The 72,089-nt window shown below is 40.7% G+C and overlaps 3 protein-coding genes and 1 long non-coding RNA gene across 6 annotated transcripts in view; 3 read left to right on the forward strand and 1 right to left on the reverse strand.

The window, feature by feature from the left end:
* Positions 1 to 12,210: 12,210 nt before the first annotated feature.
* On the forward strand, positions 12,211 to 38,802 carry rufy2 (RUN and FYVE domain containing 2; the record flags this gene model as incomplete). 2 transcript variants are annotated; one of them, XM_080729553.1, is made up of 19 exons in its annotated part: positions 12,211 to 12,740; positions 17,034 to 17,207; positions 17,580 to 17,697; positions 21,456 to 21,557; positions 21,982 to 22,105; positions 22,448 to 22,512; positions 22,737 to 22,802; positions 23,532 to 23,601; positions 23,774 to 23,875; positions 26,972 to 27,088; positions 27,649 to 27,741; positions 28,024 to 28,098; positions 28,215 to 28,312; positions 34,199 to 34,318; positions 34,912 to 35,041; positions 36,437 to 36,531; positions 37,589 to 37,637; positions 37,762 to 37,842; positions 38,144 to 38,802. In XM_080729553.1, the coding sequence occupies exons 1-19, from the start codon at positions 12,452 to 12,454 to the stop codon at positions 38,285 to 38,287; spliced, it is 2,112 nt and encodes a 703-aa protein (XP_080585679.1). In that variant the 5' UTR covers positions 12,211 to 12,451. The 2 variants fall into 2 exon arrangements, with proteins under 2 accessions (XP_080585679.1, XP_080585680.1); XM_080729554.1 differs by lacking the exons at positions 34,199 to 34,318; positions 34,912 to 35,041; positions 36,437 to 36,531; ... (1 more) ...; positions 37,762 to 37,842; positions 38,144 to 38,802 and adding an exon at positions 30,773 to 30,881.
* Positions 38,803 to 45,697: 6,895 nt separating this feature from the next.
* Positions 45,698 to 47,410, forward strand: LOC308288197. The gene is made up of 3 exons (XR_013962177.1): positions 45,698 to 45,811; positions 46,746 to 46,844; positions 47,205 to 47,410. It is a non-coding gene; the product is annotated as an uncharacterized lncRNA (long non-coding RNA).
* Positions 47,411 to 48,366: 956 nt separating this feature from the next.
* On the reverse strand, positions 48,367 to 63,987 carry hnrnph3 (heterogeneous nuclear ribonucleoprotein H3 (2H9)). 2 transcript variants are annotated; one of them, XM_080730492.1, is made up of 11 exons: positions 63,872 to 63,987; positions 62,206 to 62,298; positions 61,459 to 61,614; positions 56,483 to 56,626; positions 54,274 to 54,412; positions 52,976 to 53,181; positions 52,264 to 52,362; positions 52,035 to 52,150; positions 51,124 to 51,259; positions 50,761 to 50,817; positions 48,367 to 49,991 (listed from the first exon to the last, which is right to left on the reverse strand). In XM_080730492.1, the coding sequence occupies exons 2-11, from the start codon at positions 62,291 to 62,293 to the stop codon at positions 49,900 to 49,902; spliced, it is 1,233 nt and encodes a 410-aa protein (XP_080586618.1). In that variant the 5' UTR covers positions 62,294 to 62,298; positions 63,872 to 63,987; the 3' UTR covers positions 48,367 to 49,899. The 2 variants fall into 2 exon arrangements, with proteins under 2 accessions (XP_080586618.1, XP_080586619.1); XM_080730493.1 differs by having other exon boundaries at positions 63,806 to 63,942.
* Positions 63,988 to 66,330: 2,343 nt separating this feature from the next.
* Positions 66,331 to 72,089, forward strand: part of pbld (phenazine biosynthesis like protein domain containing) — an 8,757-nt gene continuing 2,998 nt past the window's right edge. Inside the window, exons 1-7 of the mRNA XM_080729216.1 lie at positions 66,331 to 66,595; positions 66,872 to 66,971; positions 68,296 to 68,394; positions 69,217 to 69,329; positions 70,369 to 70,398; positions 70,835 to 70,923; positions 71,534 to 71,625. Coding sequence (XP_080585342.1) covers positions 66,512 to 66,595; positions 66,872 to 66,971; positions 68,296 to 68,394; positions 69,217 to 69,329; positions 70,369 to 70,398; positions 70,835 to 70,923; positions 71,534 to 71,625 — 607 coding nt within the window. The 5' untranslated portion in view covers positions 66,331 to 66,511. The remainder of the gene's footprint in view (positions 66,596 to 66,871; positions 66,972 to 68,295; positions 68,395 to 69,216; positions 69,330 to 70,368; positions 70,399 to 70,834; positions 70,924 to 71,533; positions 71,626 to 72,089) is intronic.

The following is a 72,089-nucleotide window of genomic DNA, read 5'->3' on the forward strand; positions in this document are numbered from 1 at the left end:
ATTCATTAAAAACACCCGTTGTTTTTTCTGTTGACTCATACTACCCTCCTAATAGGTGAGCAGGCCGTGTTTTTTCGATATCTTTTTTCATTTCTTTTTAATAATCCATTTTTGTATTAAATATTTTTCATTTTCCCAAATAATTATTAAAAATTAATGAAAAAAGTTATCGAAAAAACACGGCCTGCTCACGTATTAGGAGGGTAGTATGAGTCAACAGAAAAAACAACAGGTGTTTTTAATGAATCTATCATGGTTAAAATGGAGTTTGAAGTTACAATGGGTGTGTATGTGGAGAGGGCCTGGGCGTGTCGGGCATGGTAACATTTACATCAAATATCTAAATATTGAATCAAGCAAATTAAAAACTGTTCAGGGTGTTCATAAAAGCCTGATTAGACGATAAAATGACTTTGAAAGTGTAATATCCCTTTAATGTGCAAAAACATCATACAACAGTCAGAAATCTGAATGGGGGAGGGGTAGGCTTTAGCTTTATCTTTTACCAATTTGGAGTTGCGGCCACCTGTAAGTGTTTTTTCAGGGCGGTTTTAAAGGAGAGATTTACACTCCTTTAAGGCCTTCAGTAGGGCATTCCACATTTTTGTGGCATAACAGGAGAACAAATTTAACCCTATGTTTGAGCCAAATCTGGGTTGGACGTGATTAGTAGAGCTGCCTCCGTTGTTGTGATTGTGGACATCTTTGACATTTTGGAAGTAGTTTGACAGGTACACAGGTATCTTAGTGGTGTAGTGTATCTTGTACATGCTGTACTCTGTCAACTACCCTGAGCCATCCCACCATTTCAAAATGATTAGGGTCAATCAAGATGAGTCTGAGATGGAGTCTGAGTAACCTAACCAGTTTATTGTTTATTGATGTTTGGAGCCTTGTTTTCTAAGGCCTTTGTGGCGCTACGGTACCATACGTGGACTCCATATGTGGCGGAGAGAGTCACAGCCCCAGCCTGAAGCCTCAAAAGTCTAGTAGCTGCCCTCGTTCCATATAGGGATATCCCTTTGGAGTAATGGTTAAGATTTTGGACTTTCACGCGGGAGACCCGGGTTCGAAGCCGGGTGGGGCGGTTTGGATCACCTCCGTAGGCTCCGTTACATTGGTGCCGTGACCCGGATCCGGGCTTCACCGTAGGAGAAGGTCAAAGGGGGGTGAGATTTGTCTCTAAGATGCAACTCAGCTAATAGTCTTTTCTTGTAATAACATTGTCACCCACTTTGATTGAAGTTGTCGACCTTGCCGAGGTTAATATTGGACCCAAAGAGGATGGATTCAGTTTTACCCAGGTGTAGTGATACTGTGTTGTCAGTGCAATAAGCCAGGTGTCAGTCACTTCTCAGGATAACAAGTTGCACTCAGTGAAGTACAAATCTCATCATGCACAAGAAATATGACATTGATGGGTCCACTAGTTTGGGAGATTAGCTGTGGACAGTCATACAAAATCCTCCACCCTCCTTTTCACCTGGCAGAAATAATTAACTTATACACAGATTTTACCTACCAGTGTACATTGTACGAATATGAATTTGAAAAGGAATTTTATTATGAGTTATGAATTACAATATAATATGGTGTTTCTAGTTTCTAATTTTCAACTACAATGTGATTGGCAGAGAACAGAAAGATACAGAATTCTATATGTTAAAGGGGTTGTGAGATGCTGTGCTTGTTACCAAAGGGGTCAGATTGACATCATGTGTGGAGCTGCTGGAACAAAATGGTTGGTTCACTGTCTTCAAATACTGTGCCATGGACATATCAACCATTATGAGTTATCGGAGGGGAATGAACATTCCATTTGGGCAGCTGTCATCTATTTATTTAACAAAATGTGAGATTTTCTTTTTGAACAAATTTTCAATTGCAGGCCTTCCTCTGCAGAACTACGCCATCTGCTGTTGCTTTTTCATTATGCATTTATTACAATCTTGAGCTTAAAGCCTGAAACAGTTTTAAGTACATAAACCACAAAATATATATAGTTTATTTTTTAATGGTAGATATAATATGTTTCAGAATATTTGCAGTAGCTTACTATATGACTGTTTTAGATAATAAAATACAACTGAACTAGTCAACACTGTTTTATTGTGTCACCTCAAGAAAGAAGATAGTGCAGTGCTTCTCTTTTCAGTTTTTCATCACAAAGCCTACAAATTGTGTTGATTATGTAATGCATTATATATTATATTATCTTTAGTGAAAAGAAAAATATGTTTTTTCACACTTTTAGAGCTTACCTGTGGTAATCATATGGGCATTCCTAACACTAGATGCCAAAAAAAGAGAAAATAAACCATTTTTGTGTATTTTTATACCATAAGTCCATAAAAAGCTAAATGAACCTGGATTACATTCACCTGTTTGATTCCCATTGCTACACATTCCTCTAAACACAGCTGATTTTAATTACAGAGCTACTCCGTTTTGAATGTCATTCAGGATGACGTCCAGACTGTGTAATAGTCATTGTAAACTTAATCAGCACATTAAAAGCTGTACCTGAAAACATTATAGGTTAGCAACTTGGTAACAAACATTCTGCACAAGAGGCAGCCTGGGCATGTCTCTCTGACTGCATCTGCAGGCTAATGAGGCTACAAACAAAAATCAAACCTCGGTTCGAAGTGGAGCAGTGAGCAGCTATACCCTGTGTGTGTGTGTGCGTGTGTCAGTCTGCACAACAATGCCCTTCTCAATCATTTCCTGTCTGTCAGTAGTTTACAGTACAGTATTGGTGTGGATAGGCTGTGCAACAGCGCCCTCTTCTGGTCAACCATTGTCATTGCAGCTATTTCTGCTGGACGGGACAGTGAGACACACAAAGCTATCCATTGGGAGCGCTTTTCCACACCGCTCCAAAAATCAAGTAAGCGGTGGTCCGTGTGTGTGCGTGGCTGTGTGTGTGTGTGTGTGTGTGTGTGTGTGTAGCAGTTCATTTCAGGGTTGTGTTTCTGTGTGCGTGCGTGCATGTGTGCATGCGTGCATGTGTGTGCCTTTGTGTGTGATGCAACAGCGCCACTTGGTCACCAGCTGTATTGCAGTTCATGCTCAGGCATGAAGGTATCATGTGAGTTTATTTGTGACACTTGCTTTGGCAATGTAAATGTATGTTTTCTCATGCCAATAAAGCAACTTTGAATTGAATTGAGTCCGATTTTACCATCCCATCGTCTGAAGGGCTGCCGCTGGTCCCTTCTGATTGGTTCAGAAACACACAGGCTTACTTTTCAGACTGATACTTCAAAATAAACTGATACTTCAACATTTCCAGTCAATTCCAGACCCCCCTAGCGACTTAGCTTATAGCGACAAATCTAGCTACTTTTTCTGGTGATTTGGGGACAAATAGTGTTGACAGGAGCCAGAGATAATTCATAAAACCCCAATTTGTCTTCCTTTTCCCTCTCTCCGCCTCCCCTCTCTACTGCCTGCCCGCTCCTCAGTGACACACACCCGCGTCTCTTCTTTCTTTCTTTCTCTGCTGGCGCTGGGCCTGGCATATCCATAGATATAAGAATGCTGGCATCCGCCTGGCATCCTAGCTGGCATCAAGGAAATTAAAAACTGGCTGGCATCAGCAGCTGCAACCAACTCAACCAATGGCATTTACCAGACGTTGTCACATGATCACTGTCGTGTCGACTCGTCACATTCTGCTTTCAGGCAGAGGCAGCTTTTCTCTCTGAGAGTCAGACTGACGACAATTTCTCTCTAGCTCTTTGGTTCTAGCGCATTTAGCAACTAACTAGCGATTCCATTTCAGTTAAACTAACTAACTATGTCGAAAGCAAAACATTACACACAAAAGTACAGGAAGGAGTGGGAAACCTATCCTGAATTCAAGGGATGGTTGAAGCCACTCATGGGCAATGATCTACGTGCATATTGCTTGTATTGCAAATCGGACTGTTATGCAAAACTAAGCGACATTAAAAAGCATGCGGCTTCCCAGAAGCACATCCAAAAGGCACAGACACTTTCTCCCGCAGAGTTGCTTGCTCTCAAACAGGTAAGACAATTAATTGTTTCTAGTTACTACTGTGCGCGCGTGCACCGCACCCCACCCCTAGGGACTTCTAGCTACTTCTGAGAGAGCACTAGCTACTTGCGTTACTGCCTGGGCCGTTAGCAACCATTTTAGCAACACGCCAGGCAGAGGCCTCTAGCTACTAGTAGCTAGCTCCTCATAAACCGTACCGCCACTCTAGAGCCCCTTTTCCACTGGCCCAACTCCACACCATTCCACACCACACCGCACACTTGTGCCAGGTTTTCCACTACAAGGACCTGGGTAGAGTGGTGTGAACGTGGTACTAAACATGGTACTAAAAAGTATCCAATCTAGAGTAGGTCTGAGCTAGGCCAAACAGGGCCAAACACTTATAATGACTGATCACTCACTGACTTTGTTTGTTTAGGACTGTTTTCTTTTTTTTGTTCTTTCATTTTCTTTTCTTTACATATCTACTGCATAGTACTGTGTTCTATTCGTCTGTCATTCAATGTTATATGAGATACTTAAATGGTTTCCTGTGGAAATAAGCTTAGTCTTTTCTAGGATCTCCTTTTAGTATACCCTGTACCAGTGAACTGTACCGTCATGAAACTGTACCTTTTCCTATGCAAACTTCTAATAAAGTCTTCAATCAATCAAACTTTTCATTTAGACCACCAGGATATAGTTGTAATACATGATAATAGTTTCTATTGTGTTATAACCACTATTATAATCTATTATACAGTGCATTATAATTATCATAGTAATACATTAATAATTTATAGTGTATTATAATCACAGTTATAATCCATTATAGTGTATTATAATTTAGGATAGTTGTAATGCAAATTTATATTGTATTATAATCATAGTTAAAAGGGTCAATTTGTTTCTTACCAATAGGGGTGCTTTTGTGTAATGGAAAATGTAGATATTTTTATGTGGTGCGGTGTGGTGTGGCAAAATAAATATTTGACACAGATAAAAGTATCTGTGGCAAATATCTGTGGAAGATATTTTTTTTTATCTGTATCTACCATCCACTTTGAATGGAAAAATATCTGGAGAAAGAGATTTTTTTTCTGTTATCTGGCCCAGTGGGAATGGGCCTTTACTCTTACTTTTACATCAATCTAGTTTTATATCCAAAACCCCTCCCATCCTAGAGATGGCTGTTTGTAGAAAAAACTATTAACACTGAAACACACAATCACATAATTATGATTGCCTGTCAAATACACCATAATAACCTATATTCTCTTTGTAGGATAACCCGGAGGGTGAGCCAGAAGGAAACCAGGAAGGCCAGCTTTCACCCTCCCTAGCTGACAGACAGTACACTATTATGATGCCTGAGAGCCACAACTGTATCCAAGAGGCACTGAAACTGCTCCGAGACGAGGATGAACTGTTTCTGCTTAGCCTTTTACCATCGTTAAAGAGACTTCCAAATAAGAAAAGAGTGGAAGTGCGGATGAAGTTCCAGAAAGTGCTGTTTGAGGCAGAGTTTGAAAACTTGGTAGAAGAAGTCTTAGTCACATAAATATGACATTACATATCCATGTTCTGTCCCCTTTGAGCTTTATTGTTTAATCCAATCTTTGTGTTTGTGTGTGCACAGGCACAAGCATACATACATACATACATATGTGGCTAATCTATTCTAGAGCACCAGTACCTACCACAATGCTAGAACTATTCTGTGGCTGCTGGTGGAACTCTGTGTTTGCTGTTGATCCCATTATGAACAGCTTTGTCTGTCATTGCTTTTTCTTTGACTTTATATTCTGGGTTGTTTATTTTACAGATGCACATATTCCATTGAAGTTTTATTCATGATCTGGTTCTGAAAGAGCAACATTGCCTTAATTTGGTGCACGTCACTGACGTCAACCATGCTCACATGTCACATCTGTATCGGACAGCATTCTTCATGCTGTACAAGGATAGATTAACATACCGCTAATTTACTTAAAAAACATTCATTTATTTTACCCACTGTGTACTGCCAGCATCTACAACAAATTGAATAACTCCAGTTCAAAGCTAACAGCTGTACATAATTACAGACTTTCATGGAACAGCATTTTTGTTTTGTTTAATTGTATTATGGAGTTGACCATGACAGTTGATGAGGTCACATTGTTATGAGTTTATTTTGATGTATAATGAATCTGTTTCATGTTGCATTTGTTTGCAATTTATAGTAAATAAATAAAAAAGGTGTACTCTCATGAGTTGTAAATACACAATTTACATAAGTAAAAGAGCCTTTATTGCATGAATTACAAATTTGGTAAGTTGAAAGCTTATGTAAATCAGTGCTTAAAGTAAGAAGCAAGCAAGTAGCATTATTTTTCCTCATCTCATGTTTTGTAGCAAGTTGTAGTTGCAAGTAATTTTAGCCTTGGTTGTACATCCATACAATTTGTATTTCTTTGCCATGCCCATGTACATTTGCACATACCTGGGGACCACAGAGAACCCAAAACATTGGTGCGTTAGGCAACAGTATAACAATTGTTTTTGCTTTCTTATAACTTTTTGGTTCCATTGCTGAAATGAACAATGTCATTGCTATTCCATTATTTCTCACATCATCACTTCCACTTCCTCAATGGCCCTGCTTGCTATTGATCTCTGGAGGCCAGTAATTGGACAGCCTGTGCAGGGCCCTCCCACACTCTTCTCTCCACTGGCAGGGATTGGCCAGTGTCAGAAGGCAAGAACCCACCCCAAGCGTTTCTTTTAGAGGGGACCACCCTCCTCTTTATTGCACAGATGTGAATGAATATATTTATTCATATAAGCCTGCATGTATGCATGCATACTCCTACCACTCTATTTACTGTGTATTATTTCTATTAACCTATTTCCATCCCCCTATGCCCTGCCCCCTCCCCTCTCAGTTCCTTCTGCTTCTTTTTGCACTGCTAAAACCCTCCCCCTCTCTTCCCACCCTCCTCTCCTCTCTGGGTGCTACAGTATGTGGGGTGATGGTTGTGGTTCCTGTCGGCGATGTCTCTAGAGCTCTGCCGACCTACAAGCAAAGAGCGATGAAGCTGCACCGGGACCAAAGGACCCCGTTTCAGATAGATATAATACTGTATATACTGTAGATAGATAGATAGATAGATAGATAGATAGATAGATAGATAGACAGTTGTAGTCACTGCAGCATCATGGGACATCCTGGAACCCACTGTCTCTAACCTATACAACTGGTCTGGGACTAGCAGACCGAAGCTCACTCGAACTGAACATGACCACTGTTCCAGCCTGAAGATTCGCCCAAAGATTCTCTCTGTCCGGGAGGTAATTCAAACCCAAGTCTATCAATTTCAATTGGGTCATCTGAGTCTTGTTCCCTGCCAGGAAATCAGTGTAGACCTGACTGCTGATTCAGACCTGTCAAGCAGCAGAAGCAAGTTCATGGATCAACACTGCCTTTCATGATCATGTATATCACATAATAAGGTATGTATATTTGTATAGCATAACATTTATGTGTTATCTGGATCATAATATGCAGCAGAAATGACAACCTACACAGATCTTTCTAACTTTCTAATGTAACAAATATGTTTGTTTTGAATAATCTCTCCCTGCCTTGTAGTAATTACTCATTAGATGACTTCTCAAATGATCACTTAATACTTACTAGCCAGGATGATGATCATAGTAATAATGTTAAAAGAATAAAATAAAACATGTATTGCAATCTGTGTGATCCCCCACCCCAATGCTACTGCTGAAAGATAGGCTACTACAATGAAACAGCAGCACCACACCCTGATTGGTGGAACAGGCTCAGCTCTAAATACATTAATGGTTGATTCAACTGTCTGTCATGTGGAAGGGTGTGTTCCTATGGTGGTATGTGCAGGTACAAATATATACCTATCAGTGTGCAGCATTGTGTTTGTTTAGACTTGGTTTAACCCTCTAAGGCCCGCATTAAGAAATACTTGAAATAAAAAATTGAAAAAAATCAGATGGTGTTGTAGGAGTCCTATTAAGAGGAAAATGTAATGTTTTTTTCAAAAAAATGTTTTTGTAAGATTTTATAGCCATAAATCAAAAATCATAAATCATGCTCTAATTTACATATGGGGGATATTTTTCACAATAATAACATATGTACATGTTCTAGACATTCTAATGATCACCAAAATAAATAGTACAGGCATTTTACTTATGTTTTTGTGAGGTATAGCTTCCATGAAAAAGTGAGATGTTGTTCGTCAAAACTCTGGAATTTCAGTGGGTTTGGCGGGTGTGAATGTCAGCCCCTGTGGGGGGTATTTATATGCAAATATTGTGGCCAATGGCATTGTAATACTAAACAATAGAATCCAATGGTGGTGTTTAGGTGGTAGGGGGAGCTAAAATAAAATAATTTAAACCTTTTTTTGGATAAAATACAAACGTTGTAATATTACAACCGTGGGCCTTAGAGGGTTAAGCACTTTCAACCTGGCAGGCCTGGTTTGGACAGGTCGTTTTAGGCAAAAAGTTTCAAAATGAGATATATTGGCTATTTCTGGAGGGGGAAAAATAGAGTTTAAGACTTTAAGTGGTTCATTATAAAAGAATGTTGCACAAAGAGAGAGGGAGTTAGAAAGCTCATGTGAGAGAGACAGAAGTTGGTTGCAGAGACAGAGAGACATTTCATTGCTTCCTTCAGTTCCAGCTCCCTGAAGTCTGTGTTTGAAGAATTAGAGGCTCTGTTTTGAAACTGTAACCGGCTTCAGTCCTCATTTTCAACTCAAAACACACTGATGCGTCCAATGTTAAGTGTGTCTAGAAGAATTCTGTAATGATTTTATTTATTATTATTTGTATTTCATAATTTTGCCCATTAAATGGGCAAAATGTTTAGTTCATCAATCCAGGAAAGCTGATCTTGGAGAAATGTGTTCAGTGGACAAATTCCATTTGATTCAGACAAGGCTGATCAATAGACCAGTAACTCTCACTCTGCATCTAGACTGGCAATGGCAAAACAGACTGACAGGAAGGCATGCATTTAATTGACCAATACAGTGCCAGGTAGAAAGCATACACGTCACAAGACCGATGAATAGATCAAGAAACACCACTCATTTGATATCTACAGTAGATTAATAATAGAAGAGCTGATAGCATAACAACTGGAATGGAAGAAAAACAACAACATTGGGGATCAGTAGAGAAACACAGGCAATCCGCTATCCAGAAAGACAGAAATAAAGAAAGACACAGATCAGGTTAGTTGAGACTCAAATCACTACCAACTAGAAGCAGTGCTCTTCCGAGCACAGGTCTCCACCAGGCCACACAAATCAGCCTGTTATAGCGCCACCATGAGGCTGATTTAAAAAATGTGGGGCAGAGGTTCTGAATTAGCATCCAGGGAGTGTGTGTGCTCAGTTTGGCAGCGATCGGGCCAACGGCGCCGGAGATTAGCTGGTAACAACCAGGCCACACAAATCGGCCTGTTATAGCGCCACCATGAGGCTGATTTGAAAAATGTGGGGCAGAGGTTCTAGATTGGCATCCAGGGAGTGTGTGTGCTCAGTTTGGCAGCGATCGGGCCAACGGTGACTGAGATTAGCTGCTCACAAACTGCGAGGACGCACGCACGCACGGACGGACGGACGCACGCACGGACGGACGCACGGACGGACGAAGGGGAAAACATACTCTCCCCCATGCCTTCGGCTGGTGGAGACAATGAGCCAAGTCAGAGAAACATTCAGACATGTATTATGAGTAAATCATTGGCATAGGCTGAGAGCACAGGAAGTGGACTGCTCTGCAGAAAGCGTGTCATATGATCCCTGGTCAGCACTGAGCGATTAGTGAGCCAGAGAGCATGAGGGAGCCCAGAGACAGACTCACACATGGAGAGAGAGGAGAAGATAAGGACGGACAATGCTAGAGCTCCTGTATTGCGCCACATTTTAAACCCAACCTGTAATGGATCTGACACTGTAGATACGTGCATCCCATAATTTATGAATCACAGTATGCCGGAGAATGCCATATCAGTAGTGGAAACGGATTACAGTAGGCTTCTCTGACCAACAGGTAAAATCTGTAAATATTTTGAGAATTGTACTGTTAACTGTTAACAAGGGAATAGAATCACCTCAAACCACCCAATGGGGCTAAGTGATGTTTCATGCATGTCTCTGGGATTCCTAAATGATATGACCAGTTGAGTTACATTGCCTAGTAGGTGGACATTTTGAAAATGATTTATAATCAGATGAAGCTGATTATTATTATTATTAAACAATTGTTCTATAAGCATACAGTACATGATCTTTGTCCATAATATAGACTATCTTCTTTGTAGCAACTCGCTTATTAGACTTTACTTACAAAGATGCTACAAAGATGACATTGGGTTGTTTCTGTACTGTACATGTGTCCCTCAATATACAGTATTTTAGGTAATCAAACATATATGTATTTGCAAATAAATCAAAACATAAAAGGTTATAGTGTTTGCTAAGAAAATAGGTGTCAAAGTCTCACTGTATCTGACTCTCTCTACATCTACTTTTGAAGGTCCCATCCATCTCCATTTGCCCCCATTCTCCCAGAAGACACATGAAAAGAGACTAGATGGGTCCAGTTCACTTTGACAACCTATATTCATTCCTCTAATCCTCCCAGAGACCAGACACCCCAGATAAAAGTGGACTACACCAGAGGAGAACTGTTCAAACCAGTTTAGGCCTGGAGTGTGGATCAGCTCATCTCATCACCATTCTCTGCCTTGATTCCTGACTGAGTCACACCAGACTGTGTAGGGCCCCACTTCACCTGCTCTGCACGCCATCATTCACCATGTACTCTCCGCAGAGCCTTCACAGATGGGGCATCACTCACAGCGAGAGCATGGAGCGTCTTGCATACAGTCAAGGTGGGTCGCTCATTTCTATTAAATGGACAGACATGTGTAGTGATGCGCGGAAACAGGGATTGAACCCGGGACTCTCACTCGCCAGTCCAATGCACAACCAGTCGTGTTAATTGGGCTGAGCCCGATTAGCAGGGCTGTTGTCGCTGGTTCATGGCTGGTACTAACTGTGGGGGCTACAATCACCCCCCTGATCTTTGGAGCGTGCCCTCGCGCTTCACACTTCATGCCGCGGACCACCACACACAACGTGCACTTGTCCCTCACGCGAGGATATCACGCTCCTCATCCTGCCGACAACGCCAGATTGTAGTGATGCGCGGAAGCAGGGATTGAACCCGGGACTCCCACTCGCCAGTCCAACACACAACCAGTCGCATTGGACTGGCGAGTGGGAGTCCCGGGTTCAATCCCCGCTTCCGTGCATCACTACACATGCATGGCCTTGCGTGTGGGTGGTGGTGGGTGTGAATAGCATGACAAAATGTCCTGACCTCAGCAAAGAACCCATGTTCTTGGCATACCTACCCAATGTTGTAAAGTAACTACCGTAAGTACATTTACTGTGCTTAAGTACATTTTTGAGGTATTTGTATTTTGCTGGAGTATTTCCAATTTTTACTTCTACTCCACTACATCTCAGATCCAAACATTGTACTTCTACTCCACTACATTTATTTGAAAACTTTATTTCGTTTTTTCTTTTCTTTTTAGATTTTATAACAAAACATTAACCACTGTGTTGCGATGTGACGCATTGTGAGGTAGTAGATCTGTTATTTTCAAAAACGTTTTATACATTTGAAAACTTGAAATGGGACATTCTGTAATGAGTACTTTCACTTTTGGTACTTTAAGTAGCCTACAATTTGATGCCAATACTTTTTTTTTTTTTTTTTTTTACTAAAGTACATTTTATATTCCGAACTTTTACTTCTAGCAGAGTATTTCTACATTGCAGTATTGATACTTTTTTACTTTTAGTAAGTACTTTTTCCACCACTTTGCCCACCCAACCCATTGATTATCGCTCCTCGCTGTTTAGTTTTGACATTGAACACTAGAGGGCGGCACAGCGCCGCATCTCGTCACAAAAAGCATTACGTAGTGCTTTGTGTGTCTTGTGAGCCTTTAGACACCGCCCCTCCATAGGGTGGGATCAGGATGAGGAGGTATGCTGTTGGAGAAATCATTCGTTGTAAACAAATCTCCATACCACGTCTGGCACTAGTATGCATGCCGAACATTAATTTCAAAATCAATGTAGCTACATAGGAGATGCTGCCAGCTCGTTAGCATGTAGCCGATTTCCACTTTTATCTTTTGCTGTACAGCAGTTGTGTTCGTTCGTGGCATTGGATCCGACAGTGTTGCTCAGTGAGAGGTGGTGGGTCCCCCAGACATTTCTATGCTATGATCAGTCGCCTGTACCGGGGGGTGAGTGATCCATTGATGCTAGCTCGCTAACCGTATGCATCTGTAGTGTAGATACGGTAGTATAACAATAGAATTGAACAATGGCATCGCCCGCGGAACACGATCTGGCTTTAGCCGAAGCTGACGGCAACAAGGAGAAAGCTCAGGTGTTTGGGGTTCTGAGGATGCAGGAGGAGAGAGCCAGTGTTGTAGGAGATCATAAAGCTAGCTGCAGCAGCGCGTTGAGAGCATCGGATGGGCGATGGCAGGCTCCTATCTTTGCTTTGGCGAGGAAAGCATCCGAGACGTTCTCTGGTAGCATCCATGTCCTGCCCAGAGTACCAGAGCACAGATCACCATCCCTGGTGGAGGACGAGTGGACGGCCAAAGGTATGCATGTTTATCAGGAAATATTCAAGCAAAGTACAAATGCCTCAGTATTGCACTTAAGTACAGTACTTGAGTAAATGTACTTTACACCACTGGGTATATAGGCCTATGTTTATCACCATGGATGCAGCTTTGAAAAGCACCGTATACATCCCTAGTTCACAGTCCAATCCTGAATAATGTAACTACAAATGGAATAACAACGAGGAACACAACAGTGAACCCACTGACACTGATGAACTTGTTGTTGATTGAAAATACAGAAACAATAGCTGAGAGCAGTGCAGTGATATGTTTATTATGTCATTTCTTCCCTCTTGTTCAGGTCAGCTGACACTACTCGTTACATTGACTTGTGTTAGTGCTGACATATGCCTAAAAACCGAGAGAGCTGTAGGCTATATCTGTGTATTCGGCCAAGTACTGTATGTTCACATACAAGGAATTTGACATGCTTGTCTTATCTGTCCTGTCATCTCATTCTTATCATAGAGCAAATCGTGTACGTACTTTGTGCTTCTGTTGGGCTGGTACAAGAATTGTTCAAATAGTATTTCTGCTTGTGCTTTAAAATAATGTCTGTATTTCAGTTGTGCTGCTTTTAGTGACAAGGAATTGTTGTCCAATTATTGATTCTCAACCAATCAATTATTCAAATCAGGTTCAGGTTCAGCCTGCTATATCTATAATATCTCTTCTGTGATATTTCTGTGCTGGCCTGCGTTTTGTATTAGGATGCACTCTTAAAGTGAAGCTAATGCTTATAGCTGTGCCTATTTCTGACAATCAACAAGCAAGTCTATTAATATCACACATCATTGAGTGATTAATCACTCCATAGACTACTAGAGTATCTGTGCCAAGAGCCGCTCCTTAATCTTGTTGTCTACCAGTCATTCTTGTATATTTCACCCTCTGTCTCTGCTGATTCTAGTCATACTCCTAATAGGCTAAAGGACCAGATCTACTGTAGTTGTGCTATTGAAAGCAGCCGTGGCCCAATAGTTCAGTAAGCTATATTGTTTCCAGGCAACCATTGAGTATATGTTTAGCTAATGCTGTTGAGCAATGAAACAGAGCCACTTATAACAGTGGCTCTTCTCAAACGGTTTCATGTCATTGACTCCCAAATTAATCTGTTTGGCCATGTGTTGTGCAGACCCCCATCTGAAAATATGTTTTGCCAGGGATGCCTTCTAAAAGATTTGTGTTGTTAATAGGATCCCTAGCCAATAAGCCAAATATGCCGTTAATACATTATAATTGTCCTCTATAACTACAATGTAAAATTAAAAACACCTTAAATATTTTATTTATTCTAGAAATAGCTAATCTTTCACTCAATAAGGGTAACGCCGGTCACCAGTTGATGATGTCATTTGTCCATGTATGGTCTATCCCTAATATGGAATTTATGCAATGCATGTGAAAATAAAAAAACAACGTAATACTGCCTACGGTTAATATGAGCATCAAATCGATATTTTAAATGTTTCTTTTGCACATGCATTCCATAAATTCCATAGGTATAAACCACACATGGACAAATTACATCATCAATTTGCGACAGGCATTGCCCCTATTAAGTAAAAGATTAGCTATTTCTAGAATAAGTAGAATATTTAAGGTGTTTTTACAATTTACATTGTAGTTACAGTATTAGAGGACAATTGTAATGTATTAAGGCACATTTGGCTTATTAGCCAGGGATCCTTTTAAAATGTAAAAAGAAAAAAGTTTCAAATGTTTTAACAACGTTTTCAAGATTTACAAGTGAGCTTGTATATTGTCTATTTTCAAATAGCGATACATATATAGGCTATTCAAGGGTTAGTGGTTGAAAATATATCTATTGTTTTCTGGATACCCACTGGAACCCCCCCAACTACCCCTGGGGGTCCCTGACTCCCTGGACCCCACTTTAAGAACCACTGACTTAATCACTATTAAAACTGAATCCCTCAAATTGTACTGAACTGACCACTTAGTGTTCTTGCAAGTTTATGTGCCGATTGATCGGTGAGTGATCGCGATCGGCCGATAATGCCTCTTATCGGCTTTGATCAGTATCGGCTTTGCCTCTATTGGCTTTTGCCGATCTACAAGCTAGATCAGATATTTTCACAATATTTACCTGTGGGACTGAATGTAACCTCAGCTTCAACTCCTACAAGTTGAATTGGATACTAAAGGACCTCAGCCTGCAATCTCCTAGTGTTTATACTTAATATACAATGTCAATGTTTTGTAAGAAGAATCATTAAATATATAAATGCTGCTACAGTAACACAATAAATAGAAGAATTTATGGATTTGACGCTGTGATTGGGAATATCGGTATCGGCAGATATACTGATTACAGTTGATTGGTGATTGGTATCGGCCCCAAAAATCGCAATCAGAGCATCTCTAGTCATTTGTCATGATACTGGTTTGGAAGACATCTTGAACGGCAGATTGCCTGGCTTATTCAAGAGACCACCTGCTTCTGTAAGGATTACTGAATGTTCCATCCTCAGTATAGACAGTGCACAGCCCAATATCTAGTTAATGCACCCATGTGCCTTTGAGCAAGCACTTTCTGGTCATTTAACTATCTAACTAACTATTAACTTACACATCCATCGTGTAATGCTATGCTTTGGTGGTTATTAGCCAGCTTCTCTGCCAGCTTCTCTGCCTCTCTGCATGGAGGGAACATTAGCCAAAAATAGCATATGTTGTGAGCTTGTAAATACATGGCTATTGAAGGCTTTTTTGAAGTCGAGGCTATTTTTGGCAAAAAGATTTGCTGTAGAGGGGAAAAATTCTGTCCAATTCAGAGCCAACTGGGGTCCAATTTTCTAAGTCTCTAGACTGTAGAGGGTTTCTCAGCCAGAAGCATGAAGCTCCACATTGCTAGGCAACATTTCTGTATGAATTCACTTGAGGCTTGGTTACACATTGACCCATGGGTCCATATGTAATGTAGGCAAAGCAATCAAATCCTTGGGTGTAGTTGGACGATTATTTACTCTTAATTTAAGGCTAAGCATTAGGCTTAAGACTAAGGTTGTTGCCAAAAAATGGCGAATTGTTTAACCAGTTCTCATGTGAGACTAATATCATTAGATTGGCTAATATGTTTGCAACATTTGATCTGGCTAAAGGCCCATTCCCACTGGGCCAGATAACAGATACAAAAATCTCTTTCTCCAGATATATTTCCATTCAAGTGGATGGTAGATCTGTATCTACCATCCACTTGAATGGAAAAATATCTGGAGAAAGAGATTTTTTTTTATCTGTTATCTGGCCCAGTGGGAATGGGCCTTAAGTGACATAATACACGATCCCCTCTCTGGCCTTCCAGAGGAAAAGCAAATTGAAAAAAATAAAAAAATAAATAAAATAAATAATAATACATGGAACAAACACCATTAAGTAATGACAGGAAAGCAAACACAAGTCACCACAGTTGACCCATTAAGTCAATGAAGTTGACACAGCAGTCCAGAAAACCCGAAACCTTTGGAGTGCTAGGAAGTTCTCTTCTGGCAAAATCTTTAAAAGCAAAAAACTCTTAACTTCTTAATCCCTATTCTTAGTAAAGTCAAACTCTGCTCTATTATTGGTCCACTCTTTTTTCTGTCTACACATCAAAACTCTTTGCCAAAAAGAGACAAATGTTCGTTCTTAGCCGAATGTTTTCCTCCAAATAAGAGACGCTAGGGTTCATGTGTTTAACATTATAGAGTCTATCGTCTATAGACAATAGATGTGCATGACTGGATGTTAAAACAGAACTGGGTTACAACAACCCATCCATTGTGGCTTCTTGATTAACCAGCCTTCTTCAAGGCGTTACACACAATAGTCGTTTCTTTCAGTCACTCATCTGGTGTACTTGGATCTTTATTCTTAATGATTATAAGCAAGTACCAACGGATACAAAAACTGCCTCTTACCCACTAAAGTGGATGATAATATCTCAGCTACCGCAGAACATAAAAAATGACAAAACGAATGTCTGTAGCCTTGCTCAAACAGGGTCATAGTATTGTAGCATTTGGTGTGTGTGCGTGTCTGTGTGCATGCATTTCCCCCCAGCATGGAACCATGTGACCACAGAACAACAGCGTAAAACAATGTTGCCACCATGCATTCAACCTTCCCTTCTTTTTCCATGACTTATAACACTGAGTTGTGTCTGTCCAGTCACTCCAGTGTAAAGCATAGCTGTAATTTCATGTCATTGCCATAGTACTGCATGCATTATCTCTAAAAGTGTGTGTCTGTCTCTTTGTTGGTCAGCCCTTCGGGATCCTATGACCATGGAGCGAGCCAACCTGTTGAACATGGCCAAGCTCAGTATTAAAGGCCTCATAGAGTCTGCTCTGAGCTTTGGAAGAACACTGGATTCAGACTACCCTCCCTTGCAGCAGTTCTTTGTCGTCATGGAACACTGCCTCAAACACGGCCTCAGAGGTATTAGTGAGAGAGAGAGTGTGTGTGTGTGTGTGTGTGTGTGTGTGTGTGTGTGTGTGTGTGTGTGTGTGTGTGTGTGTGTGTGTGTGTGTGTGTGTGTGTGTGTGTGTGTGTGTGTGTGTGTGTGTGTGTGTGTGTGTGTGTGTGTGTGTGCGTGCGTGCGCGTGTGCGTGCGTGCGTGCGCGATAGTTACTGTAAGTGTGGGTACATTTTGTAATGACCTATAATGTGTGAGATACACTCAATGAACAGAACTAAAAGAGTTTTCTCCAATAGTGTCTTCTAATTGTTTTTCTTTGTCTTTTTGTGTGTGTGTGTGTGTGCGTGTGCGTGTGTGTGTGTGCGTGCGCGTGTGTGTGTGTGTGTTTCCAGTGAAGAAGTCCTTCCTGGGATTCAACAAGTCTCTCTGGGGTCCTCTGGAACTGGTGGAGAAACTGTGTCCTGAAGCAGCAGAGATATCAGCCTCTGTACGAGACCTGCCTGGGCTTAAGTAAGCAATTATACGCACGCACGCACGCACGCACGCACGCACGCACGCACGCACGCACGCACGCACGCACGCACGCACACACACACACACACACACACACACACACACACACACACACACACACACACACACACACTCTGCCAAGCTGTGTATGATACTGTACATACAAGCAATGACCAATCACACAGCTCATGCTGTCGCATGCATGACATCATGAAACAAAAGCACATCAGGCCAAAGCTTGAAGTGCCTGGGGAAGTAAAAGTGAAACATAAGTAGAGCATGAAATAGCCATAAAATATAACTCACTAGCCCTTACCCGTTCAAAGATATGAGCTCCAAAATGATGTGCAGTGTGTGGGTTATGGGATGTGCACTGTGCATACAGTATATGAGGGATGGAAAGTAACTTTAACTGGTGCTTGCATGATAATATGTAGGAGCATCAATGTAAGAAATACCCGTTTCGTTTAATGGCTACCCCCATTATCCATTTGACCAAATAAAACACAGACCAAGGGTGTCAAACTTATTTCAGGTCACAGGCCAGATTTACAGTATGTGGTCCAGACCTGTTGTGCATGGTTGAACGCCTGTACTGTATGTATCTCAAATGCACACGTGCTGTATGTACTCCCACATCTGTCAGTGCATTTGTGTTACCTGCTGTCTCAGTCTATGCCAGGGGTTTTCAAAGTGGGTGACGGGGCACCCTGGGGTGCCGCGGTGGCAGTCCAGGGGTGCCTCAAGATAATTTGATAATATTTGGAATTTATATGGACACTTAAACACATTTAGTATCATCTTAAACTTGAAGTTAAAGTTATTATCAGTCAGTTCTAACCAAAATGGCTATTATCTTAATTTTTTCCTCGCAACATAATCACTAAAATATGCCATAAATATAAGGTGCTGGGAGTGAAACTTATGAATATACTGTAGGGGTGCCTCGGATGAAAAATATATTTATAGGGGTGCCCTGAGCTAAAAAAGTTTGGGAACCACTGGTCTATGCTAATAACTGTCTCACTTTATAATGGAGAAGATTACTTTTATGATTGATATTACAGCCATCATAAAAGTCACGAAACAAATGTCTCTCAAGACATTCTTGAGAGAGAGAAAAACTATTCTATTTTTGTTTTCGGATCCCCCACATTAATTGATAATAAACAGTTTCAAAGTGAACATTAAGCAGACAAAAATCATGAATACTGTCCCTCCTGTAATACTACAAAATGTTTCACATTTTCTTTCTTATACATCATAATGGATTTAGCTTACATGGTGCAGTCCATTGAACAGTGTCACTCATTTGTAACTTGTTGCTTCGAGACACCTGCCATCTCTTGGCTTTAATTTAACCAGCTGTCACTTGTTAACATCAGGAAACTGGAACTGAGGAAAGTACCTAAGCCTGAACTACTTTCACTCTTTCTTCTGTCTCTGTAATTTGAGCTGACATGTTGTTATGGTTCCAATGTGAATAAAATAATTCTAACAGTACAAAAAGAGAATGAGGAAAAGAACACATTGCTTTAACTCCAGATGAAGGAGAGGTGAATAAAGCTGTTGGAAGGACAATCCAATCTCGTGTTGCGTTCACTCTACCTGCATCAAAACAACAGCATACAAGTCATTATCAATGGAAGCCAGCGACATGAAACTACAAACTCACACTCGACACTTCCTTCTGCGTGTTTGCTTTTTGGTCTTTGTGAATAAAAATGGCGCAGGTCAGATATGACAAATGACACATGTACAAAACCTATTACTGAAATATACAAAGAAGTGATTGACCAATAAACAATGTATTTATGACCAGGCAACATCCCTGTCATCCACAGCCGCAGGAATAATGTTCCACACATTTTTTGTAGATTATTTCAGGGTAGGATAGTATACAGATGAATGGAACAGATGCTAGGTATGTTTCTGATTATTCAAAGTAATTGCAATCAGGCAATTACAGTATGTAATAATTGTGACAGGCCTAACAGCCTGTGTTACCCTGTGTCAACTGCTCTCATAGAAAGAGGAACATAAACGCTGGAAAACAAGTAGATTCATAGTCTGTTTCCTCTGATCATGCTGAGTCAGACAGATATGTGGAAGGACTGGGTTTTATAAACCTTGAGCCTGGACTTAAATACATAGCTGCCATGCCAACATTAGGCTGTGAAAAATAGGGATATTTTCTGGGGTATAATTGCGACCGAAGGTCGCAGTTTAGTATGTGAAACGGCACATGCAGACTCTGTCTGTCTGGGCGTGTACACTTTTTTACGGTCTTATGGGTTTGTCGCTCTGACATCACTGTGATGTCAGGGGAAGTACTCTAACAGAATGATTTTGCCACTCTGACCTCACGCTCTGACATCACTGTGATGTCAGGGGAACCACACTAACAGAATCCCTTTTATCACTGTGGGGGCGAGGTCGCTTGTCGCCCTGAGGTGTCTTACTAGTGACTAGAGATACTGTGTACCGATTTGCGGGATTTTTGGACAAAATCTGTAGGAGTACTGTCCAAAAATGTGTGTTGAATTCATGAATTAGTGAATAAAACAGACATGCGGACACACGGACGGACGGACGGACGGACGGACGGACGGACGGACGGACGGACGGACAGGGTGCAAAAAATAGTCTTGGCCTTGCCTGTCGGCCTGTCAGAGACAATGAATAAATTAATACATGTCTATATTACGCAGTTACTATGAAAAGCTCCACCGGCTGTCAGTCAGTCAGTCAGTCTGTCTGTCTGTCACGTCATGTCACACTTTTGCCCTACTCATATCTCCGCCACTGTTGGCCCTACCAATGCCAAACTTTGCACACACAATCCTTGAATGGCAAATCAAACCTCCACCCCTCATTTCTCACATGGCTCTCTTCTAGCGCCACCATCAGGACGATTTTTGCAAAACACATTTTTGGACACTGCTCTTACAGATTTTGGCCTAAAATCACGCAAAGCGGTACACAGTATCTCTAATGTCATGTCATCAACATGGATCTGTCCTATTTCCCATATTCCCTCCTGATTGGCTACGATTGCCTTCTAAAGTTTGTGTATGCGACCTGGCGTCGCTTATCTCCCGATTAAGGAGTCTTACTGGTCAATATTAAGCCCATATCTAACAGGACTTCATATTGGAATGCCCATACAGTATATGGAGGCCATATACCACACTAACAGAATCATACTGTATATGGCCAAGACAGATGGCCAAGACAGCCCATTTCTGTGTGGCTGGTTCTACAGACAGGGATCTCTATGTATGGGCATAAAAGGGATTGTATGTATGATGTCAGATGTCATAGACATCATAGGACTTTCACATAACGAATAACTGAGTAAGCATGTTTGGGCTCTCACAGCATATCTCCATATACAGTACATGGATCTCCATGGGTACCAGGAGTCTCCATAATGGGTAACTGGTCCAATATACATCACTGGCCAGATGGCAAAGACATGGCATGACCTTACCCTTTAGGGCGAGGTCGCTTGTCACCCTGAGGCATCTTACTAGTGGCCTACCCTCAGCACCCCCACCCACATATAACCCTACACTACAGATAAATGGAATAAATACAAGGATGTGATTGTGAAATGAAAATGACCTTTAATTAGTTTTAAATTAATAGCTCATAGTAAAATAAATCACAAAAAAGTCATAAATGAAGATGTGAAGATGATGTTTTATTTTGTATTTTTATTGCTTAACCGTATTTGTGTTTCTGTTTTCCAGGACTCCATTGGGCAGGGCAAGGGCGTGGCTACGTTTGGCTCTCATGCAGAAACGGTTGGCAGACTATTTACGACTGCTCATCACCAGGAAAGACCTGCTCAGGTACAGACTGTACCTCTTAGCCACATATACGTACACGTTATTTTACTTTTTTTTTTACTGATTTTCCATTTGAACTTTAAAAATCGTACCTTATCTTCCCACCTTAAAGCTCTGGAAGCTTGTAAGGCACTGTCTGTTCTTTTAATAAAAGTTCGTATGGTTAAAATATTTCATAAATATAATAGATTTTGAGGGTTAGGGTTTTATCTATTTATCTATCTATTTTGGCAGTTTATGCAACTTAAATGTGTTGAATTCTGTATTTTAAAAAGGGACAGTCCCTATCGGGATTGATAACTTGGACACAAATTGGAATGATAAATGCATTACATGCATCATTTTACAGTACACGCACAGAGGCAAAACATCAAACAACACCAGTGCCAAACATACCTCTACAGCTTATGTTGATCTCTGCCCACAGTGATTTCTATGAGAGCTCAGCCGTAATGCTAGAGGAGGAAGGAGCCGTGATCGTTGGCCTGCTGGTGGGACTAAACGTCATTGATGCCAACCTCTGTGTCAAAGGTGAAGACCTGGATACGCAGGTAAGAGGCCAGCGCACACAATAAGTTCTATATACGCTTACTGTACATATACCTACAGTATATCGTCACTGTCGGGCAGAAACCTTGTATCTCCAAGTTTCAAATGTGTACATATTTTCGCAAAGCAAAGTCCTGCTTCATCATACAAGGCCGTCGCACAAAAGTAGTGAAAACAGCAGATCTACAAGCACACAACGCCGCGCGGTGCGAGGCGTTGTGTGCTTGTAGATCGGCTGTTTTCACTAGTTTAAATCATTTTTAAAATGATAAATACAAAACAAACGGTTTTGGACATACAAGGTTTCCACTCGACAACGACGATATGTTTTTGGTGTTTCTAAGGTTGGAGTGATTGACTTCTCCATGTACCTGAAGAATGATATAGATGACTACAGGAGTGAGGAGAGGTATACTCTCTGTCTTTACTTACTATCTTACTCTGAATTCCTCAGTCTCCAGCCCTGTCTCTTTCTTTATGCCTCAAAGTCTTTTTTATCCTTGCTGTTTCTCGCTCCATCTCACTGTTTCTTCTCCATCTTCAACCCTCCTCTTACCTCGTCCTGTCTCTGTGCTGTTGCAATGTCTCTTCAGTTAGCAGAGATGTCTGTGTTTTCTCTCTCTATGCCAACAGGAATAGCCAGATAGCATCCATCTTAGACCAGAAGAACTACGTAGAGGAACTGAACAGACAGCTCAAGTAAGACATAGCGTTTTCTGCTGTGTTTCTAATGTGTTCTTCCTAGGATGCTAATAGCATTTAATTCAGCTTGTTAGCTTGCACTGTACATGTTCGATGCTGTCCATTCAGGTAGTCTTTAAATTGATTGATCTCACTTGTAACCAATCAGTCCGTTCCAGAAGTCCATACCCTGCACACCTGTCCATACAACACATTAAGTCATTGCATGAGTTTAGATTGTGTCACTACTTTAGATTGTGTCACTATATCAGATCAGATGGGGGATATTATGCCAAGGGTTTGAAACGTGGCCAATAACCCATGCAATCTCATGCCCCCACACACTGTGTAGTTATGGCACCAGTATGCTTGTTCAGGTTGGTTCAGGTTCAGGTTTATTGTCACACATATCCATACAAGTACAGATACAATGAAATGCTTGTGCCAGGAGCACTCTCAGTCTTATTACACAAAGACATGGTCACATGCATACCATGCAGGCCACACAAAACAAGTTCCAACAACCACAATACCATACAGTGTAACAGTGTACATGGGGACCATCAACCAATTAGCAGAAGCACGCTCTGCATGGTTTTGATGATGGTTCTGATGGGGAAATCTGAATTGTTGTTTAAAAGATTTAAAAAGATTTAAAAGAAAGTTTCTCTCTCTCTCTCTCTCTCTCTCTCTCTCTCTCTCTCTCCCCCCCTCCCTCCCTCCTATCCTCTCCCTTTATACACCCAGCTCCACAGTCCATGGCCTCCAGGGCAGAGTGGACTCTTTGGAGAGGTCTAATTCTAAACTCATAGAGGAGGTGAGACTGATACTTTCTATTCTTACAATGTATAAAATATATTCTGGTTGACAGCATATACGGAACACTCCTTGTTTATGGAAACATTGTCTCTCTCCGTGTGTGTGTGTGTGTGTGTGTGTGTGTGTGTGTGCGTGTGCGTGTGCGTGTGCGTGTGCGTGTGCGTGTGCAGTTAGCCATTGCCAAAAACAACATCATTAAGCTACAAGAAGAAAACCAACAACTGAGGAGTGAAAACAGCCTCATTTTACTGAAGACACAACAACATTTCGAGGTCTGTAGTTATGTACACACACACACACGCACACATTTAGTCTCATGCGTTACACGCATGTACGTACACACACACATGCACATGCACCCACACACTCACGCTCGGCTACTAAAAATAAACAAGCGTGGTGTTTTGAAGCTGGCAGCTAGCACAGCGCAGCCAACATCAAAGCAAGGCCTGGAGTATGAGAATATGTGACTGAACTCACACTCCTACATCTTACCCCAAGTACCAAATCCAGACACCAAATCGTACCAAATCCAGACATCTGCAACCAAATTACTTTGAAGGAAAATGCAGCAATATATTTGAATTGGATATAATGTATAGCACAAGGGTCTTCAACAGGGTCTCCGGGACCCCTAGGGGGTCCTCAGAGTTACTACAGGGGGTCCACCAAATCTTTGTGTGATAGAAACCTTTTTTCTCCTTTTTTATATTAACCACTTGAAACCTAGCGTCCATATTCTGCGAACTTTAGCCAAAAATAGCAGATCTACAAGCTCACAACGCCTCGCAGCGTGAGGCGTTGTGAGCTTGTAGATCGGCTTTTTTTTAGCAAAGAGCTTTGTTGTAGAGGGGAAAAAGAGCAGACTAAGTACACAGTGAAAGGTCAAGTTCATTACGTTTTGACGGTTCAAGTGGTTAAATATCTGAAAACACAAATTGACTTGAATCCAAAATACACTGATGATTGCGGTCAAACGATGAAACTATGGAATCTCTGAAATGGTTGTGGGGGTCCCTGCTTCATCTCTCCCTCAACTAAGGGGTCCTTGGCCTGAAAATGTTGAAGACCCCTGGTATAGCATCACAAATAACCAAATGTTATACTTGTCTGAACATTTGCGATTTATGTAGTGATGGAGTTATCAGAAAGGTACGTTTCTGCATGAGGAAACCATACCTTTATGCTTGAGTTCATAATATCCTTGAATTCGGTGAATAAACAATTCTGAACTGATGCTGAACATGTAATTATTTAACCTTTTTCAACTCATGTATGGTTTCTAATAGAGACAAAAACAATATGGTGTTAGGGGAAATTATAGTACTGTATAGGTAGCACTGTTTAGTTTACATTCACTTTCAGTAGAGACGTTTAACAGTGTAACATCATCCAACTTTCTTTGGACTGAGTATGGACTGAAAGTCACAATGAATAAAGTTTTCCTCAGGCTGGCTCGACAATCCTAAACTATAACGCCTGGTTGCTAATGCTTAAGGATTCCAAAGAAAGTGAGATGCAATCTTTGGGTAAAATCGTTTGACATTTTCAACATACTGTAGGTGAGGTGGCAGCTTTAATTATGTTGCCTTGTCACGCCATCCTGTGCATCTTAAGGCAGCTCTTCACCGCACAGATATGGCCACAATTTGCTGTCGGAAAGCATCGATTTACTGTTGTACGATTTGCCGTTGTAGTTTGCTGGCATTAGTTTGCCAACTAATGCCAGCAGACTACAACAGACTGAGTTTGAGGCCATTGGAAGTAGTATGTTTGGTGTGGAGACTCTCTAGGTTCGATGCGGGGTTCCAGATGGACCATCACAGGTCCATATCGTTCCATGTGTACACTCTCAGAGTTATGGAGGTCCTTGAAACTAAAATATTTGAAAACCACTGTAATACATTAACTGGTAAGCCCTACCTTTCCTGGCAGAAGATCCTTTCTCTACACCGAGGTGCCTTCAGAAAGTCAGAGAATTGTCACAGATGATATACTTATGTGGACAGAGACTCCAGTAAAGCTCCTCTCAAAGTCTAAGAAGATCAAGCACATCACAAAGATGCCTCCTTTATCAACATGGGATTTGTTACTGGGAATAAAACGTTGATTGTGTGGAAGAAGGTTTCTGAACTAGAGATAATCTTCAGTGCTAGAGAGAACAAGTGTTACAAAATGCAGTTTGGGTACTTGGCTGTGATCTGCAAAATGAGTGAGGATGCTTCTCAGTGGCCCACTGGCCTACAGTCAAGACTGGTCACCTTCTCGCATGCACAGCTGACCGAGGAGCATCCAATCAAAGATCTGTGAGAACTAATCCAAAGGGTTCTTCTGATAACCCTTCAGGCTTCTGTGGAGTAGAGGGTTCTTTGTTAATAAGAGCACCATGTGCATGGGTAGCCATGGAAATGACAGTGTACCTTGATGAACAGAAGAGGGAGCACACAGAAACAAAAGGTAGTACAGGAGGAGGTCAGGATGAGGAGGAGAAAGGTTCATACCAAAATAAGTGCACGCCTGGCATTGCAGATTAATTTGAAGTTGAAGCGGAAGCCACTGACAGGATCTCTGTGCTTGCCAAATCACATGCCCAAGCTGAAAAAGATAAAGAACAAGAGCTAAAGAAATATAGCAGACATTGAAAAGAAAATCAATTAAATTAAGAAAGCTTTGAGGATATAGCCTTGCCATGGCAGTACATATGCATGTGTGTGCGTGCGTGCGTGTGCGTTCGCTCGCTCGCTCATTCTCATTCACAGTCCCACACAGAATTTGTAATATCAGAGAACAATGGGATTTAACGGTAAAATCAAGTCAATGGGAGTGTTCTTAACAGCATTTTGTGTACAGTATGGTTACTAATACTATTTAGACTTTATGTATATTCTTAAACAGTGTACTGTTTACAAGTATGTTTTATGTTTTATTCCGTCTAACAGCTATTGAAGCAAAGTGGACTGTGTTCACTAGTTCACTTTTCTAGTTCCCTATTGAATTGTACTTGAACAACCTTTCTGTTACTGTAGGGGTTGATGGCATAAACTACAGTTAATAATGAAGAAGAAGAAGAAATTTCAATACAATGCTGTGCATTGAACTTGTTTGGTATTAATTAATTTCCTAGCTACAAACTTCTGCCAATTATTTGGAAACACAGTGGCAAACAGTAGAACGAATGCAACAAACAAATGCATCTTAATAGTTGAGTTTCAGAAGCACTTTTTACCACCATTTACATCATATATATCTAGCTATCTATTTGTTCTCAGATGGTCTGAGGAAGCTGCAGAGAAGTCTGGAAATAAGTAGAGTAAAGTTGTTGTTTTCTTTGTTGTTTTTTTTTACCTCTACTGTCCTGTTTTCTGTAGGTAAGCCAGGGAGACGTTACAGTGGAAAGAGACACCTACAAACAGTCTCGTCAGGGACTGGATGAGATGTACAATGAGGCACGAAGACAACTGAAGGAGGAATGTCAGCTAAGACAGGTGTGTGTGTGTGTGTGTGTGTGTGTGTGTGTGTGTGTGTGTGTGTGTGTGTGTGTGTGTGTGTGTGTGTGTGTGTGTGTGTGTGTGTGTGTGTGTGTGTGTGTGTGTGTGTGTGTGACACATTGTGAGGAACATTTTCATGGTTGTTTTTCAGTTATTAGGCTTGCAATTAGGAAAAGATTAATATTGTTAAGATTTAGAATTAGGAATTTAAAGGTTAGGTTTAGGCGTTGGGGTCAGAGTTGGGCCTGATTTAAAGTTGCACGCCAGTGTCATGTACCTAAAAAACTGTCGATCTACAAGCTCACAATGCATTTCAGCGTGACCAGTTGTGTGTTTGTAGATCAAATTTTGTTTTGTTTTGCTTAAGGTCAGGGTCAAAAATGTCAAGGCACTCACGTACAGACCGTGTGTGTGTGTGTGTGTGTGTGTGTGTGTGTGTGTGTGTGTGTGTGTGTGTGTGTGTGTGTGTGTGTGTGTGTGTGTGTGTGTGTGTGTGTGTGTGTGTGTGTGTGTGTGTGTGTGTGTGTGTGTGTGTGTGTGTGTGTGTGTGTTCTCAGGACGTGGAGAATGAGCTGGTGGTCCAGGTGTCCATGAAACAGGAGATGGAGCTGGCCATGAAACTTCTTGAGAAGGACATCCATGAAAAACAGGTGGATATACTTTCATCCCTCCATCCACTTTCTCTCTCTCTTTTTCCCCCCTCTCTCTCTCTCTCTCTCTCTCTCTCTGCCTTCCTGGCCATGGTTACAGGAGACCACCTCCTCTATCATAATTCATTTGACGGTGGTGTCATTTGGAGAAAATCCCACCTCAACTATCTTTAGTTACCGTTTTAATTTATTAATACCAGTGTTATGTGTCAAGGCCTTGTCGAGATAAACGCTGCCTGTTTATCCTGATGACCTTATAAAACAAATTCTTCCCCTGAACAGGACACACTGATCGGACTTAGACATCAACTGGATGAGGTCAAGGCCATCAACGTAGAGATGTACCAGAAAATGCAGGTAAACACAGACACACCTTTATCCTTGTGTACAGTACATAGAAATGCATTTATACACACAGTCATGCATACGCCTGTAAAGACTCAAGAGATTCATCATGATAATTCTTGTTTCAGTCATCTGATGATGGGATGAAGCATAAGAATGATATGATCAGCCGCCTGGAGGAGAAGACGAATCAGATTAATGCCACCATGAAGCTGCTGGAACAGAGGTGAGATGCAACACCTGTTTCACTTAATATTGAAAACAAGACAATCGTGTTCTTCCATGTCTTTCTTCAGTCTCATGGTCTCTCTGCTGTTTGCAAAACACTGTGTGGTTTTGTGCTCCCATAGTCCTGCGAAGTCAATCTACAATCGGAGTAATTTCAGCAGTGGTCATTAGTCATTAGTTGCAGTTAAGCTGCAGTTTAAAAAAAACAGCATATACATGCATATTTTCTTAGTTTAACAGATACAAAAAAGAAAACACAACATCCAAAAATGCATCGTTGCAAGACAAATGTTAATTTTACTTACATGGGTCCAGTCATTTGTTTGTGGCCCCAAGCTTCCAAATGCCCATATAGTCAAGCCTTTGTTCTCTAGACCTTGGTTCAATAGTTTTTTTAATCGCTGATGAGAGACGGAAGGAAAACATGTGAAAATAATTATTTGAATGAAATGTTTACATTTCATTACTATTTCCTATTAAACATTATTCTTTAGAAGCAATGACATATAGAGACAAAAGTGTCAGTACACTGTATTTGTTTGGTGAGTTAAAAAAGGCCTATTGGACAACAAAACATGAAGCACAAGCAGTCAGTCCAAATGTGATCATGCGATTCTTTTGTATCTGTGTTAAAGTATATGATTGTTGTCGGGTGGAAACCTTGTCCAAAACCATTCATTTTTTATTATTGTTGTTTCAAATAATGAAATCCGATCTACAAGCTAAAGTACACATCACATCGGGCATGTTGTGAGCTTGTATTTTCACTACTTTTGTACGACACTCTTGTATGATAAAGTAGGCCAGTCATTTAAGGAAACATAAAAAGGTGAAATGTGAAGATATAAGGTCTATAAGGTATATATTCTGCCCGACGGCAATGATATGAGCGTTGAACAAACATGATCTACAGCTCACCATTCCGACACTTAAACTGTATGCCATGTCTGATAAATGAAGTACTGGTTGTTACAAATATTGTCCTGCATGTCAAGCATCCTCTGTTACTATAGTAGTAACAATGCACCAACCATTGTAGAGTCTTTCTGTGCTGATTGGTTGATGCTGTGTGATGCCCCCTCCTCCAGCTTTATCATGACCCAATCAACATGTTTCACACCTGCCTGTCCCCTTTCCCATTGGTTTAAATCTGTTCCATCCTGTTTGTGATTGGTTGTGAATGCTTTTTTGCTGCTCTAGAGGTTTATGTACTGTAAGCCACTCGGACACACAGACCCCGGTTCCTCTTGTCATTTTTTAGATTGCCTATTTTGGCCTAATTAGAGCGGCAAGTAACTTCTTTATTTCTTTCTTTATTATTTGATTAACCTATGCAATAGATTTAGCCTATAAATGCCGGTAAAATAAGGTAATAAATGCTAAATTATAGTTTCAATTAATAGCATATTTTGTTTTAAATGTGTCGATCAAAGAATCAATTTTAGTAATAATTTTACCCCTAGTCTTCATCGTATGAGTCACAAGGCTACATGATGATAACAGAAGAGGCAGTAATAATGACGCTAATGCACTTTTGTCTTGCATACCCTTATGAATGGAGCCGTGAGCGTCAGAATTTGTATCACCCCCTATGATGACACTACCAACAACAGCATTCAAATAGATTGAATTGACTATTATGTACTGGTTAATTTAGCCCGACTGAGCTTAATGTTTTAACACAGCAAGAGATCATAATCCAGCTGTGAAGACGAGTCCAATCTCATGTTGAGAGACCACATAATGGTTTGATGTACTTAATGACTCTTTCCTCCACTTCTTCCTCCATGTCTTCACATTGCTGCTACACTCATAATGTTCCTGTGTGTTCACGCCACGGTTAACCACTTGAACCCCAGTATCCATATTCTGGAGGGAACATTCACAAATAGCAGAACAACAAGCTTGTAGAAGGGCTATTTTTGGCGAACACATTTGGTATGGAGGGGAAAAGCGGTCCAAGTACATTTGTAACTCGGGTCTGTTTCACCAAGAACAGAGGGTTTAAGTGGTTAAATTAGGCTTCGAAGACCTCATTAGCGATGGGAGTGCGTGTTAATGCTGTCAATTAACACCGCTGTGACTGTGATGTCCAAAGTCTCATAAAAGTGTCAAGTATAACCGGGGTCTCTTGAACACTGATATATTGACATCCTTTCTTCCTTCCTTCTGTTCCCCTCTTTCTTGCCATCTATCCATCCATCCATGCATCATCCATCCATCCATCCATCTAACTCCCTCCATACCTCCCTCATTTTAATTTGGATTATATTTGTGTGTGCGTGTGTTTGTGTGCGCGTGTGTGTGTGTGTGTGTGTGTGTGTGTGTGTGTGTGTGTGTGTGTGTGTGTGTGTGTGTGTGTGTGTGTGTGTGTGTGTGTGTGTGTGTGTGTGTGTGTGTGTGTGTGTGTGTGTGTGTGTGTGTGTGTGTGCGCGCGTGCGCGTGTGTGTGTGTGTAGTGATCAAGACCTACTGAGTCAGACAAGAACACTAGCCATGTCGTTTGTTAAGTGTGCCAGCTCGGACACAGAGCACCAGTACAAGCTAGTCAAGGACATCTCTTTCTAGCACGCACACTCGCGCACACACACACACACACACACACACACACACACACACACACACACACACACACACACACACACACACACACAGAGTTGCCTATTATTTAATGTCTAAACGGATAATTTCAAATGTAATTTGTGTCTTTTCATGCAATATTAGTTGTCCAAGAACCAGGTAAAACCAGAATGTGTGATAAATTTAATTTATAACAGTTCTTGGCCAAAGCACCTCCAAACCTGAAATGTATCATTGTTGCCCCGTGACACTCCTTGGCAGCAATTATTGGACAAAGATCTGTCTGGATAATTTTAATTTGTAATTGAGTTCCCATTTGATTTTGGGGAAATTACATACTGTATGTCATTAGTCTGGGATCACTTCACTTTACGGGTTTGTAACCGGTCTGGAGCGGAAACCACAAAACGTCATGTTGTAGTACTCAAAGGACTACAATTTGCCGGAAAGATCAAACCGGATTCAGTTTTAACCCAAAATATTCCCCTGCGCTCAAGGACATACTTTTGGGGCCTACCTAATAAACTCCTTGATGCAGAGTAGTTTTGCTTTTGAAAAAATCGTTTGGTATATGTATCTTTTAGTCCAACTTTTAGCGACTGGCAAGACTACACAAGGCTACTCGAGCATTTTAATAGGGATTGGGGAAACAAACGGGGGAAACCAAATCAAAGCGACGCCGCTTCTTCTAGTGGTTTCCGCGCTCTAGGCAGAAACCAAACGGCCTGTTGTGAACGAACACCAGGCTTTCCCCCAGAAAGCCTGGTAGGCGAGGTTAGTATCTCATATGTTTGTTTATTTATTTATGTATTTATTTTTTGCTAAGACACACTCACTGCTACACTATCCTTGCATTGCCAGTAGTCTCTTCATATGCAGTACCACTAACATGCAAGTAGAGTACTGTTTTTTGTCTCAGAGATGTAATATTAGCTTTTTTATTATCGTTGTCAAGTCGAGTTAGAATTCAAATCAAATCAGATTTACTTTACAGTACACATAATTAGGAAGAGTTTGGTCCTTATTGTTGTCAGTGCCAGCAAAATGTCAGCACCAACGACTGGCTGAGTAACACGATATTCAATGCAAGCGGAACTCCCCAAACTAATTCTATCCATGCCTCTCACTGGTTACTACACCAAAAAGGTATGAGAAGCAGAGTCACCAGCTACAGTAGCTACAGTATATCCTATATATTCAATGGGAAGTGTAATTGTGCAATCTGTATTGTCTGCAAGGCGTTGCATAGTTGCACGGCACGTGTTTCACTTCTTAACCACATGAACCCTAGCGTCCTTATTCTGGACATGTCATAGTAGGTGACCATTCTGTAAACTTGAAGAACGTTGGGTGAAAATCGGGTCTAAAATAGCAGATCTACAAGATCTAAAGGCATCGAGTTGTGAGCTTGTAGATCTGCTAGTTGATGTACAACAAAGCGAGGGTATATACATGATAAATCGCTATAATGACACTGTCCTCTCCTTATTCAGCATACTTGTAAGTTGTAAGTTGAGATAACGTTTAGTCACATTTTGCGTATGTAAAACACTCAGTAGTGGACTGACACAGATATAGATATAGAATATGGAATACTAGCTTGTGTGTAAAATGAGTCATGCCTCGTTTCAGTTTCACTACTTGAATGATTTATCCAATCAAGCCTATTCAAAAATATCAAAATCTTATCTACAAGCTTGTAGATCTGCTATTTGCGGAAACCTTTTAAGAACCTCTGCCAAAATGACATGCCCAAAAGAGGGATGCTTTGTTGAAAGTGGCTTAAAATTGGGAAAAATCAGGTGCATAATTGCCGATATCAATAAATAATGGCCAATATATCGACCGGACAAACTTGCTTGATTTGTAGTCTCTTGTCATAACCAGTGTACAGTGTGATAGAACGGGAAGTGACTCTCTGTCTGCTCATTCTAACTCTATATGGTCTCACGTACTGTAACTCCCCACCTAGAAGAAGAATGACAACCGTTTAAAAACCACTACTTCTGTCTTTTACCACTATGACCAATAAAGGTAGATGTTTTGAAAGTGCTGTTTGTGGTATGAGTCTGTCACATTGTTGTGTTGATGTAATGTCAGGTGGACAATGGGATATGACAAGACATTGAACCCTTAATACTTGTAAAATAGATTAGTTAGTAGATTAAATAGTTAGTAGTTAGTAACTAGTTATACAGTATGTGATCTAGTTATTCCTCTCATCTTAATTATGCGAGGGATGGGTTCTGGGTTGACAGCTGAATATTCTCAAAATCTGGTACCCTGTGAATCAGCTGTACATTGCTGGTCAATAGCCTTCATAATTCTGTTCAGTTGAAAATGGTATCCCACATCAGTGGCACATCAGTATTTGAGATTAGGTTGATTGCATTTCATTATATCTTTAATAAGATACTTGTATGTAGTATTAGTTCGACACCATTTGTATTGTGTATATTATAAGTGAGTCTACTACTGTGGGTTGGCTGTGTTCTTCAAGTTGGCACACTTTTTTATTGTCTGGCTGAGGAACCCTCCTCTTTCCTCCATTCAGTTCCTGGACCACTCCTCTTCTCCCTTTCTGGTTTGGGAACTCCATTGCTTCAGTAGCTTTTTTATTGACACCATTTATTTGCTCCTCATTGCTGCACCCCTCTCAACATAGTCTCCCCTTCCTGCATTCCTGTTTTCCTTCTTAAACAGCCTTTCTGTTCGCATCATGTTTTCTGCCTCACTGTTCTCTTTCACATGCCAGTGCCATCTTAAAGACCCCCAAATTGATATATATTTGGCCATGGACCACCCCATCTTAAAATATGTTGGACCGCCATAATTAAATGATTCTATATATTTTTTAAGCATTCAAAATTGTTCATAGTTTCTCTAGTTTTTTCATGAATAGGAAATCTACTTGCTCTGAACTTGTAGCTCGCCTATTGTTTGAATAGGCAAAGCATAAAATAGGGTTAAAGTGGTAAAAACTGATTTTGATTCTATATGAACACTTTGAGAACCAAATGCTCCATGCTGCATCTCCCTCGCATAGTCCACGTTGAGCGGTGCAAACTACTACCACATCCTTCCTTCCACTTCTCCCTTCCCCTCCCGTCTTCAACACTTATCTTCCTCCTCCTTTCCCCTCTTCACTCCTTCCATGCCTATCTGCCCTCCCCACACTTTCATCTACCCCACCCACCTTCCCTCTCTCCCTCCATTCCTCCCACCCCTCTCCCTCCCTCCATCCTTCTCCCCACCAATTTTTTCTCTCCATGGTCCTGAGTTTGTCCCTGGTTATAACGGTGCAGATTACAGGAGGCGGAGAAGCACCGCAGCTCGGCCGAGGAGGGAGCCAGACGCTTCAAAATGGACTTTGCCAACAAGGCCGACAGCCTGCAGAGGCAGATCACACAGAGAGAGAGACAACTGTAAGCAAAGAACACACACACACACACACACACACACACACACACACACACACACACAAACACTTCCTGGATAATAAAACACAAATAAATGTAAAAGGTAATGAATTCCTCCCAGGATTCTCATCATTCTCATGAATTCTGATATTGTCGCTGTCAGATGGAAACCTTGTATGTCGAAAATGGTTACGTACGAACCAATGGAAATGAAAAAAAGAACCAATGGATGCAATAGTTGTTATTTAGTCACAAGCTCGTGTTAATGCTTTTCATTGGTTCAATATTTGGTTCAATATTTAAAACCCACAGAGACACTAAACCACTTTCACATTCATAAAACAGACACACACACACAATCTAAAATAGCAGATCTACAAGCACAGTGCGTCTCATCGTGGCATTTTGTGCTTGTAGATCTGCTATTTATGTTACTTTAATGTGACACTGTAGTATGACAAAGTAGGGCCTTAATGAATGAAAAACAAAAAAACAAAAGAAAGTTCAAATGTGGAGATACAAGGTTTCTGCCCGACAGCAACAACATGTGATGTTCATGCCGCCGCGGTTTTGTGTTTCTGCTATTGTTTCTCCTGTAGCCAACAGCTGGAGACAGACCTGAAGATAGAAAAGGAATGGCGGCAGACACTACAGAGCGACCTGGAAAGAGAGAGAGACACCGTGGCACAGCTCAGTGCAGAGGCACTGCAGATCAATGGACTGAAGAAGGTGAGGAGAGAGTGTCCCCACAAGCATAGTAGACTTTGAGAAATAGATTAGAATTAAGGCTGGGCAATATATCGAAAATGTGTCGATATCAAGGTATCAACATGCAAGGTATACATATCAACGAATACGGCTTGAAATGAGGTATTGGTGTATGTGTCAAATTAATTAACAGACACACTGACACTATCATAGTATGCATGCATGTAGCACAGGCAAAAAAGCAGTCCATCTGTAACCAGGTGTGCCAACCTAACCCTTCTATGTGTACTGTGCAGTGTGCATGCATGGATATGCTATTCATTATCTGGGTTAGGCAGGCAGTGGACCTAAAGCAGAAAAACATTAAAAGCTATATAATGCAATATTGTTTTTACTAATATCGCGAGCAATATCAATATCGAGGTATTCAACAACGTTATCGAATATCGAAGGTTTTCCTAATATCGCCCAGCCTTATTAGGAATGTAAACAAAGACACGTGTGACCGGAAGTGGAGTGCTAAAGTAGAGTGAACGGCTGACATCCGGTCTCTACAAGTGGAAGCAGGCCGATAGGCTCCCAGATTGGGCATTTAGAGGTTAGGTTAGAGAAATGCCTGATGTATGTAGTTGTGCACCGGTGTTGTGCACTGCTGTTAAGCACCAGCGCACAACTACTATTATACAACAGGTAGTCTGGCTCTCAATGGAAAACAGGCTCTCCAACCGTGCATATAACGAGCACAGATGCACAGTCACTCATCAAGTAAAAAAATCAGCTGTGTTGGTCACGAAAGACCGCAAGCGCTCCTCTCTCCCCACACTATGCTAGGCGGCTAGGCAGCCTAGGCTAGCGGTTTTCATGTGACGTTCAGGGACAGAGTAGCTAAATGTGGCATTAAAAAATTACAAATTCCTATCGAATATCTTAATTACAATGAAATTAAGTTGACATGTTTTTTTTTTAAGGGCAACAGTTGTATAATTGCAATATTACACTCAAGGGTGATGCTCGGCGGAACTCGCCTACGGCTCGTTCCTGACCGCATCACTGTCGTGCAAATAATTCAGTTATCCCACACCCTCTTGTGTAATATTGCTTAACTACTACTACTGCTACTACTACTAGTAGTAGTAGTAGTAGTACTACAGTATAATTTTGGGTTCATGGTTAGGGTTAAAAATGGCAACAACACAAAAAAAGGAAAAGGGTTAGGCCGTCCCAAAATGTTGATGTCACAAGTATAGTAATACAAACGTGTGTGTGTGTGTGTGTGTGTGTGTGTGTGTGTGTGTGTGTGTGTGTGTGTGTGTGTGTGTGTGTGTGTGTGTGTGTGTGTGTGTGTGTGTGTGTGTGTGTGTGTGTGTGTGTGTGTGTGTGTGTGTGTGTGTGTGTGTGTGTGTGTGTGTTGTCCAGGAGTTCCATCGTCTCCAGGATGAGAACATTCAGCTGAAGAGCATCTGTGAAGACCAGGAAAAAGCACTGGAGGAGCTAGGCTCCAAACTCAGCGAGTAAATATCCATTCACAACACAAAGTATAGAAGGTGTGGTTGCTATAGGCAACCAGACTATTATTCTTGTCCATTTCTATTTCACCTATAGTAAACCTTTTTTCTGTAAAACTTTTATTTCACCTATAGTAAACCTTTTTTCCGTAAACTTTTATTTCACCTAGAGTAAACCTTTTTTCTATTAACTTTTTTGTAACCCCAAAAGTCCATTGAGTAAAATGGACTATAATTGTTGACTTTTTCTGTCCCCTTTCTGATTGGACAATATCATGTCCAATCAGACAGGATTGGTCATGCTTCACGTGACATCACAATATGTAATATAAATGGTAAGACGGAATTCATTTCCCAGCCGATTCCTGGTGACTTATACTTGCAATTCCCCAGATTTGCACCTTTCTAGTTGTTTACTAGACCAGTTGTAATCATCTGGTCAGATCATATACTGTATGTAACCCATGAGGTGTGATGGCCTTAGAGGAGCCACGCTATGATTTAAACTTACTTCAAAGTACTTTATTTTACTTTCAGCACTTCATTTGTGCAGTGGTTAAAAGACAACATACTGTACATTCACAATACATACTGTAGAGGTCACTATAAAAAAAAACTATTAACAATCACTACATTTAAAACTGAAATCCATATTTGTTGTCCTCTGCTATTTGAGAGCCCTTCTTTACTGTCTGTTTCAGTTCAGACAGGTCACTGAAGTTGCACATGTATCAGCTGAGATCGTAGAAGCTGACACTCATTCACCAATATCACATTAAGACAAGTCAATGCTGTGGTCCTTTTTTAGTAAGACAGCTTACAGTCTCACTCCGCTAATCATTCAAGCTAAAGTTGCATTAGCAGAGATCACTGCAAATTCTTTCCACCACCCCAACCCCCTCTGGCCACTATTATTATTTGTACACAGAGCTGAGCCTCTTGTATCTACTGCAACTGTAACCATCGGTTTGCAATACAGTAAATGGTCCTAAATCGTTTGACGCAAGTATGTTTGATTGAAGTGTAAGGTGTTAAATATTTATTTTACTCCCATCTCCATTAGATCCAAAATGAAGATTGAAGACATCAAAGAAGCCAACAAAGCTCTTCAGGTAAAGCAATATACTTATGTACAAGATATCCATATCAGGGACACTATTAGACATTGAATATGGTTTCATGAGTTATTGTTTCAGGTATGGCTGAAGACATTAAAATATTGTATTATTGTTTCAGGGGGGACAGGTTTGGCTGAAGGACAAGGAAGCCAGTAACTGTAAGCTGTGTGAAAAGGAATTCTCCATCTCTAGGCGAAAGGTCTGTTGAAATGATGATTCAAAACATTACTAGTAATTTCTAGTCTATTCAGACTAGGATGTAAACAAAGTGTCGGCCCGACAATGGCCAAAATGATTATTTTATCATTATTTTACGCTTTTTGTGGTCATTTTTTAATAGAAACACATGTATGAAGCTTATTTTTTTATAAAATATTTTCTAAACATTATTTTTATTTTAGCATCCGTTTTTCAAGAAAAAGTTGACTATACCTGTAGCTTCTTTAACATAACACATGAGCATGTGTAATGGATGCTGACCATGTATGTCTGTCCCACAGCACCACTGTAGGAACTGCGGCGAGATCTTCTGCAACAGCTGCTCTGACAACGAGCTCCCGCTGCCCGCCTCGCCCAAACCAGTCCGAGTCTGTGACACCTGCCACGCCCTGCTCCTCCAACGATGCTCCTCCAATCCCACGTGAGAACAGCTTGTTAAAAACAAAAAAACAGCCTCCAGTTTTATTACACCAATTAAAAGCGTTGACTTGTCTCTTAAGTTCCACCCCCTCCTCCATGGCTGAAGCTAAAGTGAGATCATACCCAGATGCAATACAAAACTGAAGTCCTGTCCATCTCAAGTGTTGGTAAGGTGTGCATCACGTGCATAGAGAAAGAGGAGTCCTGATTGGACTAATCCAGGGGATCATGGTTCTTCAACAGGGGGTCCAGGACCCCTAGTAGGACCTCAGAGTTACTTCAGATGTGCTGCCAAATCTTTGTGTGATAGGAACTTTATTTTTATTTCTTTATTTTTTTTATATTTTTTTTATACATGAACCACTTGAACCCTTGCTTCCCTATTCTGGGAGGAACATTTGCCAAAAATGGCAGATCTACAAGCTCACAACGTATTGTGTTGTGACATGTGAGCTTGTAGACCAGTTATTTTCAATGTAGACAGACGGGAAAGGGCAGATGAAGTAAAGAGCCAAAGGTCATGTTTACTGAGTGGTTAAATGTCTAAAAGCACACATGAACATGAATCCAACATATTAATAGAAAAGATCATGTATAAACAATGAATATGAAGTCTACGAAGCTGTCCATGAAATATATGAAAAGGTTTAATCTGCAACACAACTTTATACAATATGTGGTGGGGGTCCCTGCTTCATCTTTCTCTCTCAGCTAGGGGGTCATTGGCCTGAGAAAATAAAACATTGAAGACCCCTGCGGTAGATAAAGAAGAATGTCCAGGTTCTGCATCCTGGTTTCTTGTAATGTTATCTGCCCTGCAGTGCCAAGCATCCATTCAAACACCAACATCCTGTTCTCACAGTTGAAGAGACGCATCCTGTATGCAGCTAGGATGTGCTGGGTGGGGATGTGAGCTAGTTCTGCACAAGATAATAATACCTCTCTCTTTGGTCCTCTGGCATTGGATTAATATTTAACTAAATTATTTGTGTCTTCTCCTTGGGTCAATATAGGAGGCTTGTGAAAGAAACGCAAACACACAAAACGACAAAAGTAAAGAGTAAGAATTAACTTCATTTATTGTTGAGTCGGCACTCAGCACAGTGCAATTCATGAGTCGGCGCACATGACACAATTCATACACCTGTTTTGGGCATCAAGGTGGCTGCCATCATTTTAGTATGCTGTAATAAATGCTTTATTACACTTTAAATAGAATAGATTTTACTTTTTCTGAGTCTTCCAATGTGTTGTCCCAGGACAGCTGTACAATACAAAACACAACAGTATAATGCGATCTATTTATTTTATTTTCTATTTTATCTTTATTTATTTTGGTGGGTGGATTCATTCATAATAGAAGCTGCTGAATAAACCTCACCCCAAATCCTTAACCCATTTAGGCCTAGAATTATTGACTGCTTTAACCAGTGAAAAATAGCAGATATACAAGCTCACAGCGCGGCACCGAGTGCCGCGCTGCGAGCTTGTAGATCTGCTATTTTTGAAAAAGTCGTGAAAATGTGTGCAAATCTTTGAATATATGTATTTTCAAAGCGAATGTTTGTAACTCAAACTTTGCTTCTGGGTGGTCCCTGGAACTAGATATTTTGAGATGGGGGTCCGTGGCCAAATAAATATCATTTTGGGGGTCCTTCACATGAAAAATTACGAGAACCACTGACATAGTAGTCTCTCGAGAACAGACTAACTGAGCTCCAGTGAAGTGAAAAGGACCTTTTCTTTGACGATGGCTGGCCAGATTGCTGACATAGAAACATAGGTTTTTTTCCAAAAATATTAGAAGGATTCAAAAGACACTTATAGAATCGGGTCAAAATTCTAATTTTCACGATTTTTCAAAAATAGCAGATCTACAAGCTCGCAGCGCGGCACTCGGTGCCGCGCTGTGAGCTTGTATATCTGCAATTTTTTTATATTTAAAGCATAAAATATTGCGTCATAATGTGTTCAGGCCTAAATAAGTCCAAGCCCTCTCTCCGCAATGTTTCATCATTCTTTACAGCAAACAGAGCTGATTGAAACTCATATCAAATCTAACTGAATAACACTGCACACATTTTACAATACATCTGCAGACAATCAGCAGAATGTAGCATTACACCTGTAAACACTGATTGTGACTGCTCTGTGGTCAGCTTTGGAAAGTCTCCCTCTTGTAGTTACTAATCCCTACCCTAGATAGCACAGCAGGCAGGGATAACTACTATACATCTCTAACCGAGGGAGTGAAGCCCTGAAACTCCAGTGACTGTTATTAATATTGTAGGTGTTCAATACCAATGATTTGTATTGTTCGAATCACTCTCAAGCCATTTATACAGTATACTGTAGTAGCACAGCAAGGCAAAGACTCGGATATTAAGCTCATAAAATGTGTCCTGATTGACATTGACAACCATTGTCATGTACAGTATTTGTGAAACTTTGTTGTTAAAATAGGCAAACAGTACTAATATTTGAAGATGTTTTTATACATGGGCATTATGTCCTTAGTAGTGGCCTACAGTATGTACTTTTTAACTGACATCTGGAGGCTTTGTTATTGGTGTGAATTGTGGTGGTAGTTGAATGCAATAGTCCAGTACTATTCATTCATGAACACATTGTGTCACTAAGACCACATTTTCTCCATGATAACTAAGACGATCTCAACACTAAGGATACCTTTACAAAGACAAAAAGATAAATAATGGTTAACTTTAACCATTATTATTACTTTGCAACTGGTCTGTAAAATGCAGCCTTCTTCTCAAAGTAGAAGTAATTTGCTTGTTAGAGGTGTGTTCGGTTAAAAGGAACAGTAGAACAAGAGCTGGGCAGACAACATAATATCTGTGTGATATGTGCAATGAAACTAAGACCTTACAGTACCACAAAGATATTTTTTCTCCTTCGTAACTTAGTTCAAACAACACTCATTCCCCCTGAAGGTTTTCCTGCTCCGACAGTTCTAGTACGTATGCTTTTCATGTTGCTATGTCAAGCCCTGTTCTGTTTATTTTGGCAGAGTTTTAACCCTTTGTTCTCACAGCTCTGGTTATTGTTTAAAAATGCAGGACAAGGGGGGAACACACATCAGTATTGCGGAGTTATCAAACACAATGAAATGTTCAAAGGATAGCAGCCGTTCACTCGTAGCCATGATAATAAGTGATTGTATTACAGAAAAAAACTACGTTTTGACAAAATCTTCTTCAGGGTAAACCAATACCAGTTGTGAGTGCCATGTCCTGATGATGGTAAACAGGAATCCATTTAGTCTGACTCAAATGATGAGAGTACAGATACTCTCAATATTGTTGTGCCACCAAAAATGATTGGCAATCACCAGGTCGTTTACAAGTCATTTGCCACCAAGTAATACATAAACATGAAATGTGCATCCTGAGGGGTATGCCATCATCCGGTGACACCCTGGCGTATTTGTATATTGGATCAGGAAGTTTTTGGAAGAAAAAATGTTTGCCCTATTTGTGGAGATAAGTGACCTACGGTCGCTTATCTCCCGATTAGGGAGTCTTACTGGTAATATTATATTTAGTAATATTCTTTTAACCTTTATTTATACAAATCCCATTGAGATACAATGTATGCTTTACAAGGGAGTTCAGTCCATTGTAGCATTAGTACAACATGGCAACATAAATAACATAAACATATATATGTACACAGCACACACGTATCCTATGTTAAAATGTGGGCGTCACAAACATAATATCCAGATTTAATCGGCCAAATCCGGTCACAAACGTAACATCCGGATTTGTTTGGCCAAGATTCACGTTACGTAGTACTCTGATCAGCACTATTCCATTTTCAGACCTGAAAAAGTAGATGTGAAGGCTGAGTAGTGGCCGGAATCTAGTATAATAATATAAACTGTCCAACGTATCAAATTAATAGTAATGGTAAAGATACACAAATACATTCCAAAACAGTCAGAACCACTACAGGAGATGTGTAAAGAACTGAGGAGAGAGAAATGACCCCCTTTTTGTTCCAGGAACTAAAACTAAACTAAAATAATGGTTTCAAATATTTTAGCATTCGGCAGGCAGAGAAAAGCGATGCACATGCATGCGCAAACAAAAACGCGGCGCTCCTTTTATAAACAATAAAAAAGTGACACACTGCATAGTGTACAGGGATAAGAGGAAAGAGAAAATGACATTTGTTTCTGTCGTAGATTTGCTTTGCATCGTGCAATAGCTTTCCTTTAAACTTAAATATTGTCCAACAGGGAAAGATCAAACTCCACAGAGGTTCTCCTCTGTTTTATACAGTACTGAGAAGAAATCAGTGCCACAAGGGATGAAAAATCACTAGTGCCTGTGTAAATGTAGTAATTATTACGTATTTTATTATGTATGGTGCCAAATTGGGCCTCATGCTTCTTTAATCATTAGAACCCCAGCATCACAATTCTGGGGTAACGTTTGCCAAAAATATCTACAAGCTTAAACGCTGTTGAGATTTGGTGTAGACAAGGATTTTTTTTTTCTTTATCCAAAACATTTCCAAACTGGCAAGATTCTCTATTTGCCAAGTATTCATTCCACTCTCTCTGTCTGACATAACGGCACATTTCAACATTTGAAGTACTATGTGGATTCTCTTTGAATGACCTAGAGGGGTAACCTCAAAAAGAGTGTAAGAACACTGACTGACCAGCCAGCCAGCCAGCCAGTGAGTCCCAGCCCGTCAAAATGATGGACATATTGACTACCGTAAATGACTGTTTGACTGGGTTACTGGTTATTGAAATCTAATGGTGCGCTTTAGTAGATAGATTTTGTGTAAATTAGACTGAGATTAATTTGAATAAAAAGTATTTATGTTTGATCCTATGTTCTTTATGCACATTATTTTGTATTTTTGAAGTTCCAGGGAGCTAGATACTTGACTTTCCTGTAACCACTTTGGGTCTATTCTTGTCCAACTGTATAGATGCAGCCACCATAGAAATCACATATTTTTATGGCTGCACTGTTAGTGTTATGCTCAAGAAAAGGTTAAAAGTTCAAATAACCACATGAACCCTACATTCAGCGAAATTGTACTGTATCTATATGCTCACAACACAAAGTGATATGTTGTGAGCTTGTAGATCCCCTATTTTTCGGTTAAGAGTTACGGTATAGAGGGGAAAAAGTGAGGATCAATTACAGACCCCTGGGTGACCCCGGTCAATATAGAAGGTCAAGGTTCAAGTGGTTTTAATCTTGTTCGTCTTTTAGCTATCAGAAAGCATAAGAATGGAGATTTGAATTAACCTGACTCCGCCAGATGGTGGCAGTATTGAGTTCACATGTTAAATTCTCAATCCTGCAGAGTCAGATTAGATTTGAATAACTATAAAATATAATGGGAAGAAAGTATATGGTAGCCAGTGCAGTACTAATACAAAATGTTGAACTTCTATGATGGCTTATTACTGTACAGTTTGGATTTTTGTACTCTGATATAAAATGTTTACAACATCCAAATGTATAGATTAAGAAGCCCTTTATAATGAAAAGGTTCACACACCCATTTTTATTAATGGATGTAATATCAGTTGTAAATGAGTGACTGAACTGAGACAACGTCTGGAATGGAATGTTATTTGTACAGTGTCATTCTTATAATCCATAAATATGAATGGGACTTTTACAGTGTTAATTTAACTATATGCTGTATTACATGTTGGTTATCAATCAATGTTTTTTTTTTCTTTAATATCAGCTGTGAAGCATTAATTCACTCCATTGCCAACAATGTTGCCTTTTAGCAGTTTTGATTAAATCAATATTTTACAATCTGCATGTTTTCTTGAGTCGCCTTTGTACATGTAAAAAAATCACTAAGGGTCACAATTATTGTTTGTATAAAGTGCTGTTGTCCTGAAGTTACCAGTAAACACACCTGTCTTTATTTTACTGTAGACAATTTGAATATAAAAAATAGTGTCTGACCGATATTTTTGTGTACGATATGATAACTGATTCGAGAGAGGGGACAGTCACTGATAACCGATATGCAACCGATATATGTATGCGTAATGAAAACAGGCCTTTTTCTGGGTGGATTGTGCAAAGATTTTGCCCCAATATGATTATGCAAAGGTACAGTGACAGTAGTACTACAGACAGGTGCTTTCTTAAACCAATGTCTTTTTTTTTTCAAAAAGGTGTCAAGGTGTCTGAGAAAAAGAGTGACACAGAGACATACAGTATAATATAGTATGTCCAACTGTGTGTGGGATAATGACTGAGGACAAGCCAGGCTTGTTACATTTTTTTTTTCTTTTTTTCTATCGGGGAGACATTTCATCGATACCGATATGATCCGATTTGACCAAATAAGGGCATATCGGTGCCCGATATATTGGTCTGACACTAATAAAAAAGACTCAAAAATAACATAACACTATGCTTTATCTGAAATCACTGCCCAGTCATACTGCTCTATATGTAGGCCTAATGGTGATGATTATTATACCCTTTAAGTATACAATGGACTCATTTTATCCCTCAATGCATTGTGAGAATTAGGCAACGACCAATGGTCACTATCTCAATCCCCACACATACAATCATACATTGCACTGAAAAACAAAATTCTGACATTTATGACACTTTGTTAAAGGCATTAAGCTCTTCTCACACTGTAGGAATGGCTTTACTTAAAAATTGCAAATACTACACCTTCTGATTGTTCTCCCTGCTTCAGCATTGGAGCTTAAAGCTAGCCTGACACTCAGCCTGAATTTTCCTAAAAATATTTTTAAATGGGGCGTGGCTAGCGATTCAGGGGCTGGAACCAGGCTATGAATAGCCACTAGAAGAACCAAGAAAAGCTACATTTTTCATTCGTTCCACCGGTGGATGCAAGTTGACCTGGAAGTTGGATTAACCTAGTCTGGGATCACTTCACTTTTCGGGTTTGTAACCGGTCTGGAGCGGAAACCACAAAACGTCACGTTGTAGTACTCAAAGGACTACAATTTGCCGGAAAGATCAAACCGGATTCAGTTTTAACCCAAAATATTCCCCTGCGCTCAAGAACACACTTTTAGGGCCTACCTAATAAACTCCTTGATGCGGAGTAGTTTTGCGTTTGAAAAATTCGTTTGGTATGTGCATCTTTTAGTCCAACTTTTAGCGACTGGCAAGACTACACTAGGCTGCTCGAGCATTTTAATAGGTATTGGGGAAACAAACGGAGGGAACCAAATCAAAGCGACGCCGCTTCTTCTAGTGGTTTCCGCGCTCTAGGCGGAAACCAAACGGCCTGTTGTGAACGAACACCAGGCTTTTTCTCAGAGAAAGCCTGGTGGGCGAGGTTAGGATTAACCATAAACCACTTTTTTTTGTTTTTCTTTTAAATTTACTTGAAAGAAATAGAAGGAAAAAAACAAAACACATCCAGAAACAATGGGTTCTCATACATCCAAGGGAGGAATTGAAGTCGACTGGCTACATATCACTGGAGCTGATGCTGCAGCTGTCAAAACCAACAGACAGGTAATATCCAATGGCTTCACTATCTCTTGTTGTTTGAGGCACGCACAGACAGAGACGGCTAAAAGATTTGTTTCACACACATCTAGACAAAGGCACGTTTTATTCCGATTGCCTGGTGATGATTGCTTGAGTTGGCACACGATTCACGGTCCAAAGCAGGGCGGCAATAGCCATTGGGCCGGGGCCAGGGGCCCTTGGAGGTAACTGGGCCGCATGTTCATTGACAATTTACTACAAATAAATAGTTTATAAAAAGTAATATAATAAAAAGCTTTCTTGACCCACAAATGATCATCATGACTGAAAAGCTGGGTGTCAGGTGCAGTGGTGATTCAATGTTTGGGGGGTCGCGGACGTCGCTCGACACCTACTATACAGGTCTATTGATATGCAAATAGGCTAGTTTCATTGTTAAACAGTTGTCGAGGTGTGAACTTCGGGGGGTTGCGACGTGCGAGACCCCGGCTCAGAAAAGGTTTGGGTCGTCGGGGGCACATGACCCAAGACCACTGCAACACTGGTCAGGTGGGAGGGGGGGTTATGTTGGGGGGAGGGGGGCCCTAATAAATTATCTGCCTGGGGCCCTCGCGGGGATTAATCCATCCCTGGTCCAAAGTACCATGTTTGAATAGATGGGTAGGGTAGAAGTAGGCCTACCATGTTTGAATAGATGGGTAGGGTAGAAGTACCATGTTTGAATAGATGGGTAGATAGAGAGAGAGACAACATTATTATTGTTTTACTGATAGTGATAGGGCATTAGCAAATATACTTTATTAAGCCTGTGAAGAACTGAATGGCAAGCTGATAACACTGCAGATCCATCTTGATCAGACTGATATAGGCCTATATGTTCTTTTTGGGGATAGTGAGATGAGGAACACTTGCAAGGGTCATACTACAATAACTACATGTCTTTCTCCAACTCTTCCAGGACAATCCGATCGGGGACTGGGACGGCGTGTTCGACGGTAAACTGCTGTGTAACTTCACCAGCTTGGCTGGTCCCCATCTGTGACGTTATGCCTGCCAGGTAGGTGTTGAAAATGTGATTCTTAATTAGAAATCACTAATTATGTGTAAATGCCTGTGAACGGCTTGAATTGTATTCACTTTAAATGAATGACATTCAGTGGGGTTTTTCTATCAGGTTGTAGTATGTAAGTTTTATCTTATAAACATGGGTCTGAAGCAGTGGTTCCAAAAATGTTTGGCTCGAGACCAAAAATAAAAATGTGATGTCTCCCCGAGACCTGCTATTTTCACTACTTATTAAAAAATGAGACTCTGTATAATAATTATTCTCTCCACTGTTATGTTAAGTGTGTCGAGACAATTTGCTGTGATTTGGCACTGTTATAAATTTTAATTGAATTGTCTCTTCTCCAGCAAGCACGGCCAGGACCCGGAAGAAATCAGTGACGTTTCGATTGGAGCCAGATCAAGTCAAAGACTAGAATATCACCTGATTTCAACCAACATAAATCCTGCCAAAGAAGACAGACATCCTGGATGAATCAGAGATAGACCAATCAAGGCGAGAGTCAGATCTGGCCCACAAAATAACCTTATTTCAACTAACATAAAGCCTATCAGATAATCTGATTATTTAAAACACTGTAATAAAAAGTTGATTTTATTCTTTAAATGTTTTACAAACACTAGCGATAATGCAAGTAAAAATGTATGTGATGTATATCGGATCAGTTAGCCATATATGGAGACCCCTGGTACCCATATATGGCGATCCCCGTCTGAACCAGCCACACAGATATGGGCTGTCTTCCTCCATATACGGGCATTCCCATATGAAGTCCTAGTAGATATGGGCTATATATTGATGACATCAGGGATCTCCATATATGGGCATAAAAGGGATTCTGTTAGTGGTTCCCATGACATCACAACAACAATCCCATTTATGCACATACATGGAGATCCCAACTGAACCAGCCACACAGATTTGGGCCGGAGTCATGCCTGTTCCCTCGACCCTGTTCCCTCACTGAGGTTAAGGTTAGGGTTAGGCATAGTGGTTAACATTAAGGGCTGAGGGAACTTGAGCATGGACCCATTTGGGCCATGTCTTGGCCATCTGGCCAATGATGTATATCAATGAAATCAGGTATCTTCATATATATGGGCATAAAAGGGATTCTGGGGAATACCCGTATATGGACTTGTGTATTACATGTGCTTGACTGACCAGTCAACTGGCCTGAAATCCATAGAGAATCTATGTATTGTCAAGAGGAATATGAGCACCATACCCAACCATACAGATGAGCTGAAGGCCGCTATCAAACCTGGGCTTCCATTACACCTCAGCCTCCATAACAAGCCACACTGATACAGTAATTAGTTCAAATGTAGCCCAGACCAAATATTGTCTGGGTAGCAGGTAGTATAAATTAACATAACTTTCAGATGGTCGACATTTCTGTATTATGAATAAGGAAAGCAGAACTTTTGGGGATCATTTTATAATTATATCTGCAAGCAGTGAAACGATGTAGACGTAAAGGTGTTGTAACAGAGAGCCAGGGACACAGACAGAGAATTAAATATAAAATTTATTAGGCAAAATGTACAACAGCTGCTTAAGCCATTTCACAGCTCAAATATATATTTTTTTATTTCCACTCTTTGAGAGTGGAAAATAATATTCAGCTTTTTGTTTTTAATGAACATGTGAAAACATTCATATAGAAAACACACTGGCACCCATTTACCCAGCATTTCAGAGCATGCCAATCTAATGATCAAATCAGAGACTGTTGTTTTCTCTTAGCCATTTTGCATTCTAAAGTCATTTAACTGAAGCCAGCTAGACATATGCAAACTTCCCACAGTTGAAAACTGTGGCATCAGATAAAACAAGAAATACGTAAACACAAATAATAAAACAAAGTCTAAAACACAAAGTAAAACACTTTATCTTTAACTTTGAGAAACCACCTTTGACTTTGTCTTTGCTGCTGCACTACTTCCCAAATGACAGAGATGTTCAGAACACTAACACCTTGTTCATACTTAATAACCAGCAACTTGGTGTCGCACATCGAAAAGCAGATCTAAAAGCTCACAATGCGATGTGACACATGGTACGTGAGATTGGCCTGCAACAAGTATAAATCAGGCATAAGCCAAAGAAACTTCACTTAATTCATATCCAGCAAGCCATTCTTTTCTGTAACTATTTCAGTAAGGCAATCAAAATAAAAATTTGGACCAATTCTGCTGCATAAGAGTACTAGTGTCCCATGAATTTCTGCCTGCCACTAAACTGTGCCTCAGTGGTGCTGCTGCAAAGTAATTATTCTTAAATTAAAAACATTAATAACACGAAGCAATAAAACACAGTTGATAACTCTCTCTTAAGCACACAGCAGTCACCACAAAAGTGTAATTCTAGCCAAATAAGTAATCAAATACATGGGCACTTCTTTAAATTATTGTTTTGCTCCATTGTGATATACTGTTGGCTTAAACAAAGTGCTATACTTCAACACTCATTTTAACAAGGGGTAGAAAAGTGGAAAGCCTGATTTATACTTTGTTGTAGGACTGTGTCGCACATCAAAAATAGTTGATGTACAAGCTCACAGTGTGTCGCATACACGAGGCATTGTGACCTTGTATTTTCGGCACGCAACACCATTGTATGATGGCATCATTTAAAAGATTATTCAGACCTTATCTTCTTTGAAAACAATTAGGGTTGGATGAAAATTCTACCAAATGACTGATACCAAGCTCTAGCTTACAACAGTTATCTTCAAATCAATTTTCAATGCAGAAACAGCTAGGATGAATATCCCCAAAAGAACGACTTAATTTATAATTTTGTACTTGTGTCTTTTCTTTTCTGTTGTGGTGCTTGATCTGGTATAATATTTTTAAGGGTACATTTCAGTATCATGACTGCCCCGAAAACAACTCACTGTTTGTTCAACACACCAATTTCACTTGACGTCGATGACACTCCCACATCAGCACTCATGCTCTGAGCAGCTTGAGGAATAAATGAGGCCTTTAAGAAACGTGACACAAACGTCGGGATGGGTTGAAACAGGTTGATGACATAATCAGAATGCACCTCGCAGGCCACTGCTCCGCGAGCCTCCACCTCCTCCTGAGTTACCATAGTAACCACCACCACCGCCACCACCACCGCGACCTGGGGTATTTTGAAAAAGCATGATTACCCACTTGACCAATCAATGATTGCATTTTGATTTTACCAGGACGTTCTAGCCAAAAGTAAAACTTGCAATAGCTAGGTGCTTTATTGACGTCAACCAAATAGAAAACCATGATTCCTTCATTCACTGGATATTCTTCAAGGCTGAAAGTGGAACCATCAACGTTAGTTTTCGCTCGCTCAATTTCAGCAGTTAATATAGAATATACGCTAGGAGACAGGAGCTACATCTGTCTGACTAGCTTTAAAAGGTTTTCAATAAGACAAAATACTTTCAGTTTACTGCTTTTTTCCCCACAATTCTTTCTTATCTTTTCAGATGATTCCATGTTGTCCACCTAGTGTTAATTAACTGACAACAGTCAGTTTGAAATGGAAGAATAATCAAAGTGTATTTGTGTTGTTTACATTACTTTCTGAAATAAACATAACATGCCCATTTAGACAGGGTCGGTTAATCTGTATGGCAATCAGATTCTGCGGTGATCTTTTTAATACATTTGCCAGTTACGATGGGTGGCCGATTAATCTGTGCATCCCTAATAACAATTATTTTCATACCTCTGTCTGAAAGTTGATCTTTTTTCGATTATTCGATTAATCTATGTGAATAATTAATGTAATTAATGCGCATCAAAAATTATCCGAACACTAAACCGATAATTCAATAACTAAACTTGTAATTTTCTGTCAACCCCAAATAACAGTACAAATAAAAAGTCAACAGTAAGTATTGATTACTCACTCATGTCAGAAGCTCCGCTGGATGTGGAGTTGAGAAACAGCTCAATGTAGCGGTGCTCTGTGGAGAGGACAAAGATCAAACAAACAGCCTGGAGCTCCTGTATCAATTTTACTTTAGGCACACCACATAAGACTTTCCTAAACACCAGCAAAATGTTATGTATGCAATCCCATCCATCCACGCTCAATGTAAAAACCACACCATTACCATCAAGGGTAAGGTAGCAATGCTTTGGCCACGTTTACACACGATCAGAACAAAAGGGACAAAGTGCCGTTGGGTTCTCACTTTTTATGCTGCATTTACATGGAGAAGCAACAGGTTATGCCGACATAGAGAGGCGATGATAAAGAGTGTGCTTACGCATGTGGTTTTTATCCTTTGACATGGCTGCAACAGCATCTTCATGGGAACGGAACTCCACGTCTGCTTCTCCAGTTGACTTGCCGTTGGGCGCCACATCAATATGAACCCTCAATGGACTCAGCGGGGAGAAGAACTAAAACACAGATGTGCAAACACAGATGTACACAGACAGACAAAACCAACATTCTCGTGGTTATACACGTGCTAAATAAAAAAAAAAACTCTTTACTTGATTGTATTTGTTCAACTGACAAACAACAGCACACAATACCATGAATAGTGAATACACAACATGCATAAATACAAAAAACAGGCAGTGCCAGGTGGACATACAATGTTGGTTTTATGTAACCTACACCTATATCAATATACTGTACATTATATATGACTGCATTATATACATTTTCTGGGGGTTTAGAAGACTAGAATCCTAAAAATCTGAGTTGAAAGGAGACCATTATCTCTGATATGTAAAATAAAGACCCTTAAAACAATTCTTGGTTTCACTGTGAAATATTCTGTGGTGTTCCTTCTGTGGGTCAGCATGATTCTGCTGAAAACGTGCACATGACTTGCACAAATTATATCTAACCGTCAAAGAGTATGTCCCTCTTCCCCTTTATTGCATGAACTACAGTACATAGACTGGATAGCACACAAACAGTGTGTGTGCAATTTAAGGTGTTCATGATAAACATTATAGTTGAGATTACATTTTAAAGAATTACATTTGAATTTGGATTTTAAGGACTTTGATGGCCATAGATTATTTTGAAGAGCTATAAACATGTAATGCTGCATCAACATTTCCCGGTTGTCCAGGGCACGAGACACAAGTGTTTATCCCAGTGGGTAGGTTGCAGCAACAATTATTTTGCATCGAGTTGTCTGTATGTGGGTGTTCTTACTTTAGCAATGTCTCCTTCTGTGGCACGGAATGGCAGTCCCCTCATATGGACAAAATGACCACTGTGGAATCCTGAACCGCTATCACTTGCCCCGCCGTAGCCATGGCCTCCCATCCCTGCGTGCAAACGCACAGATACATACAATACAAACACACAGCATTTCTTATAGCACAAGCAAATAATACAGATTCTTATGCTGTATCCTGTGGTAAATTGATATGGAGCTCACCTCTGCCTCCCCTCTCTCCTCTCACTCGATCATCAAACATGCCGTTGCCGAAACAATAATTGTTAAAGCCATTGTAGTTGTCAAAGCAGCTATAACCTCCTAGACACCAATGGCAACAAGACAAAGGAGAAAGGTAGTACATTTTCAAATAGCAAATAATAAGGGCTACAGGTAAGAAAAGTGATGGGGTCACCAAAATCAGATTATCATCCAATCAGACAATCAGGTTAGGAGATAACTAGTCTCACATGGTTAGATCCTGTGTCTTTATCAGTTCCAGTGACAGAGGGTCTGAATCACAAGTTAGCATGTCGGGTATTTGTCAGAGAAAAAGGCAAGAAAGCCTCTGATTCGTCCATGGTTGAACCAAGGTGGTCCACAGTTGGTTAATTCATGTTAGTCACAATATCTTTGCCGTAGGGGATGGTCATTTAATATTTTAACAAATGTGTGGTAGAGAATGTTGACTCTGCAGTGTTTGGATGTGGTGTCCCCAGAGACCCCAATCTTACATGGGAAAAGTTGAACCCTGATGCCGGGTTGAACAGTGACTGGTTGACCACGTCAATTACGATATTTGAAGCAGACGGCACACCCGATTGGACACTAGATGCACTGCCATCTTTATAGTAGTTCAGACGGTATTGCAATTAACTCTCTACATCAGGGGAGACACAACATTACAGATTATAACTTAAAATTAGTTTCTTACCACTTCCATATCCTCCTCCTCCGCTCCTCATGGTGTCCAACAGAGGCCCCCCTCGGCCAGGTCCCGGCCCAAAGAAGCCTCCCCTGGGACCACCACCCATCATGGGTCTATCGTAGGGCCCAGGCCTCTGGCCCCCAACTCCACGCCGGGGCAGCTCATAGTACGCCCTTATCTCGTTACGACTGCTCTTAAAAATCTCTATGTACCTGGAGTGGGAGACGTGCATGGGGCAAAGAACGCAGCAAAAAGGGTTATGTTGTGGAAATACTTTGGCTCATGGTGCATACAGATATTTGAGTTTATACAAAAAGAACATAAGCTGACACAGGACATACAGCCTAAATGATTTCCTACAGCAGGACATACAGTAACTGACCTAAACATCCTACTGAAACAGGACTAACTTGCTCTAACCTAATGGTTTTCTGCACTAACGGTCTGAATGGCTTCAAAATTCAGGGCCATGATAAACAGTTTGGTCACTCCACAATATTGCCCCATTGGCTACTTTTAACTGGTAACTTGCTTGCACCTTTTATCAGATATCTGCAGCCTACTATTCTCACCATGATGATAGTGTTGTAGTGTTATATTAAGAACAGTTAGTTCTTAGTATAAACCTGACCAAACACTTTATCAGTGGCTCTCTGCTTACATTGTAGTGGAGGATTCTTTATTACATCTACAGTATACCGATCCAGCTGTAACTGACTATATCTTAGTCAAATGCTTCCTTAGAGGGCTTGTGTCTGAAATTAATTATGTCAGCACAACATTCCTCTAAAAAAAAGAAACACTAAAAAAATACAGACTGCCTCAACTGTTCTTCTACTGCAATTCTATACTTGCTCCCAGTGACTTGTTACATAAACAGTAGAGAAACACCGAAAGATACCCATTAAACTACCCATTTGACCCATAAACTGTTACCCCCAGCCCAATAAATAGTACCCATAGAATTTATGCCAAATAAAAACAGCCCATGATGTTACAGTAATCAATACAATATTTAAACCCCAATATTTAATACAATTTAGCTATAATTAACGTAATCCAAATTATAATTACACATCCCACTAATACTTTAGTATAGACGCTAGAACATTACCCTCCCGGTCAGTAATGTACAGTACAATAGCATAGAAACTACAATTGATTTAAAGGCAATTGCAATTAATTTAACAATATTCATGAAAGACCCCCATCCGTACATTTTTCACCATAATACAATGTGACCCACACACTTGCTATAATAGAAAGCAACCCAACCCATTCCATCCCTTTCCCCTCTGTCCCACCTGTGCCCTATTCTTTCCTTGTGTTTCCCCAGAGCCTTTTCTGCTATCTCCTTTGAGGCAAACTGCACGAAGGCTTCCCCTGTGCTCCTCCCCTGGTAGTCCACTGGCAGAGTAATCCCATTTGGCACGATTCTCAACCCTTCAACCCAAGCACACAAATACATAGATAGATAGGTAGGTAGAACAACACCCACTGATTCAACTGGAACTGAGAATAGCAATTTATTAGAAAACAGCAGCTAACAAATAGGATCTGTGTACTGTTAATTAATTAAACTGGATTAAAACGGGGCATCTAGCAGTTACAGTTGCAAAGGTACCAAGTGGGGAAGTGGTGCCAGAAATAAAACACTGGTCTGGAGTCAGCATCAGCCATAGCAGTCAGAATGGACAGAAAGAACACTTCTGGGTTGGTCAGTGGTCTTCTTCGGTGCACACTTGTGAATGTGATGTGATAATACTGCACACAAGATGGCTGGCATATTAATGTTGTTGTGGAAATGAGCACCAGTGGTCCATGCATTAAAGGACAACTCTGCCCTAAATCACTTCTAGGCTCATTTTCCTTCTTATATTGATCCAAAAAGACTGTCCATGGGGTCTATTAGGTAGAAATGCCCTTGTTGTCCAGTTTCCCCAACAGAACCCAGCAGCCCTCACAGCATAGAGTGGAGCCTATAAGCCTATCGCTTTTACACTATTTGTTGTGGTCAAAAGTGATTTTCTTTTTCATGAATGTGTTACTATTTGTCATTACAAACGCATCCATGCCTTGGTTGTCCCACACATGCCACCACAATCTCATAAATAATGTTTTGGGGTGATCATTCGGCACAAGTGCCAAACAAAGTGACTGCACTGGCCAATCACAGGGCATCTTTTCCGGGACTTGGCAAAACACATAAAAGCATAACATCTATTTAGCAGAGTGTGGTGGCTTGTGTGGGACAACGATGACATGGATGCGTTTGTAATGACGACTTTTGACCACAACAAATAGTGTAAAAGCGATAGGCTTATAGGCTCCACTCTATGCTATGAGAGCTGCTGGGTTCTGCTGGGGAAACTGGACAACAGGGGCATTTCTGCCTAATAGACCCCATGGACAGTCTTTTTGTATCAATATAAGTAGGAAAATGAACCTAGAAGTGATTTAGGGCGGAGTTGTCCTTTAACAGTGCATGAACAAAGTTGTAATAAAACACACATTAAGGTAATGATGCCTTTATTGTGGTAGTAGAACCTTAAAGCTTCAGGGTCGCAACTCACCAATGCTTATTCTCATTACAACATTACCAAAACCTCCGCAGTCAAGGACATCTAGGCCATCTGAAAATGGCTGCCCTTTCTATCCATTACAATTCTGTGTTGTTGGCTCTCCTGGTCAATTTTGAGGCTGTGAGGCAGCAGAAACACATAGCTGAATCCAGATCAGTGTCCTGGGACCACTCCCTCGTGACCCGGCCCCACCCAACCCAACCAATCCCCTCCTAAATTCCCCATTCAATTAGTACACGCTGTCTAGGTCAGAATAACAAGCTAAACAATAAGATTGCATAATGCCAAAGTAACATGGTAAGATCATATTCAGAAATCATGACAATGACATAATAAACAACACCACCACATGGTAAACGTATACTAAGTGAACATATGAACAAAAAACATGTTAAGTCTTATGGCCTTGATATTTTAAAAGCATGTTGAGGCAATATACACAACTGCTATGAGCAAGGATGGAAACTGGTCAATATGGATTATTGATAGATACTATTAAACATAGTAGCATAGTTATACAACAGTTATATAACAGTCATAATATAGTTAGCATTGACAACAGGGCCACGGTTCCAGCTCTTTTTTCATTAACAAAATTCCAATTCTTTCAAAACTTCTCCATGACCTACATAGAATTTCCAACATTATGGAGTTTGCAACTGGCAGTTAAGTACAGAATGTGTCTATTTTATGCTTGGTGTCAAATCTGTTACTATGCTTCAACAGCAAAAGCATAGCTTTAGCATGGAGTGTATTCATTGTATACAATATAGGTATTGTAACTGCTGCGGTGTTATTTGACACACCCTTACCGTGATGTGACACAATCCTCAGCACATATTAAATGTAAATAGTGCTTAACATTGGATATATGGTGTGCATGCCTGTTTATGCCTTAGAAGGATTGCAAAAACAAAAAAAGTGTGTGTACCTGAGAAGAATTGTACGATCTCTTCCTTACTGCAGCCAAAGGGTAGGCCTCTGAGTCTCAGCATGCAGCCACTGCAGCCATCATAGTCAGCAGGACCACTGCGCTTCAGCACCCAGTCCATCTCACTGCGGTTTGACTTGAACACTGATTCAGAAGCACGCAAGCACACACAAAAACAATATCTCAATTTAAAAATGTTATTTAAAAATGTTAACGATATGACCAGAAAATGCCTGGAACAGGATTTTTTGTATGCCTTTCTGGTCATAACTTTAACATTTCTTTTATATTATTCCCTTTCACAAGCACCTGTGGGAAGGATACAATTAGCGATCCTTCTTTATTTAACCCATTTAGACCTGGTGCCACCTAAGTTGTTTTACCTTTGTAACCGGATGCCACCTCTGTCTCATTAGTATTTGCTATACATATAGCAACATCATACATTTTATATTTTTTGAATACGAATTTGAAGGTTTTCTGAAACGTTAGGTTAGGTTTTAGAAGGCATTTTTAGAATCGGTCTCAGGTCTAAATGGGTAAAACATATTCCATCTCACCAAGTTTTCAACCAAATCCTCTTAACACGAATGCTGTCTGTAACGGCCAAATCCAATGTCCACACAGGAAATAGAGTGATCCTCTGAAGATACAAACAAATTATGTCCAATCGATATTTCCGTAGTTGTTAACTTATTGAAGCACTGCACTTTCAGCAAAAATAACACATCACTCAGTGAACCTTTGTAGTCTCTCTCTCTGGGTGTGTTGTTTCTTGTCTGTCTGACTTGGTTTTGTAGTGTCTGGTAAGAACGCTGTGTGCTCTCCTCTGCCTGTGCCAACACTAATTACTGCACAAGTGCACCTGTGCTCCGTGTATACTGTGTGTAGACAACCTGTGTTGTGTCTATCTAATGCCCGCCACCAAGTGTCTACACAAGGTATTTCAAAATAACTTAGCAACAGAACTTGGCAACAACAAAACAGAAATGAATAGCTCCTACACTGTAATAACCACAAAATAATCTGTCGTCTGAAATGGGGGTAGCAGACACTGTTAAACTGGCATCGAGGATACTGTAGGGATGGATGAGCCAATCTAACACTGGTTAAAAAAGGCCCCAAAACAATATTAACTGGTCGCCAATGGATGTTCTTGTTTGTTAACCCACCTGACAAAAAAAGTATATGAAATACATTTTAAATAATCATTCATTAATCGAGGCAAAAGTGATTAAGCACATTTTGGCTGTTATGTTTCCACTCATACATTTCATCTTTAATGTTTTCTGTCCATCATTAGGCCTGTCACAATTATTTTTTATAATCATCATAATTGTTTCCATGTTGAAAATTGCAGAAATAGCAGATATACAACCTTACAACACTATTTCAGCAATTCTTCACTAAAGTATAATATAACTAGAAGCAGTGCTCTTCCGAGCACAGGTCTCCACCAGGCCACACAAATCGGCCTGTTATAGCGCCACCATGAGGCTGATTTAAAAAATGTGGGGCAGAGGTTCTGAATTAGCATCCAGGGAGTGTGTGTGCTCAGTTTGGCAGCGATCGGGGCCAACGGCGCCGGAGATTAGCTGGTAACAACCAGGCCACACAAATCGGCCTGTTATAGCGCCACCATGAGGCTGATTTGAAAAATGTGGGGCAGAGGTTCTAGATTGGCATCCAGGGAGTGTGTGTGCTCAGTTTGGCAGCGATCGGGCCAACGGTGACTGAGATTAGCTGCTCACAAACTGCGAGGACGCACGGACGCACGGATGCACGGACGGACGGACGGACGGACGGACGGACGGACGGAGGGGAAAACATACTCTCCCTCAGCCTTCGGCTGGTGGAGACAATTAAATGTGTCAGTAATTTCTTTGTACATTTAAGTCATTTGTTATGTATGCCCAGTGTAATTGTGACAGCACTATCCATCATACTTAGCTTTTACCCACGTATATAATTTTATCTGTCAAGCCTGGTGTGTCTGATGTGTTAAACATTACCTGCCTCGGGCGACCCTGGCCTGCTGCTGATAGCATGCTGTCTTTGTCCCTACCTTTGGCAGTGTGTGTGTGTGGTCACGAGACAAGATGGTACATTCAGTTCTCTCTTCAGTAAAATAATTTACTTTCTTTTTGGTTGATTTCCTATTTTTAAACTCCACTGTCTACTGGTGTTGCATTTGAGGCTTCTGATGATTATAATATTCTGACTAGGGCAGACCAGACTATCAAAAACACATTCTGGTTTGACTGTGAGGTTATGATAATCGACAACTGAACTCTATCAACTCTGCCCGGCAACTTCATGGCCTCATCGTGTTCTGGCAATTCAGTGTGGGCTAAAAGCCAAAGCAGAGAAGCACGCTAACATGTATGCAGAAAAAAATAAAAAATAAAAAAAAATCTTTGAGGATACTTGTTTTTCTTTCTTTTTTTAACGGCTTGAACCTCAAGCTTTGTAGTCTACTGTGTCAGCCCTATCCAGCACACTAGAGAGCATAAAAATAAAAAACAAATTAAACTAGAAGCAGTGCTCTTCCGAGCACAGGTCTCCACCAGGCTGTGCGTCCTGGTGGTGCAATCCTGCAAACTTTGGAAGCTAATATTAGCCAATCAGGATGGCATATGAAATATCAGACGGATCGGACTTGATCACATGACTATAGAGATACTGTGTACCGATTTGCATGATTTTTGGATAAAATCTCAAGGAGTAATATCCAAAAATGTGTTTTACATAAGTCGGCCCAAAGGTGGCGCTATAAAAGGCTTATGTGAAAAATGCAGGGCAAAGGTTTATCGTTAGCTTCTAGGGAGTGCGCTTGCAAAGTTTGAAATTGATCGGTGGAGTTAGAGGTAAAACCACAAATCGGCCTGTTATAGCGCCACTATGAGGCTGATTTCAAAAATTTTAAGTGGCATTTCTTCTTCGACCTAGTGGGAACGTGTGTGCGCGATTTCATGATGATTGCACTTTGCGTTTGGGATTTGAGGCATTTTGTTCCAAACGGCTCAATCCTACAAACTTTGGAAGCCAATCTTAGCCAATCAGGATGGAATATGCAAAATCGGACAGATCCGTGTCGATCACATGACTGTGGAGATACTGCCTACCGATTTGTAGGATTTTTGGCCAAAATCTGTAAGACTAGTGCACCAAAATGTGTTTTGCGAACATCGGCCACTAGGTGGCGCTAGAAAAGGCCCATTTGAAAAATTTAGGGCAGAGGTTCTAGATTGGCATCCAGGGAGTGTGTGTGCTCACTTTGGCAGCGTCCGGGCCAACGGCGACTGAGATTAGGTGCTCACAAACTGCGAGGACGCACGGACGCACGCACGGACGGACGCACGCACGGACGGACGGACGGACACACGGACGGAGGGGAAAACATACTCTCCCTCAGCCTTCGGCTGGTGGAGACAATCAACAAAGGAGCAGGAAATAAATCAAGCTCACTCACAAAAGAATTTATGGAATGACAATAATATGGATAGAGCAGCTTATAAATTATCTTGAGGTTTGATATGAATGCTGAGTCACACACACACACACACACACACACACACACACACACACACACCAATACTTTAGTAAATAAAGGACAAGTGACAACAAGCACCCTTGACTGTTGTGTTGTCACTCCTGTTTTTCCCTGATTGACAAATACAAAATGAACTAGAAGCAGTGCTCTTCCGAGCACAGGTCTCCACCAGGCCAGGCGTCCTGGTGGTGCTACTGTATAATAGGCCAATGTAAAAAGGGTGGCCTTAGACCTTTCATGGCAATCGGACGCTGCATGCATGATTTGAAGCATTGTGTTCCAAAAATGTATTTTGCTAAAGTCTACCTGCTGGTGGCGCTATAACAGGCCAATGTGAAAAGGGTAGCATTTGTTCCTTGACATAGTGGGAATATGTGTGGCAAATTTCACGGTAATTGCAAGCTGCGTTGATGATTTGAGGCATTTTGTTAAAACTTTGGAAGCCAATATTAGCCAATTAGGATGGAATATGAAATATCAGACCGATCGGACTTGAGCACATGACTATAGAGATCCTGTGTACCGATTTGCATGATTTTTGGATAAAATCTCAAGGAATAATAGGAGAAATTGTGTTTTACATAAGTCGGCCTCCTGGTGGCGCTATAAAAGGCTGATGTGAAAAATGCAGGGAAAGGGTTTTTCCTTGGCCTCTAGGGAGTGCGCTTACAAAGTTTGAAACTGATCGGTGGAGTTATAGATAAAACCACAAATCGGCCTGTTATAGCGCCACCATGAGGCTGATTTCCAAAATTTGAAGTGGCATTTCTTCTTCGACCTAGTGGGAACGTGTGTGCGCGATTTCATGATAATTGCACTTTGCGTTTGGGATTTGAGGCATTTTGTTCAAAACGGCTCAATCCTACAAACTTTGGAAGCCAATCTTAGCCAATCAGGATGGAATATGAAAAAACAGACAGATCCGTGTCGATCACATGACTATCGAGATACTGCCTACCGATTTCTAGGATTTTTGGAACAAATCTGTAAGAGTAGTGCACAGAAATGTGTCTTGCGAACATCGGCCACTAGGTGGAGCTAGAAAAAGCCCATTTGAAAAATTTAGGGCAGAGGTTCTAGATTGGCATCCAGGGAATGTGTGTGCTCACTTTGGCAGCGACCGGGCCAACGGCAACTGAGATTAGCTGCACACAAACTGCGAGGACACACGGACGGACGGACACACGGACGGACGCACGGACGGACGGACGAAGGGGAAAACATACTCTCCCCTCAGCCTTCGGCTGGTGGAGACAATTACAGTTTGTGAATATTTAAAATTATAAGAAATAGAATAAAGCCAATTCAATTCGAACCTTTCATGTTATTCAGAAGAAATTATACAACGAGTAAAACATTATCCAACATGACGTTCCATTGCTACTGCTCACTAAAGTCAAGCTGGTTTGATAATCACCAATACCTTCTATGTATCGATGTCCCATGTATTTGCGGTCCTTAGAAATAGCATTCTTGAAGTCTTCTGCTGTTTTCAGCTCAACAAAGGCCTCTCCACTGGGCCGGCCTTCTTTAGAGAAGGTGAAACACACACCGTTTACGTTTCCCACGATGTCACAGTCTGCACAAAACACACAACACATACGGGTTAGGCCTCATCAGAATACATCATCTATTGAAGGATCACAACCAGGCCTGGAATTTTGTCATTTTAGGGGCAAGGTCACTTTGCCTTTGCTGTTGTCCATTTTTGAGGGCACAAAGGCCATCAAATAAAACATGATTTTAGTCATTGAAAGGATTTGTTGAATTTAAGGGTTAAGGATGACAACCTAATCTGCAGTGAAATAGATAAATGATGGCATTTACAATATTATCCATGCTCAGCCCTGCACCAAACAAAGTCACTCGATTGGTTTAAAGATGGGGACTCTGGGGAGTTAAGATTTCAGAATCTCAACAAAAGACAACTGTGTCCACGTGACAAGAAAGAGACACTGGTGTCTACATATTGACCAGAAAGAGACATTAAGGCCACTGTGTCCTCAGGTCATGCCATTGGTGTGAGAGGCACAAGGCCATGGCCTTCCTGGCCTCCATCAAATTCCTGTCCTGATCACAACTGTTCCAAAATGACAATTCCAAGCCGATAAGTGTTATAGCTGGTTTCAAATTAAACTCATGGGGTGTGCGTATGTGTGTGTGTTCTAACCAGAGAAGAAGCTGGCCACCTCTTCCTGAGTGCAGGACCATGGCAGTCCTCTGATCCTCACCACATAGCCCTCGTCATTCAGAGACATCCTCCCTGTCACAGGGAGCCAAACAGATTAGCAACAAAACCCCAACTACTGTCAGGGATCATCAAGACTGTCTTAATAATGACCGTCTTGTATCAAGGCTACATTATATTGTAAACCTTAAGACTCTAAAGCAGTTTTTTCTTCTTCACCTAGGTATATTTTAGCTGACAGTACTGCTCTCAGAAACACAAGCATACAAACATACAGTAAAATAATTCAAATACTATTTTGAATTAGTATTTTCCTGATAGCAAGGTTTATGTTCCATTCTTGTCAGAGCAGACAGCAAACTATTACTACTGTGACGTTACCAACTGATACAAGCCAGACAGACAGACTAGACAACATATCCCCACTTCTCATCCAAGTCCAACATGAAGCACAATGTCACAATTGGGGAAACAAATGATTGTATTCAAACTACAGCAGTTGTCCCTTAGATGTGTCACAGTGACACTGTGGCAGGCCAAGTTATTAAGCTTCTTCCTTTAGCTTGTTTCACACAAAGTGACCCCAAATCAAAGTAGAAGATCTACAAGCTCACGATGCAAGATGCATTACCATGCAATGCGTCCGTGACCTTGTAGATCCACTATTTTGTTTGACAATAGTTTATAATGACATGCCAGAGGATGAAGCTATTAGCACTACAAGTGGCTTTAGCTAGAATACTTTATTGATTTTAATTAACTTTATTAACAGTTTGCAAAATAGTACAGTGGTATGATTTTACAATCCTCAGCCTAACAGAAAAAAAACACACAAAAAGCTCTAACTGCTTGTTTCCATTGAATTTGTGGTCCTGTGTCCAAATAAATCCATTCAATTAATCAAGAAAGACAGTCAGGCAGACAAAGTGGGGTCCGGGGACCCCCAGGGGTCCTTGAGGGAGTTCCAGGGGGTCCCCAGCTAATTGATAGTTAGGAACCAAATTGACCATTATTGGGTATGTAACTCAGAGTGTACAAATTAATGGGTTAAATTAACATTGATTTTAAAATATAAATTTGGGTCTCAGAGATAGAAATACTACTATTAAATGGGGGTCCATATAGCCTAGTATGCAGTATGCACTATGCATGTCAAACGGGGGGGTCCTTGAAATTAAAATGGTTGAGAATAACCACTAAAAATCTTCTCTTATGGGGGTCCGCGGGCTAATAGGTGTCAATGTGGGGGTCCTTGAAATGAAAAAGTTTGAGATAGAGAACCAGTGGGGTAAAGGTCGTAAACAGCGGTCTCTGTCTGTCTGACATTTAACTACTGTGCTAAGGAAGTATCGTTAGCCATAATGCTAACCTATCGTTTGCAAACATCTATCTCCCTCTCGCGCACTGCTCGTTAACTTGACGAAATGTTAGCCCCGTGCTAAATGTTAGCCCCGGTTGGCTAACATTTAGCTGCTCGAGCTTATCTAACGTCTGCTTGGGAGGACACACAGGCATCGGTCAAGAGCGCAACAAGGCCTACAAGACCGTTCCGTTCCCTGTCCTCTCAGAACAGCAGCAGTACCTGTGGACACTCAGAGACGTGGAACGATATGTCAACTGTCATAGAAATAAAGAGATGATGTCTCACAGCTGCTGCTCTTCGTATCCCTCCTGCCGCGGCTCTCTCTTCGTCCCCCGGGTCTGCAGCCTCAGGTGACAACAGACCAACTGTCAGCTGCCTGGCCTGCCCGACCCGTCGTCGCTCAGGTATGATGTCGCGAGATGAGTCAGATGACGCTTCTTGGGGGCGTGGTCGCAGTGGAGAGCGTGTGCCATATTTGCTTATCCGCCGGTCCGTGGGACCGTGGGTCGGGACCCATTTGTGGGTCGCAGACACATTTTAATGGGTCCCTTTATTTCTTGTTTCCTATATTTTGTTTTTGAGCAGTGCTAACCGCTCCCACGTCTGGCTTTGTGTGTATGTATGTAGATGACTATGACTATGTATGTAGTCTCCTGAATTTTGACCCCATCTCCTGTGGTGCTCCTGAATAGACCGCGTCTAGCAGATACGCAAGGCAGTTTAGGAGTAGCGCTCGTTTTCACCAGCGTCGGCAGGCGTTAGCGACACACCAGCGTCGGCAGGTTAGCATTTCACCAGGTTAGCATTCACTAGCGTTAGTTTTACTGAGGTTAAGGTTAGGATTAGGGTTAGAGTTAGGGTTAGGTTTAGGTACACCTCTGCCGCGGTCCAAGTGACTACAATGGAGTCACCTCCGGTTCAGCCAATCACAAGCTTGGTCGTCCTAAACCGCCTTGCGTATCCACTAGACTAGACGCCCTATTCATGGCCCGCCCACGCCATAGAGTATATATAAAATAGAGAGCGGACCGGCCCCGCCCCCACTATCATTTCAATGCAAGTGCTCAGTGGCGTTTTGAAGCAAAGGCTACATGCTAGCATGTAGCTAATCCAGGTGCATTCTGGGGGAAATTGGCCACTACCTAGTGGCCAAAAATGACGTCACGCTGCTCTCCGCTCAGAGGAAGGATTGTCTGGAGTGGAGGGGGTGGGGCCAAAATGCGCGTTTAGGCTGCAGTTCCAACTTTGGCCACCATCGGGGTTGCTTCAAATCTAGCCCTGGGTTCTGGGGGCTTGGCCCACGAATGCGCACTCAGCAACTTCCTGGTGCTGACGTCAGCTTTGAAGGGTAAACTAACACAGAAATTGCTGGACTTAAAGCCAACAAATCATTATTTCGAATGGTAAAGTAAATTATAACGCTTTGTGCCTTTTACTATCTTGTGTTCTTGATCATGCTAGACGTATTCTATACTGTACTATTCGGAAATTGCATTAAATTTGCGATTTCTGTCTCAACTCTATGGGCTTTTAGTAGGGTTTTCCCCTTCAACTGTGACGTCAGCACCAGGAAGTTGCGTAATGTGAATTCGGTCATCAAACTCCGGAAATTCACCAGAACAGGAAATGACATCTACTTCTACTATGTGATGTAAAAACACCTACATTTGGCGTTTTAATGGCTGAAATTTTATCCATGCTAGTAAAGCAAGTCTGATAAAAGTATCAAACACAAAATTCAACAGAAAACAGGAAAATTGATACGTACATGTATGTATGATGAGTATGGATCTCCATATGGAGCTAACTGACATCACGGACAGAATGGCCCATACAAGGATATGCACATGTGTCGTGTTTGACCATGTGAAGTGGCGATTTTTTATTACAATTATTTCAAAACCTTAAAAAAGAAAAACATTACCAAAATGATAGACGCCTCGCGCGTCTATCCGGCGTAATGGTCTCTGAAACCTACGTTTTCAAATAATTGTAGAGGAGTAAAAGTACAATATTAGAATCCAAGATTTAGTGGAGTAAGTAAAAGTATTGGAAATTTGAAATACTCAAGTAAAGTAAACAATGATACTTAAGTAGCCTACGGTACTTCAGTAAATGTAGCCCACTTAGTTACTTTACACCACTCTTCATGTCATAATAGCTATTTCAAGACTTTAGGTCCTATTCTGCAGTGATAGATAGATAGATAGATACCTTTATTATCCCAAGGGGGAAAATCAGTTGCCCAGAGGCAGCACAGCAGTATAAGGTTATTTACAAAGTTACAGAGAAGTAAGAAGAAAAAAATAAAAGAAACAAGAACAGAGTACAGTAAAGAGCAAGGTACATCAAGTAAAGAGAGTGAACGAATAATATATAAATATATATACATAAAGTGGCTGGCTGGCTTGGCTGTTAACTAAAATTAAACTGTCTAACCCTAAATATTATCTCATCTTATCCTCAGTAAAACAAATAGCCTACAAGTATAGAAAAACCGCCCCACCAAGCGGTCAGCGCAGTGAGCGTGAGGTCGGTGGAAGAAATTAGGGCGAACAGCCGGGAGGGCGAACAGATTGGTTAGTAAGTTGGTTGGTAAGTAAGTAGGCTAGTGAAAATAGGACTGATATATGACACACCTCCCGGATACAGTGTTGGAGTGGGTGGGCTCTCTAGACCGGATGTTACTGTTTAAGAATGGAATGGAGACCGGAGTTTCCACAGGTACTGCCTGGAATGTAAAGCCTGGTGTGTGTGTGGTGGTGGTGGTGGTGCACTGGTGGGCTCTGTCTATTGGATAATGGGAACTGGGCCACTGCAGCTGGGTGCTATTGGGTGTAAAGTCCATTCAGCAGTGATCTAGCAGGTGTAAAGAAAAGAAAGTCACCAGAACTGTTAAAAATCCAAATTAATTTACATTTCACAATGGAGATACCTGTGTATGTTGTTGATGCTTTCACCAGCTTACCATTCAGAGGAAATCCAGCGGCAGTTTGTCCACTTGTGCATGTGAGTATATTTGACCTATATTAAGCTTTGGAAACACGTATAGGTTATCTGTTGTAGACTATCACAGACAGCTGAAGATTTACTGTCTGATTAATTAATTTTATCTGCCAAAACATTCAAATAAAAAGCAGCAGGACAAAACACATTTTCAGCAAATAGATCCATATGGTATGGGTTTTTAAAAAAGGAGATCAAGTCAACACAAAATTATTACAGCCCTAATGTATGTCAAAATATATGGCAATTATGATAATTATGCAATATTTTTTTTCCCAGGAACTGTCTGATGAGTTATACCAGAAGATAGCAGCAGAGATGAACCTGTCAGAGACAGCTTTCATTATCAAACTCAAGCCCTCTGATGACTTTACTACAGGTCAGTTGTTCTAATATCATTCATTGCTGTGTATTATAGGGTTGTCATGATTACAACATTTAAATTGAAAATTAATTGTCATACAACTAATTAACAATTTAACGATTAGCGATTAACAATTTAATTTGTGTTTTTGGTGTTTTTTGGCATTGAACATTGGAACATAATGAACATATGAATCAAAATGTAATTTCCGTTAGCCTTTCTGTTAGGCTTTGTAATCAAAACGTATATGAAAAATAACTTAAATAGGGTATAAAAGGAATCACTGAAATATTTAATAATTTTATACAAATATCAAATATATCATTAGCTTGTAGATCTGCAATCTACAAACCACCCATTGCTTGTATTTTATTGTCGCCATCATCATAATGCTAGTGGTCAGTGTGTAATTATTAGGCTATAATCAGTATAATCATCTGTTAAACGTATCCCTGTGGAAATATGATAATTCAACCAGTTCTCAGGAGTATGCTAAAGCCGCTGATAGTCTGGCTAGTGGCTACTGTTTGACAGATGTAGATAAACAAAATTCCCTTCCGGTAGGCCTATTGATAGGCCTATTGGGTGTGTGTTTGTGTGTGTGTTTGTGTGTGTGTGTGTGTGTGTGTGTGTGTGTGTGTGTGTGTGTGTGTGTGTGTGTGCGCGCGCGCGTGCACACACACTTGTTTTGTTAACTCATCTTATAAATGAGGATGTGATGGTTAGGATTAGTGGTGGACTGGTGGTGGTATAGGTATTAGCAGGCTATACTAAAAAAACTACAAAAAACATTCTCAGCATTGTGGCAGGTAACAATGTTAGTACCACTCAGCTGGGAGGAGCATTGTTGTAAACACAGTAGAATGTTTTCTGACCAGGCATGTGCACTCATTGACATGAGAGGGGCCTCAAGCCCCTGACCTTTACTGCCCCTTTTTCCTCTCCAGTCCATGGATGCAGCATTTACTATGGTGAAAAAAAGAAAAGAATGACATTGTCATTATTATGGCAGCTAGCAAGCTAAAGTAATGTGCATTCTATTATGAATTTGGTTTATCTAGCTTGACTGACTGCTGCAGAAGACAGTAGACTCAATCTATGTCTATTTCCTTTATTAGAGTAGCAAATATAACTTTGGAAATGTATTTTGATTAAACATCTGCCATCTGCTGTTTCAGCATGGTAATATCAGTTTTGCATTTCTTTTGTAGACTTTGTAGTTGGTCTGGGGAGCACCTATTATTATTTTAACATAATGGTTTAAATGGAAGAATTCTAAGTACAGTCATTGGCTGTGATATGTTATAAAAAATTCAAAAGTTGTTTCCTAAATTGACAGGACAGAGGTTCCGCCTCCGATGGTTCACGCCAACCAATGAGGTGAATCTGTGTGGTCACGCCACCCTGGCTACTGCAGCAGTGCTGTTTCAACATGAGAGTAAGACCCACGCACGCACGCACGCACACACAGGGGTGTCTGTCAGCAGATATACAAGCTCCTATCTGCTATTTTTTAATAGCTAAAGTATATAAAATAATTAAGGCCCCCTCCACCTTGGGCCTTAGTAACTCAGTCCCACTCCACCCCCCCCTTGTGACGCCCCTGTATATTGGTATTTGCATGTGTACTCACTTACATGCAAAGGTGACGCTGTGGATCAGTGTTTGGCACTGCTGCCTCACAGCAAGAAGGTCCTGAGTTCACTGCAGACTGGTGGGGCTTTTCTGTATGGAGTTTGCATCCCACACCAAACCTAGTTGCTGTCGGGTGGAAATCTTGTACGTCCAAAAATGTTAACTTTCAGGAAATGTAAAAAAGAACCTGTTCCAATGGATCCTATGGCCGATCTACAAGTGCACAACGCATCTTGATGCAAGGCATTGTGAGCTTTTAGATCACCAATTATTGCAACTTAAGTGTGACACTGTAGTATGAAAAAGTAGGGCATCATATTATGGGAAAAAAATAAATCTAAATATGGAGATACAAGGATTCTGCTTGACAGCGTATGTTACATCCTCCTGCCAGCTGCCTTGACTTAGGCACTGGACTTATACAGTAAAATCCTCAGTGTTCATTTAGCTCTGACAGTTTACAAATGTAACCAAATGGACCTGTGCAAATGGATAATGAACACTGGGGGGTTTACAGCGTAGAGCTGGAGCTGGTTCTCAGGCGCCAGTGAATGGCTTGCCTTAAATGACTATATTTGGTTAAATAAAAAATACAATTATAATTATAATTATCTTATTTTGTCAGAAAATGTCAACTCCAAACTGGTGTTTGAGACAACGAGTGGTGAGTTGTGTGTCATCCAGCACGGAGCTGCACGCTTTCTTATGGACTTCCCTCTCTACCCACCCACAAGGGAGGTAAGAGAGACAATTCCAAACACAACCAATACCTAATAATGATACTATATAAAACACACAGTGGCCCATAATTGTATTGTGATAGCATATAACCTTGTAGCCATGGTATAAGTCCCATGGGCACTATCTTTCATGCATCAGTATTAAAGGCTTTAGCAGTGTCCCTGTGTCCAAAATCTCTACAATGACGCTAGTGAATAACCTGTATTGTTGTTGTTGGTTAAAAAAAATCGAACCTCTGTTCGAAGTGGAGCTGTGTGTGTGTGTGTGTGTGTGTGTGTGTGTGTGTGTGTGTGTGTGTGTATTGCAGTTGATGCTCAGGGCAGGCTAGACTCAACAGCACCTCTCTGGTCACCCAGGATCATGTGTACCGATTTTTGTGACATTTGAAGAAAATATGTAGGAAAAGGAGCAAAAAGTGTGTTTTGGAGAAAATTCAAGATGGCGGAAAATCTATCCTGGCGCACATGGGCGTGGCCTATATGGGGAGATGCGTCTTGACCCAAGGAATCCAGGGAAAAAATAATTTAAATTTTCCGATCTACGGTTCAAGAGTTACGGGGCAAAATGTAAAGTGGGCCGTTATAGCGCCACCATGAGGCCGAGTGATGTAATTATTTTTCGATTCATTCTTAAAATCATTATGAATCTCCTCTCCGAGGTTTGAAACTGTAGCTCCTATGGTTTACGAGAGAAAAATACTTGAAAGTGATTTCTTGCATTGTCCCATTATAAGTCAATGGGGACAATTAAGCGTCGTTTTTTGCCGATTACGTCGGCATGGTAAGGCGGATCGGAACGAAAGGTAATAGAACACCATTCCCGACCGAGCCGCACATTTTGATGTATATATTGCGCGAGTGGCGTAAATGGTGCGGCACTAGTTACGCGCCGAAGTTTAGGCTACATACACGGACGGAGACAGACAGACAGACAGACCCACACACACGGCCACGTATAGGGAGCTTGTGTTCCACACAGCTCCAAAAAGCAACAATGTGTCACTGACAACATGCTTATACTGATCTTTTGCCCTTAGGATGCCAATGAGTTCAGAGACGTCATCAAGGTGGAGTAAGACAAGTACTTTACTCACATTACACAGCAGTGTTTTCCAAACATAGGGTCATGACCCATTTTCGGTCTCTGACCTGTTTTAATGGGTTGCGAATTTTGCTTGTAAAATATGTATTTTCTCGAATTCTTTTTCTGTTGATTATTCACACCATGGAGACTTGAGTTCAATAATATTTTTTTGTCTTTTGTCGCATTCCAAAGACAATAATTTGATTACAATAAATGTACTCCCATTGATTCGGGATGGGTCCCCATCCAGAATCAATGGGGGTACATTTACTAAAATCAACATTTTGTCTTAGGAATGCGACAAATACAAAAAAATTATTGAACTCCATGGGGTGAGTAATCAATAGAAAAAAAGTCATTTTGGGGTGAACTACTCCTTTAAAGGGAGAGTTTATGTGTATGTGTGCGTGTGTTTACAGGCAGCAGTGGGGGATATCCCAGTCCAGGATGTGTACCTGTGTGGCAACACTAAGAAACTACTGGTTCGTCTGTCGGACACCTGTGACAGGTTTGGTCAATCACACACACAAATAGGGCTGTCACGAAATGACATTTTACATGACGATTAATTGTCACTCAAATAATTGGCGATTAACGATTTAATTGTGTATTTGTCGTTGATAATTACATTTCTGTTTGGCTTTTAGGCTTTGAAGTTGCATATGGTAGATGACACATAACCTAAATATACAAATACATTACTGACATATTTGACAACTTACTACTTAAAAAATAACTTTGATAGTGGAAATAGCCGATCTACAAGCTCACAACGCGTCACGATGCGACGCGTTGTGAGCTTGTAGATCTGCTATTTCCACTATTTTTGACTTTTTTTTTTAAATATATGAACATTTTTCAACATGGAAACGATTATGACGATTATGAAAAATAATCACGATTATGTAAAAAAAAATCACGATTAGACGATTATGTAATAATTGTGACAGCCCTACACACAAACACACTGATCCTTTGACTACCTCACAGGTTCAAAAGATTTCAAACTGGCAGCCTCCCAGCGTCAAGTCTGTACTTTTCACTACATCACCATGACTAGATTTCACATACAGTATTTCTCTAGGTTTCTCTCTCTGGGGTGTCTGTGCTTTCTCCAGGTCGGTTCTTACCAACCTGAAGGTGGATCCTGCTGCTGTTATGGCCAGTGAAAGTACTGGCAAAGTAAAGGGAGTCATCCTCACCATGATAGGTAGGGCAGTATAGATTTAGTATTAAAATTGTTTACGGTTAGAAAATAAATGAATAAAATAGGTAATAACCAGTAAGAGTAATGTAACTGTACCAGCTATAGATTCAGACAGTAGTACTAGTAACAACATGAATAATAACAATTATATTAAAGGCCAAGGGAAGTGCACTGCATTATGCTTGCAGATGGAATTTAAGAATTTAGGAATTTAATTGCTGAACATTTTAAAGGACCATACCAGTGGCCTGGCATGTTTATCCCATTGACTACAACTCACAGTATACTAGACATTACTGCTGACCATTTTCCATACTATCCGTTGAAATCCATTCATTTCAATATGGTACAAAATGTACTTGCAGGGACTTGGTTTGGGTTGTGTGGTTAGTTACCTTGCCATGATGTAATGGACAAGAAATAAAAAAGAATTGCTCCATTGATTAGAAATTGATCTTCTAAATATT

This window comes from Nannobrachium achirus (assembly GCF_963921795.1).
Source record: "Nannobrachium achirus genome assembly, chromosome: 7".
Classification (NCBI taxonomy): domain Eukaryota; kingdom Metazoa; phylum Chordata; class Actinopteri; order Myctophiformes; family Myctophidae; genus Nannobrachium; species Nannobrachium achirus.

Bases quoted from the DNA above. Each gene is read 5' to 3' on its own strand.
- hnrnph3 (XM_080730492.1), bottom strand. From the start codon at position 62,293: ATGTCTCTGAATGACGAGGGCTATGTGGTGAGGATCAGAGGACTGCCA. The intron at 61,615-62,205 runs GTTAGAACACAC...TGTTTTGTGCAG, and splicing joins GGTGGCCAGCTTCTTCTCTG to ACTGTGACATCGTGGGAAAC. The intron at 52,363-52,975 runs GTAAGAAACTAA...ATTGGTGTCTAG, and splicing joins AGGAGGAGGATATGGAAGTG to GAGGTTATAGCTGCTTTGAC.